At 44.2% G+C, this 72,089-nt stretch overlaps 2 protein-coding genes across 3 annotated transcripts; both read left to right on the top strand.

Moving 5' to 3' along the window:
- The first annotated feature begins 29,655 nt into the window (after positions 1 to 29,655).
- Positions 29,656 to 34,808, top strand: LOC133912809 (probable potassium transporter 16). Of its 2 annotated transcripts, XM_062355722.1 has the most exons (10): positions 29,656 to 30,036; positions 30,174 to 30,396; positions 30,570 to 30,821; positions 30,926 to 30,976; positions 31,362 to 31,622; positions 32,248 to 32,300; positions 32,652 to 32,769; positions 32,852 to 33,106; positions 33,256 to 34,049; positions 34,159 to 34,808. In XM_062355722.1, exons 1-10 carry the CDS (start codon positions 29,848 to 29,850, stop codon positions 34,411 to 34,413), a joined length of 2,451 nt encoding a protein of 816 aa, XP_062211706.1. In that variant the 5' UTR covers positions 29,656 to 29,847; the 3' UTR covers positions 34,414 to 34,808. The 2 variants fall into 2 exon arrangements, with proteins under 2 accessions (XP_062211706.1, XP_062211707.1); XM_062355723.1 differs by lacking the exon at positions 29,656 to 30,036 and having other exon boundaries at positions 30,356 to 30,489.
- Positions 34,809 to 48,296: 13,488 nt separating this feature from the next.
- On the top strand, positions 48,297 to 48,819 carry LOC133911136 (uncharacterized). Its single transcript, XM_062353338.1, has 2 exons — positions 48,297 to 48,592; positions 48,688 to 48,819. The coding sequence occupies exons 1-2, from the start codon at positions 48,304 to 48,306 to the stop codon at positions 48,702 to 48,704; spliced, it is 306 nt and encodes a 101-aa protein (XP_062209322.1). The 5' UTR covers positions 48,297 to 48,303; the 3' UTR covers positions 48,705 to 48,819.
- The last annotated feature ends 23,270 nt before the right edge of the window (positions 48,820 to 72,089 follow it).

The raw sequence follows: 72,089 nt of genomic DNA, 5'->3' as shown, positions 1-72,089 counted from the left end.
AGAAGCTTTAACAGATCACAAAGAGTATGCAGTTGGACTACTGGATGGTATGTGAAAACTAGCTTTGGTTGATTCCAAGTCAATTATGCCTACTGTGATAACTTTTGTAATAGGAATCTCGGCATACAATGCATGAAAAGAAATAACAAAAAGTATCATCATCTTTATTAGCATCTTGATAACAAAAAGTGGCCTCTAATGCCTCAGGCATTAGCCAACAGCTGAATACGCAGATAAACTTGAAGAAGGGTATAAGATCAGTGTGCATGGATCAGTTCATTACATATGTTTTATAGCATGTCTTTCTGCCCAAAAAAATTTGTGCGATGTTTAACTCAATTGTCAAAAAATGGACTATTACATGGAAGGAAATGCTAGAAAGCATCCAACAAAAAGCTGCTTACGCTAGGCTTTCATTGAAGCGATTTGTCTAGTTAAGAACTGGACTAGAGAACGATATGCATTGCCCAGGAGACCAATTTACTTAGGTCATCCATGGCAGCCTTTCCAAGCAATCAGGGGGAAGAAAAAAACTTGAGCCTCTTTGGATTCAGGAGATTTGTATCCAAATCCTTATAGCTCAAATTTGAACTGAAACTTAATAATTCCTAGAGAAATCTCCCTCTCACGCAAACGCCCCATAAGAAAGATTATTTCTAACAGTTTGGGAAAGACAAGTTTCGACTTTCAATTATTTTGGGTGATCAACAAGTTAATTTTGGAGTCTAATGAAAAACTCAATAGTAAAAAGGTCCACAGCCTAGTATTATCAACACAAAAAGGATGTCAAGTGAAGAACCTACTAAGTAGACCTTTTTCAGTTCAAATCATTTCAAGTAAAAAAAGGTGCACGGAGCCAGTAAAATGCCCCATCAGCAGCAAAGCTTGCACAAAAATCAATAAGGGCCATCATTCACAGGAAGATGCATTGCATAAGAAACAGATGGTCATTTCCATTTTCTAGTAGCTATAGGATATAATGTCCGATACTTTCTCCAAGGGATTACAACACTAAAATGAGGCATAGCCAACGTTGGCCCTCAGTAAGCTCAATAATGTCCCCCAAACTACTTTGTGCAAACTGCAAAGCCAACCCTTGTTCAATTGAGATAAATTAATTTCTTAATAATCACATGAAGGACTCAGGCATTCGGGCTTGAGGAAAATCCTGGCTTCAAGCCACAAATTTGCTGACTCAGGTGACTCCATGATACTAGTTTGTTATAGGTAAAGCACGACAGAATCAAATACGAGACACGATTTTTACGTGGAAAACCCTTGCGGGAAAAAACCACGGGTGCCAATCGGCGATCTTCACTATATCAGGGATGTGTATAATGCAGGAGATTACAATGAGCGTCTTAGCTCTCCTTGCAGCTTACAAGATATATTTATAGGGGTGGACACATACGACTCTAGTCTAATACGAACTGTTCCGGAATATGGGCCGAAGGCGTCCCTTGTCTGGCCCAACAAGAATTCGGATCACAATCCAACAAACTCCACCTTGAGACGAATTCCATCTTGTAGCAAATAAAGAATCATCAATAAACTCCCTTCAATAATAAATATCACCGACGCCAAAAGTCTCTAGAACTCAAACCGTAACACCAACTAAACTTGAGCATAGCTCAAATTTAGTAGCAGGAACTGGCTTTGTCATCATATCAGCAGGATTATCATGAATGCTTATCTTGCATATTTTAATATCACCTTGAGCAATGACATCTCGAATATAATGATACCTCACATCAATGTGCTTTGTTCTTTCATGAAACATCTGATCTTTTGTAAGGCAAATAGCACTCTGACTATCACAGAATATATTAATGCAAGAATTATCTCCACAAAGCTCAGTATACAAACCTCTTAGCCAAACAGTTTCTTTGCATGCTTCAGAAATAGCCATATATTCAGCTTCAGTAGTTGATAAAGCAACAGTAGCCTGCAAACATGCTTTCCAACTAACAGCACAACCACCAACGATGAAAACATAACCTGTGAGAGATCTCCTCTTATCCAAATCACCAGCATAATCTGAGTCAACATAACCAACAAGTCCATCTCCAGATTTTCCAAACTGCAAACAAGCATTAGAACTACCACGCAGATATCTGAAAATCCACTGAACAGCTTTCCAATGCTCTTTGCCAGGATTAGCCATGAATCTACTAACAACACTCAGTGCATGAGATAAATCAGGACGAGAGCAGACCATGGCATACATAAGTGAACCAACTGCACTAGAATATGGAACTCTAGACATGTACTCAATATCATATTCTGACTCAGGACATAAAGCTGAAGATAATTTGAAATGAGTAGCTAATGGAGTACTCACTGATTTTGCATCATGCATATTGAAACGACGAAGGACCTTCTCAATATAACGTTGCTGACTAAGATATAACTTGCCAGCTTTCCTGTCTCTAATGATCTCCATGCCAAGAATTTTCTTTGCTGCACCTAAATCCTTCATCTCAAATTCATTACTCAACTGTGATTTCAATTTGGCTATTTCTGATTTATCCTTTGCAGCAATCAACATATCATCGACATAGAGAAGCAAATAAATAGCTGAACTATTAACAATCTTCAAATAGACACAGCTATCATAATTAGAACGCTTAAAACCATTAGAGAGCATAAATGAGTCAAACCTCTTGTACCACTGTCTAGGAGACTGCTTCAAACCATAAAGAGATTTCTTTAATTTACAGACAAAGTCTTCTTTTCCAGGAATAACAAAACCTTCAGGTTGATCCATATAAATATCTTCATCTAACTCCCCATGTAAAAATGCAGTTTTAACATCTAATTGCTCAAGTTCATAATCACGCATAGCAACAATACTGAGTAAAGTGCGAATAGAACTATGCTTCACAACAGGGGAGAAGACGTCATTATAATCAATACCTGGAATTTGGCTATAGCCTTTAGCAACCAATCTTTCTTTATACCTTGCTACTTCATTAGGAGAAATACCCTCCTTTCTTTTGAAAATCCATTTGCAACGAACAAGCTTCTTCTCTTTTGGCAATTTGACTAAATCCCAAGTACCATTCTTTTCAAGTGACTCCATCTCATCTTGCATTGCAGTCATCCAATTATTGCAATCAGCAGAAGTAATAGCCTTATTGTAATTAGAAGGTTCTGCATTACCTTCAACTTCTTCTGCACAACTCAGAGCATAAGCAGCAATATTACACTCCTCAATTAACCTCTTGGGTGGATTAATTTGCCTTCTAGGCCTATCAACTGCAATAGAATGTTGTGTAGGCTGCACAACGGATGAAGGAGGTGGAGCACTAGATGAATCATGATGAATAAATAAATTTTCAGCAATAGGTGTATCTTGGACAACGGTATCTGGTGTACTTTCTGCATTAATAAAATGCTCCACCTGCACGCTAGACCTCTGCTGACTCTGAACAGGAGCGTTTGGCAACATAGCAGATTCATTAAAGACAATATTCCTGCTAATCACCACCTTTTGTGTTGCAGGATTCCACAATTTATAACCTTTAACACCAGATTTATAACCCAGAAAGATGCATTTAACAGCTCTAGACTCCAATTTACCATTATCAACATGAGCATAAGCAGGACAACCAAAAACTCTCAATTCTGAATAATTAGCTGGAGAACCAGACCATACCTCAATTGGAGTTTTCTTATCAATAGCAATGTTGGGTGATCGATTAATAAGATAGCAAGCAGTGGAAGCAGCTTCAGCCCAAAAACGTCTATACATACCTGCATTAGACAACATGCAACGGGCCCTCGAGATGATAGTTCTGTTCATACGTTCAGCTACACCATTTTGTTGTGGAGTACCAGGAACAGTGTAGTGTCTCATAATACCATCAGACTTACAGTATGAATCAAATTCATCAGAACAGAATTCCATCCCATTATCAGTGCGAAGCTTCTTTACCTTCTTTTCAGTTTGCCTTTCAACCATAACCTTCCACTCTTTAAATGCTTCTGATTTATGCTTCAAGAAATAAGGCCAAACTCTTCTCGATTAATCATCAATAATAGTTAACATATAACGAGAACCACCTAGTGAAGACCTACGAGATGGTCCCCATAAAACAGAATGCACATAATCAAGAATACCTTCTGTTGTATGAACTGAAGTGTTGAATTTCACCCTTTTATGCTTGCCAAAAATACAATGCTCACAAAATTTCAGCTTGCCAATACTATGTCCATCAAGAAGACCTCTCTTACTCAATTCTGCCAAACCAAGTTCACTCATATGCCCAAGGCGCATATGCCAAAGATTAGTAGCATCAGAATCTAATAATGAATGTGAACTTACAGCGGCATCACCTGTGATTGTAGTGCCTCGGAGATGATATAAATTGGCAGATTTCAAATCACCTTTCATTACAATAAGAGAACCTTTTTTCACCTTTAAAATACTATCTCCACCTGACCAATCATACCCTTTATTATCAAGAGTACTCAAAGAAATAAGGTTCCTTTTCATACCTGGAACGTGCCTCACATCTGTCAAGGTTCTAACAATACCATCATGCATCTTTATCATAATTGATCCAATTCCAACAATTGGACGTGGGTTGTCATCACCCATCCTAACAGAACCAACATCTTGAACAGAATTATAAGTGGTGAACCAATCTTTATGTATGCATATATGAAAAGACGCAGCAGAGTCAATAATCCATTCATCACCACTACTAGCACATCCAGCAAAAGCAACGAGAGTCTCTCCATCAGAATTATTATTGGAAGCAGCAACAGATGCTTTACCTTCTTCATTAGATTTACCTTTCCTCTTTTCTTTTATTCTTCAACTTGTAACATTCAGATATGTCATGATTATTTTTCTTGCAATACCTGCAGAATTTTTCTTTTCCTCTGGACTTTGAACGACCCCTGTAACCGTTCGAACTTTTATCTCTTTGGCTATTATGTGAATTCTTCTCCTTTGTCCTGCCACGCACAATCAGACCTTCTCCATTGGAAGTAGAGCCATCAGTAGATACCATCTGTTTCATCTTTTCCTTAGCATGCAAGGCCTCATAAACTTCTTTCAAAGTTAGTGTATCATGACTGTATAATATGGTATTTCTGAAGTTTGCAAAAGAAGTAGGTAATGAGCACAAAAGAATAAGACTCAAATCCTCATCATCATATTTTACCTCCATAGACTGTAGGTCAACAACGATCTCCTTAAAGACCGAAAGATGATTCAACACAGAACCACCCTCCTGTAATTTGTGCGTGAACAACTTCATCTTCAGATGCATTTTACTGGTTAGATCCTTAGACATGCAGATCGATTCCAGCTTTAGCCATAAAGCAGCAGCATTTTTCTCCTGCGAAACCTCTTGCAAAATATTGTTTGATAAATGAAGATGAATTTGTGACAAAGCCTTACGATCCTTTCTCTTTTCTTCATCAGACTAAGACTTTTGATCTTTATTTCCAAAATTATCAAGCGTATCATCTAGATCAGTGTGCGTAAGAATAGTCCGCATCTTTACTTGCTATAAAGAAAATCTTATATCATGATCTAGCAGCGGAATATCATATTTCATAGAAGCCATAGTGAAAAGTAATCAGCAACAAAAAATAATCTGCAGCGTCTCTGGTACAGCCTGTGTGCACCAAGCAATAAGCTGAAGAAGTCCTGGTATACTTCGTGTACGCTTAGCAATGAAACCAAAACCAATCTTCTGGTACGATTCTTGTGTGCACGTAGCAAAGATACCAGGTTTTGGCTTTTCACGAGCAGGCCTTGACTTGAACCTGTCCTTTTCTTTTCTTCACGTGAGGACGTCTGGGTGTCCTCGGGACTTGCTTCTTTTTTCCTTCTGATTCGATGGCTGAATCGCTTGCTTTTTTTCCGGTGGACTTGCCTTTTCCCTGGTGAACGGGCGGGTTCGAATCGGAGCTCGGGACTTGCGCCGGCCTGCAGCGGGGAAGCGCGTGGATCGGCGAAAGACCGGCGGCAGCGATCGGGAGACCGGTCGACTGAACGAAGAGAAAAACTCGACGGCGAATAGATCTATTTTTTCTTGTGCTCGTGTGTTTTGATCTGGCTCTGGTACCACTTGTTATAGGTAAAACATGATAGGATCAAACACGAGACACGTTTTTTACGTGAAAAATTCTTGCGGAAAAAAACCACGGGTGCCAATCAGCGATCTTCACTGTATCAGGAATGTGTATAATGCAGGGGATTACAATGAGCGTCTTAGCTCTCTTTGCAGCTTACAAGATATATTTATAGGGATGAACACATACGACTCTAATCTAATACGGACTGTTCCGGAATATAGACCGAAGACGTCCCTTGTCTGACCCAATAAAAATTTGGTTCACAGTCCAACATAGTTCACACTCACCTTTGAACTAAACCAGTTTTCTGCACTAAGCTGCATGCACGCGTGCACCCACAGACCTAAACCTATCTCTAGCCATGCTCTCGAGTCTACTAAAAGTGCTCGCTTCACACTTGAAATTTGACCAGGAAGAAAAGGGCAATCAAACAAAATGAAACATGATTTTTTCTGACCCCAGAGACTACAGGAGGTTGCAGCCAAGGGGATTCTCAGTCTAACATACATTTTTTATTTGCTAATAAGCATATTTCACATGAACCAAAAGTCTGGCTCATGTCTAACATATGTCTACTTGGTATTCAGGACTTAGCATTTCTATTTTTCTCCTACTGCACTCAAGATCACGCTGAAATCGGTACAAACTCAACGGCATGATGGTTGGCATCACACAGAGAAGAAGGAAGGGGCATCACACGGCTCGGCCGGAGCACCGGCTACGATGGCTCGGCCGGGAGGGGGATGGCACTACTCACCACGGATTCGGCAGTAGTCATCGAGGAGGAGGCGGCCGGAGTCGGGGAGGAGGTGGCAAGAGTCGGGAGGAGCGCGGGCTGGGGAGGAGGCAGCTGGAGTCGAGGGAGGAGGCGGCCGGTGTCGGGGAGGAGCGCGGACGAGTTAGGGCTTTGGCGGCCGGGGAGGAGCGTTGCTGGAGTTAGGCCTTCGGTGGCCGGGGAGGAACGCAGGCCAGGGAGGAGCGTGACCAGAGTTGGGGCTTGGGCTGCCGAAATCGAGGGCTTCTGCGACACGGAGGAGAGGCAGTCAGTGCAGTCTAGGGTTCCTGGGGGCTCACACATGCTATATATAAAAGTTCATTTCCACAGGCGGTTGACGTAACGAACCGCTTGTGAAATGCATTTTCACAAGCGATTCACTACTTAACAAACCGTCTGTGAAAATAGATTTACATAGGCGGTTGACATAACAAACCACATGTGAAAATGCATTTACTTTGTATTTTTATTTTTATTATTTCCCTGAAAAATTCTTCTATTACAAATTCTACATGCATATATTTAAAATAATATATCATATTGTTGTATTATATATTTTTGTTATATGGCAATGCGTATACAATCATTTTTAAATATGTTTTTTTACAGATCTATTGGGCATTATCATTTTTGTCACTTTTGGGAATCAATAAGCACATCGAAAATTAAGTTACATAACATGAAATATCACATTAAAAATTAATTTACATAACATGATTGTCACATTGAAAACTAAGTTACATAACATGGCACTATTTGCCTTGAACAGTTTTTCATACACCATCAAGGCGCATATAGGGCATCACAGATCTATCGAGGGTTGCTTCTACAAGTTTGGTCTTTTCTGGATCTCCGAAAGGCGGCATGTCATCGAACGGATTGTATTCTTCCTCATCCTCCACATTCTCAACTCTGACAATTCTTTGTTCTCCAGCAACTACTGCATGCTTCTTTTCTTTCGTAGGGTCGATTATATAGAAAATATGTGCAACGTGATCAGCGAGTACCCACGGGTCATCTTTGTGGCCTACAATGCTAAGGTCGACAGTTGTGAACCCGTAGTTGTCCACCATCACACCATTTAAATGTTTGACCCATTTGCACCGAAAGACGGGGATTTGCAGATTCACTCCATAGTCGAGTTCCCAGATTTCATCTATGAACCCATAGTAGGTGATATTTTCCTCCCCTGCTGTGTCATAGGCTTCTATCTGAACGCCGCTATTTTGGACCATGCTCTTATTGTCCTTTTCTTTGGTATAAAACGTGTACCCATTAATGTCATACACTTTCCATGACGTAACTAAATTTAATGGGCCACAAGCCAATGTTTTTACATTTTTTTATCTATGGATTCACCATCTGTAAGGTTTTGGTTCTTGAACCACATGGTGAAGCGACGCTTGTGCTCTTTCAAAATCCAATCATGTGAGCGGCCTTGATTTTCTGTGTGAAGCTCATCTAGGTGTTGCTCGATGTACAACGCCACTATCTGGAGCTACTGCAAGATAGTGAAATGTGCTTCTTCCACTGCTTTTGTAATCATGATCGATGAATCTTTTCTTTCCTTTGGTCCCTCTCCCAGACAACCTCCCCTTATGTCGAGATACAAATACACCAATCAGTTTAGCATCTTTTATGTAATCGATGCAACACTCGACGACTTACTCGGTACTGTAACCCTCGATCATGGAACCCTCTGGGTGAGCACGATTCGGTACATTGCCCTTGAGAATGCCCATGTACCGCTCAAACGCATACATCTGATGTAAGAATACAGGGCCCAGTGCAATTATCTCATTCACGATATGAACCAAGAGGTGTACCATGATATCAAAAAAGGATGGAGGAAGGCACATCTTAAGTTGGCACAGAGTCTCTACCAGTAACTATGTAGAGAACCCAATTTTTTAGCATCGATCACCTTATGAGCAATTGCGTTGAAGAAGTGACACAACCGTGTGATGACCACCTTTATGTATCCTGGCTTGATACCCCTGATTGCAATAGGGAGCATCTGCGTCATCATCACATGAAAATTGTGAGACTTCATACTGATTAGCTTCAAATCTTTCATCGAGACTAGTTACTTGATGTTGGATGAGTAACCAGTTGGGACTCTCACCTCACGTAAGCACTTGCACAATGCCTTTTTCTCCTCAAGTGTCAGAGAGTAGTTAGCCGGGGGAAGATAATATTTCCAATTTGTCTGTCTTCAGGGTGTAGGTCTGGCCTGATTCCAAAATGTACCAAGTCCTTACGTGACTTGATTCCATCCTTTGTCTTGCCCGGTATGTCCAATAAGAGGCTTAGGATGCTATCACACACATTCTTCTCAACATGCATAACATTGATGCTATGGCGAACGTCCAAGTCCTTCCAGTAGGGAAAATATTTAAAGAAAATCGGCATCTTCTTCCACAGCATGCCTGCTGGCGTCTCACTTTTCTTCCTCTTTTTACCGTTCGGTGGCTTCCCAAAAACAACTTCGATGCTCCTAACCATTTCAAACACTAGTGCCCCATTGCAAGGTTTTGGGCTAGTACCTTGCTCAATCGTGTTGTCAAAATATTTCTTCATCTTGCGGTATATGTGAGTTTTTAGTAAGTACTGTCGATGTCACGTGTACACTACCTTCTATGAGTACGGAAGGTACACAGACGCGGTTTCATCCAAGCACACTACACATCCTTGCTTCCCTTCAACTTGTCCCGATAGGGAAAAAAGGGCAAGATAATCGCTGATGGTAACAAAAATCATAGATTTCAGCATGAAGTGCTAATGTCGGAACTCATCCCACACCCGGACCCCATCGTTCCATAGTTTTGCCATATCTTCCATCAGTGGTTCCAGAAACACATCTATATGGTTGCTAGGTTGTTTCGGTCCTTGGATAAGAATTGACAGCGTAAGGATTCATTCCATCGGTACTGAACGTGAACCTTACATTCCTTGGTTCTTCAGTGAAATCTGGATACATGGCATCGAACTTTCTCCATTGGCTAGCATCAGCGGGGTGTTGAAGCTTAGTTCCATCCTTCTTACGCTTGTCGAAATGCCAACGTATCAGTTCAGAGTTCCTAGGGTTCCAGTACAAACGCTGCAAGCGGGAGATCACTAGCAGGTACCACATCACCATGGTAGGACTTTTTCTCTTCTTCTCCACGTTGGAAGAAGTGTCTTCTTCGTCACAACGAGAAGTACTCTTCTTCTTCTTCTTCTTCTTCACATTGGCGGAAGCATCTTCGTCCTCAGAATCATCATTCTTCTTGTACCGACTCGCATTGCACACTGGGTATCTATCCAAGACTGTGTACTCCTTACGGTACATGATACAGTGGTTTGGACACGCATGTATTTTTTGCCCATCCAATGACAATGGACATATGAGCTTCTTCGCTTGATAAGTGGTGGTGGGCAACGACTTAGGCTTTGTAAGCATGTTTGCTAAGAGACTCAACAGATCCGAGAAACTCTTGTCAGACCATCCATTGCTGGCATTCAACATTAGAAGTTCAAGCACCGAATGCAACATTGTAAACTCCTTATCACAGCCCTTCGATTCCTCATACAAACTTCCTTCGATGCCTTCTGTAATACCTCAAAATTATCTAAACCTCTTGTGTCCCTTAAAACATGCAGTTCTGCGTGGTGCAACATTTCCTCCAGATCAAAATCAATATCATCATCCACCATAACATCAGTGTCGCCTTCGGCTCCCTCATCATCACCATCCATTTGATCAGCAGCAATGTCGTCATTTGGTTTGCTTGTACATTGTTCGCCGTGATTGTACCAACATGTGTAATCCTTGACAAAACCTCTCAGTATCAAGTGTCATTTGATTATGCTTGATTTGACCTATAATTTCTGGTTCTTGCAGTCAGAACATGGACAATATATTTCCTTTGTCTTCTTAGTCAAAGCGTCCTTCTCGACGGCTTCAATAAAAGCAGAAAGTCCTTTGATGTATATTTCTCCATGTCTTGGCGCATCATACATCCATGCTCTATCCATATTTAACTTCAACCACAGAATTAGTCAAAGCATCCTTCTCGGCGGGTTCAATAAAAGCAGAAAGTCCTTTGATGTATATTTCTCCATGTCTTGGCGCATCGTACATCCATGCTCTATCAATCTTTAACTTCAACCACAGAACTAGATACATAAATTAATTAATTAATAATAAAATCAATTTTCAAAAAATATATTTTTAAAATATAGAAAAAAATGGGCATCTTATTATTATAATATGTCTACGAAATTGAATCTACATTTGCGCAAATTTATGGCTCAAAACAATGTGGATTCATTACTCTCTCTCCCTCTACATCTAGATCTAGATCAAGAGAAAAAATCCCCATTCATGATAAAACATCCTAGAGACTTAAAAAATATCAAATTAAAGCTACATTTTTGAAATATAATGCTAGAATCATGTGAATCTACACAATTGAATCAACATTTCAACAAATTTAGCTAATCTAATAATCTATGGCTAGAACCATAAGCACTCTAGAATATTTTCAAACCCTAAATAATCAATAAATCTAAATCTATACTTAAAAAAGATGCTACCTAGAGATGAGATACTCTTACCTTAGATTTCTCCTCCAGGGAATTCAAAAACAAAACCTTACCCCTTTGTTTTCAAATTTTGCGTCCGCCACTTGAGCTATACTGTTTGAAGAACAGTGAGCTTGGTCTGAATCGAGCTCCCCTCGGTAGGCACTATTTATGGAGACCATTTTCACAGGCGGTTTACATAATAGACCGCCTGCGAAAACTAAGCATTTTCACCAGATGTTCCTTATGTGAACCACTTGTGATAATGGAGTCCATTTCCACAGGCGGTTCCTTATGTTAACCGCATGTGGAAACGAAGCATTCTATATGTGGTTTCTTATGTGAATCACCTGTGATAATGTAGCTATTTACACAGTCAGGCCACAACCGCACGGGGCCTCAACCTACTACTCAAGCGGTTTGTCATATGAATCACATGTAGAAATGAACAGTAGGTGTCTCAAAAAATAGCTTTTGTGGTAGTGACATCGGCAAGTTGAATGTTGTCGCTGATGCACTGAGTCGAAAGGCTCGATGCAATTGTCTCTCGCTCTAGCCTAAAGTTACCATGCTTTGTGATGATTTTCGAAGGCTCGGATTCAAGATGGTTTCGGAGGGATTTCTTGCAAATTCTGGAGATCAAATCAGAGAAGCTCAAAAGGATGACATGGGCATGGCCCGAATTCGAGACAAAAGGAAGGAAGGCAAAGCTACCTATTTCTCTAAAGATGATCAGGGTGTCTTGTGGATCGGGAAGAGACTAGTGGTCCCTAAGGGTCCGGAGCTGAGAAATAGGATTCTAGATGAAGCTCATGATTCATTGTTATCCATTCACTCAGGGAGTACCAAGATGTACCGAAACCTTATGTCTATATTTTGGTGGACCTGCATGATGTGAGAAATCGCTCGTTATGTCATGGAGTGTGATGGTTGTTCGATAGTAATGGCCGAACACCTCAAGCCGACTGTTATGCTCTAGCTCTTACCTATTCCCTCTTGGAAATGGGAGGATATATGTATGGATTTCATTACCGGATTACCTAACACCTCTCAAGGGTATGACTCTATTTGGGTCATTGTGGACCAACTCACAAAGTCAGTGCACTTCCTCCTTGTGAAGACTCGATACAGTGTCAAGGACTATGCGGAGCTATACCTCACTCGAATTGTTTGGCTTCATGGAATTCTAAAGAAAATCATCTCCAATCGAGGCACTCAGTTCACCTCTCATTTCTGGAAGAGCCTTAATGAAGCCAAGAAAACCGAGCTTTTTCATAGCACCGCTTATCATCCCCAAACCGATGGTCAAACTGAGAGGGTAAATCAAATTCTAAAAGACATGTTGCAAGCTTGTGCTCTCACATATGGGAAGAAATGGGAGATTTACTTACCATTTGCTGAGTTGTCCTACAACAACAACTATAAATCGAGTATTGAAATATTGCCATTCGAAGCTCTCTATGGCCGAAGATGTCGAACGCCGTCGAATTGGTCCGAGTTCGGCGAAAGAGCTTTTCTCAACCCAGATTCAGTCAAAGAGGCAGAAGAGCATATGCTGACTGTTCGCTAGTGTCTCCTCATGGCTCAATCTTATCAGAAGAGTTATGCGGATCGCCGCCGAAGAGAATTCATGTTCTCCATTGGAGATTTTGTATATCTCAAGGTGTCTCCTCTCAAGGGGATTCGATTCTTTCAAGTCAGAGGGAGGTTTTCTCCTCGCTATGTAGGGCCTTTCCAAATTGTTGCTCAGTGAGAAGTGGCTTATCAGCTGGAGCTACCTCCATCCCTCTCCGCTATGCACAACGTCTTCCATATCTCAAAAGTGAGAAAATACCTTCGAGTCCCAACTGAAGTCATTGAAGTTGCAAATCAGGATTTGTAGCTGGATCTCTCTTATTACAAGTGACCCATAAGGATTTCGGATGAAGCCGAGCGCAAGTCTTGACGCCACTCCATCAAGTTCATCAAAGTGCAACGGAGTAATCACTCTGGAGATGAAGCGACGTGGGAACGTGAAGATTGACTCTGTGCTTCTCCAATCTGTGAGTGTTACCTTAGTGCTATCTCTCACAGCGTGGTATTTTGATGTTGTCTGCATCATTTCTTTACCGCTCAATTCATGAAGTTCCTAGAGTCACCGTACTCTCCCCTAAGCTCACCCGAATCTCAGCACGAGATTCTTTTAAGAGGGGGAGATTTGTCACATCCCCAAAACCATAATCATGTATCTAAGCATAATCATGTAGCATTAGCATCATGTTTAGTTTTGAGCAATTTTATTTTTGGAGCACTAGAGCACATTGGTTTGTGTAATAAAAAGATAGAAAGAAAATGGGAGTGAAAGAATAAAATTTGCAGTTGAAATATCTTGTTTCTCTGACGCATGGGACCCACTAAAGGTGGCCAACCACCCTCTCTCCCTCTCCCTTAGCTGCAGCCCCACCCCCTCACTCCTCTCCCATGCTCTGTCCCTCTCCAATCGAGCAGCCAAGCAACTGCTCCCCCTCCCCCTTAAGCTCTCTCTCATTCTCCCTCGGATTCCTCCTTCAAGAAGCAAAATCGAGGTACGTGTGTGGTACCCTCGCAATCCCTAGCTTCTAGGCTTCCCATCCATCCGAGTATTTTGCACATACCCGAAGGATTCGAGTTGTTCTTGACCTCTTTTGGTGTTCTTGATGCTTGGAGCTAAAAGTGGGATTTGGATGAGTTTGAGCTAGGAAATCGTGTTACATTGTTGGTGGATGAAGTCTAGAACCCATGTGTTAGTGAAAACCCTTCACTCCTTAGATTGGTGAGGTGCATAAATCAAATCCGCCAAAGTGTCCCCACGAAGAACTCTCTCTGCAACAACCTGGAGGTTCCAGGTGTAACTCGGAAGTTCTGGGTAGCATTGGGAAAACCCCGTTGAATTGTACTCGGAAATCATGCGGGTTTAGTGTGTAAATTGAGTCTAAAACCCTTGGCCTTGTGCATATACATGTTTATGTAGGATAAATTTGACATGCAAGGTGAATCGGCAAAGAAGTCAACGAGAACGTGTTTTCTTCCAGAACTTGGAAGTTTCAGGTGATCCTAGTCCCGAGAACCCCCACCAGAAAGTTCCTGGTATAGCCTGGAAGTTCCAGGTGATTTGAATTAACTCTAACTAAGCACCCTTGCTCGGAGCCTCACCTAGAGTATCCAACCTAACCCGGAAGTTCCGGATTGATCCAATTTATGATTAGCCGAGCACCACCATTCGGAAGCAAACCCAGATATTCCAGCCTGACCCAGAGGTTCCAACCTCAACCCAGAACCTCCAAGTCAATAATAAAGTGGCAACCCGAGGACCCCCACTCGGAGGTTAACCTGGATGTTCCAAGTTCTACCCAGAACTTCCGGATTCTGTCAGAGTTTCTGAACTTGTTAGATTGTAGACTTCATTAATCTTTCACATGTCTTGTACTTTTAACTTGTTGTTATGCATCTTGTGGCATACATCTTTGAGATTCTTTCATGCTCATCATTGCATGTGTTCTCCTTTAGAGAACGAAGAACTGGACTGTGACACGGGCGTGACCGTGGGCGATCCAGAATTCTATGAGTGCTGGCGCCGGAGTAGCAAGGCAAGCATCTAAGCATACTCTACCTACAATTTGAGGATCATGTGGTGTCTAAGTGATAAATTATGCCATATGTAAGTTGTGCATATTAGCGAGTCGGTGTAGGGAAATGGTGGGTAGCTCTTTTGGTGATGCATTTGCTCCTACCTTGGTTATTTGATGTTTCCTATCCTTGTAACTTGGGCTCAACGGTGTGGCCGTCTAACTTAAAAGTTAAACGAGATGCTTAGCAGGGCATTAGGTCATCGGTAGAAGTCGAGTGGTGGAATGTTCCATCATTTGTGAGCTATAGGTTTAATTATTGTTCACAATTATAATAACAATGATGGGTTGATGAGTGGTGAGAATGAGGCGAGATGTAGGAGGTGCTAGGGGTAGGTTGGGAGAGGAACCCAAATGCCATAGACCGCTTTGCATCGGTTAAGTACCGTCTGTCGGTACCGTTGGCTTTAGCACTTTTCGTACTAACCATAAGTTGATCTAATGGTAAGATAAGATGATTATTATACACCATGCTAACACTTGTCATGCGTCCCTATGAGGCATAAGAGAAAAAGGATAGGAGAATTAAGGTGGCGAGGAGCCAAAAGTTGATACTTCTGGGTATGAGAATGGTTGACACGAGAACCTCCTTGTGTGGGCCTGTGTGGTCGCGAAAGCCGATTGGTTCTCAAGTCATTTGGGTGAAGATGTACCCCTTGCAGGGTGTAAAATCAATTCAAATTTCTACGCTCTCAGTCATGAACATGCTTCTGTCCATCCGCATCGGTCGTAGAGTCAAGAATGTAGGATGATATGGTCTGGTATGTTGGGATGTAGTTGAGATGGTTCTATTCTCAGGTATAGTTATGATGGTTTTAGTTACATATATGTTTATGTCGCTGATTATAGGATAGAATGGTATAGGTGGTCATGTGTAGATGCTTACACATTTATGTCAAAAATTGCTTTCGCATGTGAATCTACTTAACCTTGTGGCCGTTCCTTGCTAATCATATAGATGCATAATCCTTAAAATCGGGTTATTTATATGTACCTATTATAGATTAAGTCTTGCGAGTACCTTTGTACTCATGCTGCTCTTTCAGGTTCTGCAAGCAAGGAGGAGCTAGTGTTTGGCTACTTCACTCCTGCCGATGTAGGTGGCGGGCATGAGTAGTGCAAACTACTCGAGTGGTGAGTTTTTGGGTGGTGCCTCTGGGCAATGGCTCCACCCACCTTTTGTTGTCAACAGATTTTGTTTTCCGCTGCGTAGTGTCTTATAAATGTTTATGGCAATGTAACTACTTAATGACATGTAATATATTTTAATTACTCACACTTTATTAAGCTTTGTTGTGATGACCTATGTTGGGAAGGCGTGTGTTCCGATCTTAGGCACAAAACACATACCGAGACTACTGGAATAGTATTTTGGTTAATCATTACAGTCGTGATTATGGAAATGGTCAACTTAATGATTAATTAGAATATTATTTGGACGGTTCCTCACAGCGTAGTACCAGAGCAAGGTTTAATGGAGTAGCCTAAAATTCTTAGGATGTGGGTTAATAAAATGTGTCAACATCACTAAAGCAACCCACTAAAGTTTATCTTTAGATCCTAAGTGTTTGCTGTACTTTATTCCTCGCTGTGTCTTAGATTTTGTCGTACATCTTTTTCTTGATAACTTGTTAAGATCTTGATCCCTAACTTGTCTCCTTCTTAATGGGTTAAGGATAGCCGCTTTGGGAAAATGGTGCTAAGTTGGTGAAGATGAGAGAAGTGTGATAGGGCGTAGTTTCCTTTTCTCGAACGTATGGACGATTAAGTTAACTATACTATGCCCATAAGTGTAATGTATTGTTTTGTATGCTGCACCTATATTGTTTGTTTCTGTATTATGTTATTCCTTATTATGATGTCTTTACAAATTATGTTGCATTGATGCAATCGACGAAAAAGGTAAGAAGGTAAGGAACACATCCCAATGACGATAAATATCAGGGGATCAACCAGTGTGAGGTACGGGCCTGATGTGTCCCGTACGACGATCGTATGGGAAGTGAATACGTTAGCAATAATGTATGAACACCCACCATACGATGGTAGTTATGGTCGTTTACCCATGTTGTAATTACATGGGTCTCTTGTAAGGCAACGTGACGTGAAGTGAATATGTTGGCAATGATGTATGAGATGTCACTTGTGCGGCGAGTTGCACAAGCACCATTGGTGCAGACGCATTTTTATTTCTTCTTGTGCAAATGGTGATGATGGGTGGGTCGATATAAGCATGCCTATGATGATTGTGACCCTGGTGCTTGTTGGGGAGAGATGCACTCAAGAAAGAAACGTGTAGATAGGGATCGAGCATATTTTTCATTTCCTATCTCTCATTTGGTACACATTTACATATCATGGGTTTTTGTCACACCCGATTTTAAGGACAAAACCAAGTGCAGCTTATATGTGCCCACAAAGTTTAACACATATAAGGATGTCATAGGTGAGTAACAAAAGCAATACTTGAACTTACAACCGTTTACTTCTTACAAAAAGACTTCACCTAAATGTCACACCGGGTTTAAACGGCCAAAACCAGATGCGGCTTATGTGTGTACAGGATGTCCAACACACATAAGGGCGTCACTGGTGAAGTAACAAAAGCAATATTTTTATAGAATAAACGTTAAATTATTACAACAATTGACATATATTGTCTTCTATGATATCTGCAGCGGAACAGAAGCATTGATGTCCAACAATACCGCAAGCAACTAACCGGGAGACACGCGCCTATAACGTTACAACCTCATATTGATAGTCTTCAACAACTTCACTCACTTAGCAGCAGCACACATGTCGCATGGTATAGGGAAAATAGCAAGTATGAGCACATGACGCGCTTAGCAAGTGTGGGAAAGATAATGATATGCAGGCTTATGCCAAGAATAGGTTAACACATGGTATATTTTGCGTAAATATGAGTAATGAAAACATATTTAGACTTAAAAAAGCATTAAACAATTATTAAGTGAATGTAACCCATACAGTGCAACACCTAGCATACAAGACTCCCCACCTTGCATACCATAACCGTCTACTACTCCCTGTACTATAACCAAAATCACAACCATCTAGTACTCCCTGTAACAGAACCATAACCACAACTAAACCCATAACCACAACCCACAAATCATGTGAGGATCCAAGTCTCTCATAACCGTGAGCACGGTTGTTATAACAGTATTACACTCTGCAGAGGTTGTCCAGCTTTCCCCACGAGTCAGTGAATTCCATGTTGCCGTGTTTGCAAGACACTTAACACACGCTAGTGGTGTGCCGCCAGGAGATCACTACGAAGCATTTTCCATTCATTAGGTCCTGGTACTCCAACGAATACCAGCCAGGTGTCTAACCAATATGCTAAGCCTTACCCATATCAGCCTCGTGGTTGGTACGGTAATTCTTGGGTTGTTGCTCCACGAACCGGTCCTTATATGTGATACTTGGGCAATGACTCTCCAACTATCCAACAGGGAAAATAACCAACAAAACCTAACACCTCTGCTCGGAACGTATCCACAAGCCCACCACAAGAACCAACATCCCCTAACACATTCTTTGCCCAAGTCCTAGGTTTTCATGTTACTAAAACAAGTTCATCATCACCATTGCGTATATCCACTAACATGTATATGACACTTCCCAACATTCTGACAGCATGGCTAAGCAACTCTACCCACAAGACACCTAACCATAACCCACTTAGGCTTCAAGGGATGATAAGGGAAAATCTTGGGAAAACTCTAACATAGGTGACTACCCATCACATTAACAGATATTGCATGTAATTTTATAAAATAAAACATTTAAAACATACATTTAAGATGATCAAGGACACTTACCTTTTACCCAATGTTGCTCAGTGTTGTCGAAATCTTGGTCTTGAAGTTCCTCGATCTGCTCTGGAACGTTATTGACTAATCGCGAGAACTACCGACAAACAACACAAAGGAAAACACTAAGAACAACATACCAAAAATCATCAAAGCACTTTAAAAATACTAGGGTTGGATAGGGATGATTTTAAAAATATTTAGACGCAAGAATCGCCTAAATTAGAGTTAAGATGAAAAGAGAACAACTTTTGGGAGATGGATTAGACTGAAAAGGAAATGCTGATTTACTGGAACTATCTTTCTATGGGAAAGGTTTATTGCACAATCACTGTGTCAGGCTTGAAAACATTATTGCGCAAGATTCAAGAAGTGTAGGGCAGACCAGACTTTGGTGACTAGGCTAAGGAGAATGATGTGGCGCTGACTTGGCATGCTATGCAGGTACCATCTTGGATTAAAGAAGGAATACGCTGAGATCTAGTATCTACCACCTATGATGGATCAAAAAGGCTGAAGGTTGCGCTTCTAGATTAAGAATACTACTGGTGACTCTATGTAACGGTGGTGGTTCGGGTTTCATCGAAGACAACGATCGGGCACGTGGCCACATACATCGATGTTGAGCTTCAGTGGTGTTTCAGTGAAATGAGGGAAGCATAGCATAGAACGCGGAAAGACTAACTCAGTGGTATGGTTGGTTTTGGAAGGGGTCATCCGAGGTAGCGGCAAAACTGCAGCTAGGTTTGGTGGTGACAGCAAACAGATGCAGGAATGAAGACGCTCGCGTTCCAGGAGATTGGCTATGAAATTTGATAAACCGTTTGAACAGAGATGTTCATATATCCCGGGGACACAGTGCTAAAGCATACTTTTGGGTAGATCATCCACTGAGAGGAAGAACAATCAACGAAGATGAGACGGGTGATGATTGCGATGTGCTGTGGTTGGCAATGGAATCCTGGTCGTGTCACTGCACAAACGGGGATGGGCTCCTAGGGTCACATAGAAGACTCGATGGGACACACCATGGAATGCGAATGCAAATCTGGTGTGCGTGCAGAACGCGTTCAGAAACCGGACAGCGGGTATGTCAACCTTGATTACGGTGGTTTGGCTACTCTACTGGCCGACCTAGTTGGTGAGGGAATGGGGTACATGCACCAGTGAAAGGGCTTGGTGATTTTGACCTCTGGTCGGTCGGAAACATCGATGCCAATCGGCAACAATGCAGCTGTCCACGATGGCGACAACCGTGGCGGTGTAGATCGGACTTTGGCCAGGGCTGGGACTTGGCTAGGGACTTAGTATGACGCTAAAACAGTAGTAAGGGAGGAAAAGAAGGGGTCCTCACCTTGCTTTGATGTTCGAGGAAGGAGGATTCGCGGAGAAGACAACAAGGTAGTGCATCACGGGCGGCGGCGAACGGCGACGCACAGATAAGGCAGTAGCGACTTCTAGGGTTTGATGGCATGGAATAGGGATAGGAGAGGGCGTGCAACTCATATTTATAGGGCCAGGGGCGGCTGGTTGAGCTGGAGTCCAAGCCGAACATGAATCGGATTCGAGTTCGAGTCGGTTACGGTTTCCTTTTTCACAACTCTCTATTCCAAGGATGATATCTCCATCGTCTGGACTCCAAATTGGATGTTTCTTGACTCTAAATTGTATTGAAAAGATCTACAACTTTGATAGTCATTCGAACTTCTGAAAACGCCATCTTGATTTCCACAAATGCACCACAAGTTAAACTATTTGAACTCAGACTTCTGCGCAGCACTGATTTCGGGGGCCATAACTCTTAGCTCAGTTATCCAAAATGGCACTTCCATAGGTTCAAATCAAATCTCTCAATGAGACCTAGAACTTTGGTATTGTCAAGATTTACATTTGAGGCCGTTTGAACTCCGAAACTTCATGAGAAGATGAGGCTGTCTAGGACTCCGCGAAAATTTACAGATTTTGTGTATCCTTTGTTGGGCCATGTAGAAGACTTTTCTAAGGGTTTGGACTTGAGCAAGATTGAGCCCAAAGATACTTTAGGTATATCTAGGGTTTAGAAAAGAAACTTTTGCAGAGAAATTTGAATAGGATTTGAATTTGAATTGAGTTTGGAGTGAATTTAAGAGGAACGAATAATGAGGTTGAACAAAAAAATAGGAGTATATAAGGAATTTGAATTTGGATTTGGGTATAATTTTGAGAAAGAGGAGAGATTGGCTTTAAACAAGGATTTGGATAAGATTTGAATTGACCTGGAGAAGGATCAGATATGATCAAGAATTAAATAGATGATGAATTCAAGGGTTTTGAATTCCAACCATTAAAATACTTAACTTATTCACTACTGAGTTTTGTAAAAACCTTTTCAAAAATCTTTTTCACTCAAAACAAACAAAGAGAAACAAAAGGAAAAAGAACTCTAATGCATTTACCTGGCTCCTAATAAAACTCAGCATGCAATGCACACAAAATAATAACCTATATTGATTGATTGATTAAGAAAATAGGTTTTAAACCTATTCTACTAGTGAAGCTATTAAATAATCTTGGAAAATTTTAAAAAGTTAAGAAATCTGAAAATCAAGGTGTTACACTAAACAACTTTAATAACTAAACGACAGCATCTAATTGACAGCAACAGGACAAAAGCATCGGTGACCAAGCACTCCATAGGCATTGACCGAAAGACACGCTCCTAGAACATCAGGTCGTCGTCTTGCTAATCTTCAAAATCTTCTACTGAGCAGCATATGTATTGTGGGAGATAGCAAGGGTGAACATATGGAGTACTCAGCAAGTGTGGAAAAATAATGATATGTAGGCTTACAACAAGAATAGGCTAACACATGGTATATTTGTGTAAATGTGAGTAAAGAAAAGATATTTGAACTCAAAAGCATTAAGCAATTATTAAGTGAATGTAACCCATACAGTTCAACACCTAGCATACAAGACTCCCGACCTTGCATATCATAACTGTCTAGTACTCCCTGTACTATATCCAAAACCACAACCATCTAGTACTCCATGTACCAAAACCATAACCACAATCTATAACCACAATCCATAATCATGTGAGGATCCAAGTCTCTCATGACCGCGAGCATGGTTGTTATAACGGTTTTTACACTCTGCAGAGGTTGTCCAGCTTTCCCCACAAGTCAGTGAATTCCATGTTGCCGTGTTTGCAGTGTGTCACCAAGAAATCACTAAATGACATTTTTCACTAATCAGAGACTAATCTAGTATGCATCTACCCACTAGGTTTCATCGCTAGGGTTTACGTGAGTCCAACTCCTACCTAGAAGCGCTCTTTTGTGCTGACACAACACACACTGGATAGACTCTAACTAGTGTATCATGCCTTACCTATATCAGTCTCGTGGTTGGCATGTTACTTCTTGGGTTGTTGCTCCACGGACTAGTCCTTACTTAGGTTACTTGAGAAAACAGTAAACCAACATCATAACCATGACAACCATCAAAATCACTTTGCTCAAGGCCTAAGGTTTCATGTTGCTAGACTATTAACAAATTAACCACTATTGTTGCATATGTTTATTAGTCAAGATTATAACACTTCTCAGTATCCCAAAAGTATGGCTAAGTAATTTACCCACCAAAAATACCTAACCATAAACCATCTAGGTTCCAAGGGATGATAAGGGAACATATAGAGAAAAACCCTAACACAGGTGACTACTCATCATATTGATAGACACTGCATGCAATTTTGTTAAACAAAATAGTTTAACTCATAGGTTCAAGATGATCAAAGACACTTGCCTTTTCCTTGCTGCTGCTCAGTGCACTCTTGCTCCTGGTCTTGACGTTCCTCAATTTGATCTGGGGCGTTGTTGACTAATCGCATAATTACCGGCAAAGCACACAAACAAAATACACTAAGAACAGAGCACAAAATAAAAGAACATAAAGAAGCCACCATAGCCGGGACAAAGTGTGATTGAATTGGAGAAGTCCTAGGAAATTTGTTCTCATCGGATGGTCCAATAAAGAAGGTGTTGCACTCACCGGAGCATTTTTGACAAAGCGGACATAAAGCTGAAGAACTCACCGGATGGTCGGGTGATTATCAAGTGTGCTCACTGGAGCAATTCTTCCAGAGATAGGTGTTGTGCTGAAGAATAGGGAACAATTGACTGGATAGTCCAGTGCTTGATTTGTGCCCACCAGAGGAAGTGCACCGGAGTATTTTCCAGGGCAGAGGAGAAGATGAAGATCTAACTGGATAGTCCAGTGTTTGGAATGTTCACATCGGATTGTAGCACCAAAGCATTTCTTGCAAAGGCGACGGCAAGTGTTGAAGAATGAAGAACAACCCACCGGAAGGTTCGGTGCTCTCAAGATCATCTCACCGGAGCTTTATTTCCAAACAGGGTTGAAGTGGTGCGGTCTAGCTCAAGAGAACTCACCAGATAGTCCGGTGATAGAATTCAAGTTACACAGGAGTATCCGGTATTCAGGATGGTTTTGAGTAGGATCCAATGGCTAGTTTCTGATGGTTTACACACCGGATTGTCCGGTGATTGTACTACTGTTATCACCAGACTATCCAGTGTTAACAGTTTCTGTGAGCTGTTTTGTTAACAGCTAGTTTGAGTCTTTGAGGCTATAAATACCCATCCACTCTGTCATTTGAAGGGTGGCTGTCCAGAGAAACCCATATACACTTGAGAAGACACAGGATAAAAATTCTTTGTGTCGAGTTTGCTTTCTCTATAGTCTTTACGCTTCCGCATTTATGTTCTTGCAATCTACCTTTGTGCGTTTACTTTCATAGAGTAGTTTGCTAAGATTGGCTATAGGTTGCAAAAATTTTGAGCGGAGAAATTGAGATAGATTTATCCGAGTCAAGTGCTCAGTAAGATCACCGCCTATGAGATGACCATGAACATAGGGGTAGAAGCTTCTTCCTCATCCGACACTAAGAACCTTACTCTTACAAGCAAAAAAGCTCAATGTCAACACTTGAAGGCAAGGATGAGGATACAAGGGCAAGAGTCTAGCTCAAGCGAAGATGATGGTGATCAAATGAAGAGAGCAATGAAGAGGATGATCGAAACACATCAAATGATGAAGAAATTGATCCCAAGATCGCCAAGCTCTTCTCAAAATTAGAGAAGAATGTGAAGAGGATCAATGCCATGATTGATTATCTAATCTCTATTGAAGACTTGGTCAATACAATTGATCATATCAAGAAGGATAAGAAGACCAAGAACAAGAGGGAGATAAAGGGAAGAGCCAAAGCATTTGCAAGTGTAGGAAGATGGGTAAGCGACGATAAAGAGTCAAGCTCATGTGATGAAAGCCTCACCATCCTCCCCTCAAAGAAAAGCTCTTCCTCAAGGGTATCATCACAGAAGTCATCTCGCTAGCCATCTCACAAGTGCCTTATTGTCAAAGGTATGGATAGTGATGTAAGTAATGATGAATTCGATGAGAATTCCCCCTCTCAAGAAAAAATCCTTCATTTAATCAATGAGCAACAAAATGCCCTTAGAAAACAATATAAAGAAATTAAAAAAATTCAATGCTATCAATGACATTCATGCTACATTTGTTTCTAATTTTGAACAATTATTAAGCAAATTCAATTTGCTAAACAAGGAGCATGAAGAGCTTAAGGAAAAATTTGAGTGCATTGAATTTCAATCTAAAGCCCCTTTGGAGCAATCTACCTTTCTCTTTAATTTTAAATCTAAGGTAGATATTTCCACTTCTTGTGATGATTTGATTGATTTATCGAGCTCACCCCTTTGCAATGAGATATGCATTTAGAATATTATTGTAGAACCATCTAACAATCTCATTGCACAAGAGAATGATGAGCTTAAGTAAGAAGTGGAGAAGCTCAAAAAAGACTTGACAAGATTAAAGGAAAATAATGTGTCCAACCTCCTCAAGATACCCGTGCTACCATAGTGAAGAAGCATGCGGAGGGGTCAACCGTGACATGCTTCAAATGTCATCAAGAAGGACACAAGTCTTTCCAATACAAGCAAGTTAAGAAGTAGACCAAGGAGAAGAACAAGATGATGAACCTCTCAAACAAGACCTCCAACCTCTACACTAAGTTGAACTACAAGAACATGACCAAGAGCAACCACTACAAACTCAAGAAGAAGGAAAATGGCAAGGTGGTTGCACATATGGTTGGGAGAAAGGACCGGCGGTGGAACCAACCTATTTAGGTGCCCAAAGAAGTCATCACCAATATTGAAGGGGGCTCAATCAGTTTGGGTTCCAAAGAAGACTTGAAGTCCACAAGTCGGCTCAGTAATTTAGAGATTTGGCTCACAAGATGAAGTGAAGGTTTAAGCAAAGAAGCTAAGTATATAAGATTGAGTGCATTAATGAAGATCATGATCCTCATATACCCAAATCCCTATCCATAGGTGAAAGGTATTAAATGTTAAATCCTCTAAATTGATGAATTCACTTGCCTAGTTTAGAATTGCATATGCTTATTTCTATTTATTATAATGCTTAGTGTAGGTTTTTCATATGGTAGGTTGTTTGTGTTTCTCTCTCTCTTATGAGCAACCTACATGGTTTATTAGTTATAGGTTTCTTACGTGACACTAGTTTTTCAATTGGTATCCTTTAGGTGCCATGAATCAATCTATAGGATAAATTCCCCTTTGTTATCGATAACAAGTGCATATCTCTTATAAGTATTCAACACTTGTATACACACATTAAGGGGGAGTATATCCTATGGGTTATGATTTTGAGACTAACATATTTTTCAAGTGATATCTTTTATAGTCTCATGAAGCAATCTACAAGTCCCCGGAGGTATGCAATGCTTACAAGCTTCAATTGGTATTATTTTCAAAACTTTTGTTCATTTAAACAACCTCCATGCATAATATGGCATAAACTTCCTATATTGACATATTGTTTAGTTGTGCATATGTTTCTTTCCCATCATATGTATGCACACATATAAAGGGAGTTTAGACTATATTATGTGAGTTTCATGAATTGTGATCCATGTGCTTTCATCTCTATTGGTACCATGTTCTTGATTTGAAACCCATCAAGTGGTATTCTTATAGTTGGTATCATTTTATTGGACAATAGTTTATGAAGCTCTCTCACATGTGTTTTAATGCTCTTTCTCGAGTTCAACATGTGTTTGTAGCCCTTTTTGAGATTATTGGCAAAGGGGGAGAATTTTGATGACCAAATTAAGAGGCATGCCTAGTGGAGAACAAGTAACAAAACAAGATACCAAGTTTGACAAAGAGAGACTCATTTACATTTGGTATCAAGATCATGCAATAGAGAAGCTCTTGCATGGATCGATCAAGAGAGATAATGGCAAAGGAGAAAGGGGCAGCCACAACAAAAGGGGATTAAGTGGTAAGAATATACATCCAAACAATTTGGTAAGGCTTTGTGCTCTTTACAATTGATGTCATTTATTATTTACCACTTGCTTTGTTTATGTTGTCATCAATCACCAAAAATGGTGAGATTGTAGCAAGAATGGCCCTATTATGCCATGATCGTGATTTTGGTGATTAACAACAATATAGTCAATGTGACTAACATGTTTGTCAAGTAGGTTCTTTAGTAGGTCTCATAGATGCAATACATAAAGAAGCTATAGTAACCGGGATAAAGTTTGGTTGAATTGTAGAAGTCTCAAGAGATTTATTCTCACCGGATGGTTCGGTGAAGAGGGTGTTACACTCACCGGAGCATTTCTAACAAAGGAGGAGAGAAGGCTAAATACCTTACCGGAAGGTCCGGTGATTAGAAAGTGTTCTCACCGGAGCAATTCTTCCAGAGAAGGGTGTTTGGTGCTTCGTTTGTGCACACCGGAGGAAGTGCACCAGAGTATTTTCCAGCGCAGAGGAGAAGATGAAGATCTGAGCGGATAGTCCATGGCTTGGAATGTTCACATCGGATTGTAGCACCAGAGCATTTCTTGTAGAGGCGACTGTAAGTGTTGAAGAATGAAGAACAACCCACCAGAAGGTCCGGTGCTTTGAAGTTCATCTCACCAGACCTTTACTTCCAAAGAGGGTTGAAGTGGTGCGGTCTGGCTAAGACAACTCACCGGATAGTCTGGTGATGGAATTCAAGTTTCATTAGAATATCCGGTGTTCATGATGATTTTGAGTGGAATCCAATGACTAGTTTTTGATGGTGTACACATCGGATTGTTCAGTGATTGTACTACTGTTGTCACTGGACTATCCGGTGTTAACAGTTTCTTTGAGCCATTGGGTTAATGGCTAGTTTGAGGGTTTAAGGCTATAAATACTCATCCACTCTGTCATTTGAAGGGTGGCTGTCCAGAGAAACCCATATACACTTGAGAAGACATCCAAACCACCAAAGTGCTTAAAGTGATCATCCAAGGCGATTAGAGGGTGCTTAGTACTTATAGGCCTAGTGAGTTGTAGCTAGGTGTTGCAACTTAAAGAAGGGATCGAGGAGTGATCCTAGCTTATACCAAGTGGTACGTCGGCACCTTGGAGTCTTGGTGATTCGCCGGTAACTTGAGTCTAAGTTGCTCAAGCTTGTTAATCCTCCGACTTGGTGTGGAGCGGTGGCAAGACGCTTGTATAGGGATGCGGAGACCCTTACCTTGGTGGCTCAAGCTCCGAAGTGATCACGACTGCAAGCAACCGGAATAGAGGCTAGTGGTGAGGCCTTGCCTTGATGGCTTAGCGGCTCATCCTGCTTGAGGCCTTGCCTTGCTGGCTTGGTGGCTCAAGAGCCGTTAGCGCATGCCAACTGAGAGAATATCCTTGGTGGAGCTCCAATGTGGACTACGAGTGGCATTCATGCCATCGATACCATAGGATAAAAATCTCTTATCCCGAGTTTGCTTTCTCTACCGTCTTTGCACTTTCGCATTTACATTTTTACAATCTATCTTTATGCATTTACTTTCCTATAGTATTTTCCTAGGATTGGATATAATTTGCAAACTTTTTGAGCGGTAGAATAGAGATACTAGATAAATTTAGATTACATTTAGATAGAAATTAAAATAGATTTATCTTGTAAAGTTTTTGAAACTATTAGTTTCTAAGTATTCTAATTCACTCGTCTCTTATGACGTCACCGATCCTCACATCCGGACAACCAAAAAACATTGAGAGCGTAGAATAGGCTTTTTTTTATAAAAAAAATGTTATCAAAGGCAGATCCGTGAGCGTATAAATTTTATCGATACTTTGTACAAATTGTGATACAGACAGCACAGAAAATGTATGAGAAGGTTCGCAGAAATTGCTCCACAACTCAAATGGACCGCCAAGTGACCCAGATGTACGATGTTATTATGAAAATTTCAACAGTTAGTATTTTTAATGGAACTGTTTACTTTAAAAATGTTCCTTCAGGTGTATCGATCCTTTGTGTTGAAATAGTATCCCATTGTGCATGGACATACAAAATCAATCACAACTTCAAATTTGAAAAGTAGCTATACCAATGTTCATGGACATGCAACAAATCAATCACAACTGACTCGGTCATGGAGAAAGTTCTACAGATAAATACTAATATGTGGTGTACATTTTGTTCCGTATACGGACTGGACGGACTAATTTGTTTGACTTCTTTTCTTTCACTAGGTCATACCAGCAGGAACTCTTCTGAGTTCTGAGACATAACATTGAATTATTTTCACGATGTCATTTTCTTGTTAATATTTGGGTAGGTCAGGAGTCATCGTTTTGGTTGTTTCTGTTGTCCCTTGTATGTTACATTTCTCCGCCTATTAACAATCTTTTGACAGATTATTTGTCAACTCAGGAACAGGCCACGTTTTGAACAAGCTCGACATCTAATAGTATACCTGTGTACAAAGAAAAATTGCTCATCTAGATAAGAGAGAAAAGCCGTTAAGCCTTAGAAAGTTCTGATATTCCGGAAGCAAAGGTCACATTATCCACTGCAGTTGTACCTGGTTTAGTTGCATCTGCAGGACTCATGTGCTCATTAACAGATATAAAGATTGTCGACACTCTTTTTTTGTATTACTTGCTTTCAAGGTACATACTGTGATTAAAAAAGAAAGTTAAATTAGGACCATGATCTCAACACAGGTCAACCTAAAACTCTCTCTCTCTCTCCCTCCCTCCGCGCGCGTGTTTGTTCAGAAATAGTATGATGTTTAGAAATTCCAGAAATGATAAGATTCTTGGGAGACAAGCGATCCGATAGGTAATTTTGACCATTAACTTCCAAAGTGTATCAATTTTAGGCAATACAGCACGGCAGCACGTATGCAAACACGCAGGCTTGTATCCAAAAGTCCACAGCAGCGGCAGATCGTATCTCGCACGCGGGCTTGTTGAACCATGGAGTTAGCGTGTATGAAGCGTCGAATCAGTAACGCGTCTTGAAAGCGATGGATGCTCCAAATGGGCCACGCGCCCACGCGCGAGCTGACAAAAATTTTCAAGTCCTGATTCAGTTCCGATCCCTCACTCAGTCCAACCATGCATGGTCGAAGAGACGGCCACGTCGCCTCAAACTGCCGTCACCGGATGCGCAGCGCTCGACTTCCACGTTCCGATTTAAGGATTAGTGGCGAGTCAAGATTGACGGTGTGTGATAAATGGAAATCAAGGAAAATTGAACGATGGCAGCATGTAGTTAGCAAGGCTGCCAAGGCAAATAAGTTTTAATCAGAGTTCTTTCAAGAAGCAAGAAGTTCCGAAGCTGCGACGACGCCGTAAAGTCGGTAAAAAACCAGTACACGCGATACACAAGCTAGGTAGGTTGGTTATAAAAGGCACCTAAAGGGGTGACACGAGCAGCTGCGAAGCAAACAGCCACGCACTGCACATTACAGGCACAGCTGCTTATAAAAGGACAGCGTGAGGTGGTGAGCCTTTCCGCCGTAGAAAGGTGGTTATATAGCTGCATGGCACGCCACTTCACGGAGGAAGATGCTGTTGGGAAGATAATGGCGCATGCCAGTAGAGGGGGTAGCTTGGAGATCGTCCCTCACAGCGGCGACCTGGAGCTGGAGCTGCAGCCGATTGACGTGCTGCGGCAGGACTCGCTCTACCGCGACGCCACGAGGCCAGCTCACGGCAGCCACCATGGACAGGTATACATAGATGGGCTGGCTAGATCTTCTCGATTTTTTGTGTTCATGAACATTGTAGATGAGCATGCTACGCTATTCACTTACATATGCGTCTTTCTCGACCTTACAATCGGTTCATTCATGTGTACTGTCTACAGGAGAGCTGGGTCCGGACGATGAGGCTGGCGTTCCAGTGCGTGGGGATCCTGTACGCTGACCTCGGCACGTCGCCACTGTACGTGTACTCCAATACCTTCAAGAAAGGCGTCGGCCAGCCCGACGACGTCCTCGGCGTCCTCTCCATCATCATCTACAGCTTCGTGCTCTTCACCATGATCAAGATTGTTTTCATCGCCCTCTACGCCAACGACGAGGGTGACGGTGCGTGCGCCGTGGTCACGGCCGGCCTTTCAGGCTCAAGTTTCACTCATTTTGATCTAGTCGTCAAGCATTAGATGGCATATCGCCATCGAGGTCAAGCTGAACGGAAAAACCTTACATATGTAGAGACTGATGAGATATTGACATGGAGCTGCTGTTTCGTTTTTTGTCAGGTGGGACGTTTGCTCTCTACTCGTTGATCTCGCGGTACGCAAAGGTGTGCCTGATCCCGAACCAACAGGCCGAAGATGAGCTCGTGTCACGGCACAAACATCACACAAAGCCGTCGGCGACACTTAGGAGAGCTCAGTGGATGAAGAACCTGCTGGAGACGAGCAAGGCAGCAAAGATTTCGCTATTCTTGCTCACCATCCTTGCGACAGCGCTGGCCATCAGCGACTGCATGCTAACCCCTCCAATATCTGGTACTGTAAATAGATGTATTTGTGTACATGATAGATGCTTACGAAAACAATTGTTCGCCGCATTTGTATGACCTGACATGACTTTGCATGTTTAAATTGCTCAGTACTGGCGGCGGTCAACGGCCTGAAATTGAGAGCCCCTCATCTGACAACAGGTAGCTAGAGTAATAGAAAGACACATAGTAGAATACATATTTTGCTTGTTTAGTCGAGTGATCTTATTTAACTAATCTTGGATATACCATTGGAATTCAGGAAATATAACGTGTCCTTAGATGCTGCAAATAGTCACCTCTCTATATATGCATATATGTACTTGTGGCACCAATTTCAGTGCCTACTTTTCTCCTGAGGAAATCTCGCAGACAGTGCACCCCAAACTAGTTAACTGCAAAAGTTGACTGTGATTGAATCGGTCAATCAAACTACTCCAATACATGTTCCAGATTTTCTTTTTTACAAAAAATCTTATGCATACAGAAAAGGACATGCATTGCCCAGCATCTAGAGTTTACTTCTGATGCGTTTAGTTCTGAACAGATGAAATGGTATGGATCACCGTGGCGATTCTAGTGGTGCTCTTTGCGATCCAACGCTTTGGGACAGACAAAATTGGTTACACATTTGCACCGGTGGTTGCTGTGTGGCTGCTCCTCATCGCAGGTATTGGTATCTACAACACGGTCAAGTACGATATTGGCACCTTGAAGGCTTTCAACCCGAAATATATCATTGACTATTTCCGAAGGAACAAAAAGAAAGGATGGGTCTCACTGGGTGAAATTCTCCTTTGCTTCACAGGTAGGCCTACGTTATCTGGCAAATACTAATGTAGTACATTTTTTTACCACATTTACATTTTGTTAATTGTGCGAACATGCAAAAGCTTCGCTAGCCATTTTACTAAGCAGAGAAAGATTCAAACGACCAGAAGACAAAGCTGCATAAGTTTAATTAATAGCACAGGGAAAAAACACTGAAGAACTGTGGTAGCAAACAATGAGACGTACGACAAGAGGATTTGGCTCCACACAACGGTGCATGTTGTTGAACACGAACACTATTTTTTTCTTCGGATTTTTACACTAAATTAGCACAGAATCAAAGCCTCGTTGTAGTTTCTTTCGTACCTTTTTCTGCACACAAATCCAGCAGTGTCCGACACTGAAGTGGCATCAGCATAAACTGTTTGTGATAGCTAAATTTTAAACAAGAATGGCCTGTCCACAATGCAATTAACAAGTACATCATCGTCAGTTTCTTCCTCTTTCTCTCACATGACACTAGTTCCCTTCCTGAAGATTACCAGCTGTCCAACCCCATCTTTAACTGAAACTGGAAAACAAATCAAACTGTCACAATATTATGTGGAAAAGAGCAAGTTATTGTTAAAAACTTAATGTTTGCATATCTTAACATTTGACAGGCACAGAAGCTCTTTTTGCTGATCTGGGATACTTCAGCATCAGATCGATCCAGGTACAGGATTATTTTTATATTTTCTATAACTAAAGAAACATTTTCCAATTCTTCTGATTTCAAACAGAAAAATATACGTTATGTGTGGATTTGCCTATTAAATTCTTTTCATCGACTTTGACGGGGTAGCTAGGTCTGAGGGAAAGGGAAAGAAATATGATCTAGCTAGTGACTATGCATGCAGTGTGCTACAATTTAACATCATTATGCTTTTAATACCTTCTCCTGATTATGAGTATGGATAACTAGTTAGAACTAATAAAGTTTAACTGTTTTCATTATTTAAATAAGTATAGTACAAAACATCATTATCGTAGAAATAAGAAACTTAAATTCTCTTTTGTCTTTCAGCTGAGCTTCACCTTTGGCTTATTACCTTCGGTGTTGCTCACCTACATTGGGCAAGCAGCATACCTGAGGGAACACATGAACATGGATATATCTAACGCTTTCTTCAATTCGATTCCAAGTATGTAACCATAAAAAGGTATCCAGCTATTATTTTCTTAGTTTTTCATTGCAAATCTAAGTGGATATTCTCTTGTATGTAGGCTCTTTGTTTTGGCCAACTTTCGTCCTCGCTCTCATTACATCAGTCATCGGAAGCCAAGCTATGATCTCGTGTGCCTTTGCAACGATGTCACATTTACAAGCACTTAACTGTTTCCCGAAAGTTAAGCTACTACATACATCAAGGCGTTATTCAGGGCAGTTGTATTCCCCTGAAGTGAACATCTTCCTTTGCATATCTGCTTGTGTAGTCACTCTAAGCTTCAGGACAACTGGTTTCATTGCCAAAGCACATGGTAAGAAATCTAAAAATCGGTTCATAATGATTTTTGACTGCTTCATTTTATATTCTCACACCAACAAATATATGTTTATCAGCAACAAATATAGACACCAACTTACAGACGATGCTTACTATGTTTCTATTATGAATCTGTCCGAGCAGAAATTTGTGTGGTCCTTGTGATGGTCATCACAACTCTCTTGATGACAATAGTGATGCTCCTCGTATGGAAAGTAAGCATTTGGTGGATAGCTGTCTTCTTCATTGTCTTCATGTCAACGGAGTCTATCTACACATCTGCAGTTCTATATAAGTTCACCCATGGACCCTACGTTCCATTGGCCATGTCAGCGGTTCTAATGGTGATTATGATTGTGTGGCACTATGTCCATGTCAAACGGTACAAGTATGAGCTTGAGCATAGTGTGACACGTGATGAGGTGAAAGATCTCCTTGAGCATCGGGACCTAAAGAGGGTTCCAGGATTAGGGCTCTTCTACACCGAGTTGGTGCAAGGCATACCGCCCATATTCCCTCATCTCATTGAGAAGATCCCTACCATTCCCTCAGTGATTGTCTTCATCACAGTGAAGCATTTGCCAATCCCCCATGTTGATGTCTCGGAGCGCTTCCTCTTCCGACAATTGGAGCCCAAAGAGTTCATGGTGTTCCGTTGTGTGGCGCGGTATGGGTACCGTGACACGCTCGAGATGGCCAACGATTTCGTCAGTATCTTAGTTGAGTATCTTCAATACTATGTCCGGGACATCAACCTCTACGGAGTAGGTGAGCCATTGAAGATTATCTACCATAGCGCTCGCATTGACAGCTTTTCTTGGGAGAAGCCCTCAGGACATGCCATCTATGCTGAGGAAATGCTTACACCAGTCCAATCCTTCTCGGAGCTCACAATGCATCCAGTTAATATGAGCAGTAGTAGATTGGCACAATTCCAGGTGACAGATTCTTATTACATGAATGGTTTTGTTAGTTCAGAAAGTTTCTTATTATCGATTATATGTTCTCATATGAGGGTTTGCTAATCATATACCTTATTCATAACAGACAGGGAAAATGAACCTAGAAGAGATGTTGAAGATTGAGGAAGATCAAAAAATCATCCAACGCGAGGTGGACAATGGTGTTATTTATATAGTTGGGGAGAGTGAAGTGGTAGCCAAGACTCATTCAAACCTGTTAAAGAAGATTATTGTGAACTACATCTACAGCTTCCTAAGGAAAAACTCAAGGAATGGAGAGAAGATGTTATCCATTCCACGGGGCCAACTACTCAAGGTTGGAATTACATATGAGATCTAGATCTCATGGAGTATAAATATTTGACAGAAACAATTTCTTCACAATTCATGCATGTTATGTGATGATATATATATTTCAATGGGCCTACATCAATGGTGTGATGATATGCGCCAACTAATAAACCCTAGTCGACATATATGTGTTTGGCTAATGTTTAAGGGTACAACAACTAAGCAACAAATATATGGTTCACCCTTTATTTACAGAAATTAACCAGCAAATATGTGTATATATTGGGTGCGCAGCTAGTAATCTCTGTTTTATTTCAATAGTAGTTTGGATGAAAAATAGGGGATAGTAGATTAATCAAATCAACAGTATGCAGACAGGCCTCCAGAACTCTATCATGCACAATCCCTTGTACCCTAATTGGTTCAGTAAGAAATTGCACTCTAGATGAATTCCCATCATAGCAATCCTGGATACAGAAAATACCGTCTGCACACATGGGCAGGTGCGAACGCGGTGGATTGGAACTACGTCGATAAAAAAAGATATGCGTCCTTTTGCTTTACAATTGTTGTTATAGACCTTAACCAACGGGCCAAAGCTAATTAGTTAACGTGGGAGCAGGCACAAAGGCAATATAAACACCAACTTTTCTTTTCAAGAATATTACGGTAGGCGCGGAGGCGACCTGAACTTCTCATTAAGGTGTGCCAAATCCATGGATTGCATCAAAACTTGCAAGAACAACGCAACACAAACAACTCGAGCACAAAGCACACAACAGAGCAGGAGACACATGGCGGGGGGGGGGGGGGGGAGTGGCGGGGACAACTCCCATACAGATCAAAAGCCAAGGCCAAGACTTGCACACGAGCCGAAGAACATTCCGCCCATCGTCAATGGGGCGCCACCACCGAGCAACATACTTGCTAGTTTAACTGGATCCTTTACGATTCCACATCTCCCCTCATAGCTGCTGGTGACTTCTATGCACCCAAATTGTAAAAATGCAAGTGCATGATGTCAGTTGTAGCTTTTCTCTTAGATTATTACAAGGTTCAATCGAATCCACAAAGACTAGCAAATGAACATCCCTAGACAGTTCTAATGCATCCAATCAAGACATTCTAAGCATGGAATATTGCATATAAGTAAAGGTAAGCATGGTATGGATGATAAAGATAAACAATAATACAAGCATCCAAGGGTTATAACCAAATAGCATCTAGTTGTAGTTCTAGCCACAAAGTGATGTTATATCTACAATCATGTCTAAGCTTCTTAAAACCGCTTCCCTTTGTCTGCCTACCCTGCTACATGCCTTCCCATTGGCTTAAACCCCTACCACAGGTTTTAACATCTACTACTCGGCTTTGGATTATAACAATAGGCCTAGCTACCACAGCTAATCTCATTATACCTTAAGTATAATAGGTGATGGGAGTGTTGCCAATCTTCTGAAAGGTAATATGATAAGTTAATTTAGTGGAGTTTTGACGTTAATGATCCAAAGGCAACAGATCAGGAACCCTCGTAACAATTACACCACTACACCATATTTTCATGAACCATATCAAAACACAGTTGACCTCACCAAGAAGGTTTTTCCTGCAAGCAAAACAAGAATATAAGAAAGAACACGATAGATACAATCTCAATATTGCTAATTACCAAGGAGTAACTTGAAGTTGGGGTTCCACAAATCGATATACAATGAAACTGTCTAAAACGGAATAACCTAAGTAAAATCCGAGCCTAAACTATGACAACTACTATATATATATAGGGGGATATGAGGAGATCAACCTAGGGTTGTACAGCTGTGGTGGGAGGTATACACAACTTGGACTCCAACCCTGACATGCTTACAAGACCCACAACAATGAAGCAGCACTTTATTTCATCAACTCTGATTAATCTAGAATGAATATAAGGGTGAGACCAGATCTATTGAAAATGTCTTGTCATAAGCTTTCCAGCAAGTCCAAGAACACCTCAATTAGACTCCGTATGTGAAAAATATGTCCATTTATTTGACGTGCTATCCTCAGACTCCAAACTGAATTTGGAGTCTAACTAGAGGTCTACTTTGAGTCCGAGTAGATTTGACCTTCGAGAGATGATGTCCAAGTGAGCTTGTGATGTCTCTCCCATATTCCTAAGAAACAAAATATGATAAGAATTTAGTAGCAACCCATCCAAGAAAGCATGAACAGCGAGGAACTAGTTTACCTTATGGTTTAATTGTTTCGCACATGCTCTTGTTATTGGTCCTTGCATATTTTGAGGAGTAGTTGTTGAACGTATCCGAAGGAGTGATATCCTCATCATCCTCCCCTCTTGGATTAGATTCATCCTAGACTCAAGCTCATCTTGTTCTCCCAAGGATGGCTTAAAATCTAAATGTTAAGCTTGGGACTAGCCCCAAAATCTGCAAGTATGTCCAATTTGTATGCATTGTCATTTATTTTCTCAATTATCTTACACGGACTATTAGCTCTAGGCATCAACTTTGATTTTCTTAATTCTAGAAACATATCATTTCTCAAATGCAATCAAACTAAATCACCGGTTCAAATTTTATTTTCTTTCTACATTTACTTCCAGCAATCCTATACTTCTAAGTCATACGCTCTATTATTCTCTTTAGTTGTTTCATGCAACTTAAGAATAAAGTTAGCATGCTTCTTATCATCCAAATTAAGTTTTTCAGAGGTGGGCAAAAGTAGTAAATCAATAGGAGGACAGGGATGAAAATCATACACTACCTGCTGTAACAAAATTCAATATAAGGTAAACACTCTTTTCACATCTTTAAATTCTTCTTTAAAGTAGCCTGTAACATAGTGGATAGTGTGAAGTTAACGATCTCTGTTTGTCTATCAGTTTAGGGATAACATATAGTAGAAAACAATAGTTTTGTCCCCAAGTTGTTCTAAAGTGATCTCCAAAAGTAGCTCAAAAAATTTCATCACGATCTGAGACAATTGTATTAGGCACTCCATGTAGGCGAACGATGTCCTTGAAAAACAAATCAGTTATGTTTGTAGTGTCATCGCTCTTGTGGCAAGGTATAAAATGTGCCATTTTAGAAAATCGATCCACAACTACAAATATGCTATCCCTCCCCCTCTTTGTCCTAGACAACCTAAAACAAAATCCATAAAAATATTCTCCCAAGGTACACTAGGAACATGAAGAGGCATGTAAATACCATGTGGATTTAAGCGGGACTTAGCTTTATTGCAAGTAATGCAGCGTGACACGTAGCGTTCGATGTCGCGTCTCATCTTTGGCCAAAAGAAGTCCAGCGCATATTCAGCCTTCTTTGCTCCAAAATATGCCATCAAACCTCTTCTATGCGCTTACTGCAACAACAAAAGACGAATAGATCTAGCTGGAATGCATAGCTTGTTAGCATGATAGAGCAAACCATCGTTCAACACATATTTATTTCATGTTTTCTCTTCTTCACAATGTTCAAGCACTTATTTAAAGTCTAAGTTAGTAGCATATAAGTATTTAATAGTCTCTAAACTAAAAATATTATGATCAAGTTGAGATAACATGGTATAACGTCTAGAAATCTCATTAGCAATCACATTGTCCCTATCTTTCTTATGTTTTATGGCATATGGAAATGACTCAATAAATTCCACCCATTTAGCATGTCATTTATTCAGTTTAGCTGGACTTCTAATATGTTTTAATGATGCATGATCAGAATGTATAACAAATCCTTTGAGCCATAGATAATGTTGTCAAGTTTCAAGCACACGAACTAAAGCATACAATTTTTTATCATATGTAGAATAATTTAGACTTGACCCACTTAATTTCTCACTGAAATAAGCAACTGGTTTTGTCAAATATCTAACTATTGGGTATATTCACATAAAGAGTACATCATATACAGACAGGGTATATACAACACATATTCGGTTGCTCCAGATATCATGGAACCAAATTAGCGGTACCTAATACACCCAGAATCAAGGAAGTACATACAGAGAAGGTTTAGATTGGTTACCCAAATCGATACGACCTGTATTCAAAATAGATCTATCTACTTGGACATCAAAGAAGACAACTCCCTATCGACTACGGCTGGATATGAGTCGGTACCTCACCCCTATATAAGGCGGAAAGGCTGGGGAGGAGAACAACAAACAAGGAACAATGAGCAGCTCGAAAGACAACAACGGAGGAGTTACTCGACAACTTTAGCCCTAGGATAGATTAGATCCAATCAACTCCTTGTAGTAGTATTAGCCACCTTGCTTTTACTCGAGATCATCAATACAAGGCAGCAACACCCCCACATAACGTAGGGTATTACTCCAATCGGAGGCCTGAACCTGTATACATCGTTCTGTCTCGCTTCGTGATTAATTCCTACCCTCGAAGGTACCTAGTCAATTTACGAACATATTGTCGGGAACTAATCTTCGACAGTTGGTGTGCCAGGTAGGGGCCTTCTTCTATTTCGAAGGATTAATCATGTCTCAGACTCTTGCGTCAAATTTTGCAACACCGGCTTCTACGACTGCTTTGAGTCAAAGGCAGACGTCTTTGAGTCCACTTCTGTCGACTCAAAATCATCTTTGGAACTATGGTTTTCTCTTGGGACAATCAAGATGGATAGATCCACACCGGTACCCTCGTTGGATGCGTACCGCGAGGTGGGACATCTCTAGTGGGATCCCACGGAGCCTAATGTTCTCCACAGCATGGACACTGACAGTGACGAGGGTGGCGATGGTGACTCTAACGCTAGCCAGAGCAGCCAAACAAACCGATTCATGTTTATGGCTAGAGGCGACGACCCCCCATCGGCTGAGCCAATGGCAGTAGATCCAAACACCGTGGTCGATAACAACGCAGAAATCCTTGGAGATCCAGTGACAACAGTCGATGCCGACGGTATTGGTGCTGAGTTACCACTCGAAACATCCCCATCTAGAGCCGTATGTGCACCTGACACGGCCCTCCACTGGCGGACCATGGGAAGGCAGATGCCTCCTGGCCTCTCTCGACGACATCCAGTGGGTGTACCAACACCCGCGACAGCCCACTGCTTAAGGGACAAGCTACCTCGAACAGTCATTATGAGGCTTCATCGGCTCGACCGTAACCGAGCCTCGGTAGTGACATATTCAGTACTCCGGATGCTAACATGCAAGGAGCTCATCTGATTCTCAGATCCCTTATAGAATTAGATCCGGCAAATCCACTGACTCCCATGGTCAATCAAGTCAAGATCCTCCTCGATGCGGCTCAGAATCAAGTCGCTCGAGCAAACAATCCCCGCAACTCCAGGCCCCCTAGTCGAAACTATCCTGGCTCGAGGAGCCATGGGCGAGAAAGCTCTCAAGTAGGGGAATCCCAGATGAGAAGTTCAGGTGGTCGAGCCCAAAAATGATACTGTGGGCCAAACTGTAGCTGCCTTGTCCATAGGCGTGGGCATCAGGAAGATCTGAGGAATCGTGTCCCTCACAACAGGTGTGATCTAGGTATGATGATCGAAAACCGCTGTTAGTACTCTATGAAGATGAGATGGTCAATATGATTCCCCCGCTCGAAGAGACAGGCATGGTAGTCCTCCACCACCTCCTCCTAAAGAGTTTGACAGGGGCTGCGAGGCTTTCATACGCGAACACTGGTTGATTCGGTGGCCCAAGAATTTCAAAGCAGGCCCGATCCAGAAATACGACGGGATGATCAATCCCAACCAGTGGTTGTAGATATACACCACCGTAATTTGAGCAGCTGGCGGTGACAATTGAGTAATGGCCAATTACCTGTTAACCACCCTTGATGGACCCAGAAGGTCCTGGATGCTAAATTTGCTGCCCAACTCAATTCGTTCGTGGGCAGAACTCAAGGCTCAATTCATAGCCAACTTTCAAGGAACATTCGAACACCCGGGAACAAAGAACGACCTCCACCAGCTGCACTATGGCGACAACGAATATCTTTGAAATTTCATCCGTAGGTTCAGCGACAAACATAACACGATATTGGACATCTCAGATGAATGGTAATTATCGCCTTCAAACGAGGTGTTCAGGACATGGACTTGCGTGGAAATATCGCTACTCAGAAGATGCACACGGTCAAAGAGCTTTTCGAGTTGGCCTACAAGTGCACAAAATGAGCAAAAGCATAGATACGTGCTAAAAACAACCAATCTAGCAAGGACAAACCCAAGTCCTCAAAGAACAGAGAAAAGAAGAACAAACCCGGTGACAAGTGCAAGGGTCCCGATACGACTATAGCCGTGGTCGATAAGAGCAAATTGCACAACACTGGGAACAATAAAGGCCTCATTCGAGGTGGTGGAAAGCGGTGCCCCATCCATCGGAGCAACCAGCATGTCTTTGATGAGTGCTGTGTGTTCATGAAGAAATTTGATGAGAAAATCAAGGCAAATGCTGAGCATGGTAGTAAGCGAGTTAAGCCTAATGTTGAGGGTGACGAGCCACAGTTCCACGAGGCTGACCACAGCTTGGCGCACATCTTCAAAGGATCCACTACGTATGAGTCCAAGAGATAGTACATGGCGGTCGAGCGAGAAGTTAACCTAGCCCTAACTGGGCCCACTTGGTATCTCAAGTGGTCAGAACAGCCGATCACCTTTGATCAAACTGATCATCCGGCCGTGGTACCACATCCTGGTCGATACCCAGTCATAGTTCAGCCGACCATACACAACATCAAGGTTTCGAGAACTCTGGTCGATGGAGGTAGTTCACTCAACCTCATTTTCTCCAAAACCTTCGATAAGATGGGAATCCAGAGGTTAGAGCTTAAGACTAAAGTCATGACTTTCCATGGCAACTCTCAACTCATCAACCATGCCTCTTGGCCAGATCGAGCTGCCAGTCACGTTTGGCACGCCCAACAACTTTCGCACAAGAAAGCTAACCTTTGATGTCGCGGGCTTCGAGCGGTGTACAATGTGATCTTAGGCCGCCCAATGCTGAGCAAGTTTATGGCAGTAGTTCACTATGCCTACCAAGTGCCTAAGATCCCGGGTCCTAATGTGGCTATTACAGTTAAAGGAGATCAGTCTGCAGTGGTCAGATGTGACAAGCAAAGCCTGGATATAGTCGAACACTTCAGTCGAGTGGAAATCGCTCCTAAGGACACAAATTCTAAGCATCGAAGGCAGCAAGGTATTGTTGAAGACAAAGACTCCATGCTCGTTATTCTTGTTGGTGCTATCAAATCTGACGACGCCAGAGGTAAGGCCCACGATGGCGTCAGGAACAAAAAGACTGATGGTTACATGAAGGTAGTGCCCCTCGACCTGTCTGAACCATCCAAGATGGTTAAGGTTGGGGACAACCTCGACCCCAAATAGGAAGTCAAGCTCATTACCTTCCTCCAGGAAAATCAGGATATGTTCGCATGGCAACCGTTCAATATGCCTGATGTCCCTAGGGAGGTGATCGAGCATATGCTGGCTGCTAAATCTGATGCCAAACCTGTGGTCCAAAAGTAGCGAAGATTTTTAGAGGACAGGAAGCATGCCATCTAGGAGGAGGTCGATAAGCTCCTAAAGGCGGGCTTCATTCGAGAAGTATGTCATCCTACGTGGCTCGTGAATCCTGTCCTCGTCAAGAAGGCCATTGGCAGATGGAGAATGTGCGTCGACTTCACCGACCTCAACAAGGCTTGCCCCAAGGATCCCTTTCCTCTCCTACGCATTGACCAGATCGTCGACTCTACGGTAGGCTATGAGTTGTTATGTTTTCTAGATGACTATTCAGGTTATCACCAAATTAGCATGTGATTACAGGATGAGGAGAAAACTGCTTTTACTACTCCTTTCGGTGTATTTTATTATGTAAAGATGCCTTTCGGTTTAAAAATGCTGGTGCTACATATCAAAGGTGTATTCAAAACTGTCTACAACCCCAAATCAGGCGCAATGTAGAAGCGTACGTCGATGCATTGGTTGACGATCTCAAAGAAATGTTCAAAATCCTTAGGAAGTATCGCATAATGCTAAACCCCAAAAAGTGCATGTTTGGCATGCCGTTCGGCAAGCTTCTTGGCTTCCTGGTGTCGAGTCGAGGTATTGAGGCCAACCCACGCAAAATTGAGGCTCTCGACCAGATGCGGTTACCTCGAACACTAAAAGAGGTCTAGAAATTGACAGGTTATATTGTTGCTCTTAGTCGATTCATCTTCAAGATGGGTGAGTGAGGGATGCCTTTCTTCAAGCTGTTGAAGAAACAAGATCAGTTCGAGTGGATGGAAGAAGCGGAGCGTGGCTTCCAGGACTTGAAAAGGTACTTATCGTCTCCATTAATCCTTACACCACCTAACAAAAAGGATGAGCTATTTTTGTATATTGCAGCTACCCCACAAGTTGTAAGCACTGTACTGGTGGTCGAACGGGAATGTCCCGAGTGAAAGGCCAAGGTCTAGAAACCTGTTTACTATGTGAGCAATGTTCTACATGATGCTAAGCTAGGGTACCTGCAAGTACAGAAGCTGATATATGCAGTCTTGATGTCTTCTTAGAAATTACGGCACTACTTTCAAGCGCACATGATCACCATCATGACGACGTACCCGCTGAAGGATGTAATACACAATTGGGAAGCTACTTGATGAATCGCGCAATGGGCGGTACAATTATATGAGTTTGATGTAAGCTACCACGCATGAGTGTGAAATCTGGGTTGTTAGCGGACTTCATCGCAGAATGGACAAGTGCTGAAGAAGCAAGGCCACGAAGATTATTGGATGCTCTTCTTTGATGGATTGTTCACGCTCCAGGGTACAAGGGTTAGCAATATACTCAAATCTCCAATGGGCGATGAACTCAGGTACCTTATTCAATTAGATTTTAAAGCCTCTAACAATGTTGTAGAATATGAAGGACTAGTAAACGGGCTCCTTATAGCTATGTCGCTTGGAATTAAACGACTTCTTGCGAAAAGGGGACTCACAGCTAGTTGTGAACCAAGTTCAAAAGGAGTAACAATGCTCAGACGACAACATGGCAGCTTATTTACTCGAGGTACGAAAGCTTGAGCAAAAGTTCGAAGTGCTAGAAGTGACGCACATCAGAAGGAGTGATAACTTTAGTGTGAATGAACTTGCTAGACTCGCTTCTTCTCGAGCACCTATACTCGTAGGAGTCTTCATTGAGAAATTCCTTAAACCATCTGTCCCGACAGTTTAGCGAACAGATGCTACCCATCCTGACCAGCAGTCTAGCTAGGTCAGCGAGGTAGAACCCGCATACATGGTTGCTGCACTACTCGAATGCGACCCGACTTGCATGACTACGTACCAACCCTACCTCAACTGTCGAGACATCCCTGATGATGATGCGTCTACAGAGAATATTGCTCGTAAATCCAAGCTCTATATTTTGGTAAACAGCAAGCTCTACCGAAAGGGGGGTAACGAAATCTTGATGAAGTGCATCACTTAGGCAGAGGGCAGTAAAATACTGCTCGATATCTATGGAGGCATGTGTGGTAATTGTTGGAGCAAGAGGTTGTCTTGCCCTAGCAAGTACGGCGAGAGTTTCTTCTAAGGAGGAGACTCAAGCTTGGAGACGAAGTTTGAGAGGAAGGAACACCACGAATATATTGATGATAGAAAAATATATCACTCTGGAAGGAGTACCACAACGTTCGCTGTGATGCATTTATATTTTTACTGTTTTGTGTTCCCTCTTTTTGCATAGAGGACTATGGCCTCCTATTTATAGGGCCATGCATCGCTCGGCGTACAAGTTATCATAATGTACAAATATCCGTGACCCGGCCAAATTACTGAGCCTTATCCTAGATAACTACCTTCTATCCAGTCGAAAGATAAATATTCACCATGGTAATTACCGTGGTGCATGCTCCTGAAGGGGGGTGGGCCGGTTGTCAACTGCGGCCCGGCGCCACACTGTCAGGGGCGCCAGGGCAGGTACCATCATGTCAGGGTGTCAGAGCAGCGTCCACTAGCCTAGGCATTTAATGCTGGTCACCTCCTCGCAGGCAAAGTATGACCGGTTCTTCCCTTGTGGTAGATCTTTCCTAAGGCTTGATGACTCACCCAGTAACCTTCGAGAAGCCAGCCTGGGTAGCAGTAGGTCATGGCCTTGGAGACTCGGCCTTTGGGAGGTTGAGCTCTAAAAGGTCGGTGCTTTAGATGGGGGAGGCTTCGGGAGGCCAAGGCCTTGAAGACCGAGCCTTCGGGAGGCTAAGCTCCGGGAGGCCGGGGCTTCGAAAGGCGAAGGCTTTGAGAGGCTGCGCCTTTGGGACGCTGAGCTGATTAAGCCAAGGGGGCGTTGACGGTCCTTGATAACAACCTCGAATAGTAGCCCCATGCGAGGGCGGCCAGTGGAGCGCTTGGGCTCACGGTTCCTTCGGAGTAGGGCTCTCAACGGTCCCTAGCTTGTGGTTGATGGCTCGTGGTTCAAGAATCACTTGGCTTGTCTGGGACGGTTTGACCCGAGTGATAGAACAGCATGTTGGATGACGTTGGTGATAGGGGGTATTGAATGCGCCCTGGGGAGAGGTGTAGTCCTGCCCTATCAGGCGGGGCGTGGGACGCGTGTCGTATTGTCGTTGGGGGGGAAAGGGAATCGGTTTTGCTCCCCATGATTTTGGCCTGGCAGGCGAAAGGACGGCGCATGCGCCTGCCACTTAGAGGTGGCAAGTTGCTCCCTATTTGTAGTAGGTGGGGGATTTGCCCAGAGCAACCCTTTTGCCAACTCCTCGTTCTCATCTGCCTTTGTCTTTGATGCCTTTTGCTTTATGCGAGTTTTCCTTTGATCCCTACTCTTCTCTCCCATAATCTAGCGCCTTTCGCCATCCTCTTGCGGTTCCGATGGCGGACTTGAGTACCCCGAGTGAAGCCAAAACTTAGGCGGTGGGGGAGATGATCGGAGTGGCAGCAGCGGGGGACCCTCAGGTGGCACCAGCTTTCCCACTGCTGATAGGGCCGCCGCCAGGAGTGGAGCTCTAGCGTGCCAGCAAAAGCCACTCCCGACAAACCATTGTGCTGGGAGCGTCTATCATTGGTGACGAGGTGCTCGACCAGATGGTTAGGGAGGGGAAGATTCCCTCCTGAGCTGTTGCTCGGCCTTCACTGGGCGAGGAGGTCCCGAAGCCCCTGACCCACGAGGTCATGGTGTTTGAAGTCTTCTTCGAGGCGGGCCTGGGTTTCCCTCAGTGCCGCTGCTTGAAGAGGTGCTCCGCCACTTCTACGTGGAGCTTCCACAGCTCCACGCCAACGCCATTGCCCGTGTGGCTACCTTTGAGTGGGCCATGCGGGCAGAGGGGTGCGAAGGGAGGGCGGATTTCTTCGTGGCCCTCCACTTCGCCAGCTGCCAGTCGAAGTTGATCAAGGTCGAGGGGACGAAGAGGCCCCTTAGTTTCGGGAGCATCAATTTCCAGATATGGCTGCAGTATCGCGATGCCTTCCCGGTGAAGGCCATTAACGGCCGGTGGTATACTGACTAGTTGCAGCGGCAGTTTTGTTGGTAATATGCCCTAGAGGCGATCGAGTTTGCGGATTGGATCTGCTAATGGGCTTTAATGTTGATTAAAGGACCATTAGGGTTTAGAGTCATAATGGGCTTTAATGTTGATTAAAGGCCCATTAGCGTGCTCTATATAAGAATAGGCAGGGGCCAAGGCGCATGGTGTTCTTCAGAAACCCTAGCCGCCTCCTATTCCCGAACTCCTTTCGAAACCCTAGCCGGGCGCGCGGTGCTAGCACACCGGCGCACGGCGATTCCATCCTTGTACGTGTGGATACCGTGGAGGCGCTGCTACTATTGCGGTGCTGATCTGCCCGGGAGTACTCGGGACGTACCCGCGAGTACTCGAAAGGTGCTCGGGACGTGCTCGGGACGAGGTTGACGATCGACTACTTGACGCGCACGACGTTGGATTGGTCTGCTCCAACTCTTCTTCCGCTGCACTGCTCGTCAAGTGGTAACGATTCATGATCCCCTACTCGCATGGTTTCCTGGTTGAATGCGGTAGAGAAAATTTATTTTGTGCTAGCGTAGCCTACCCGCCACCCTTCAGTGGTATCAGAGCCATCCTGCGTAGTTTTCGATCTGGATCAGTCACATATAGAAGATATGTGATAGAAATAGATTAGATCTATTGTTTTTGATCAGTTCATATGATGGATTGATCAATGCACGGTTGGTTAGGTGAATTAGAGATCGGATGAGATGCCAGTCGATGAAACCACATAGCCAAAAAGATTAGCTCGATCTCCCACCTGTTTTTGCGTGCGACTTGCCCCTACCGGCTGGAATCACCATCGGGGCTAACTGCATGCATCGCGACATGGTCGGGAGAACAGCAGATCGAGGTCGTGTGTGCTGTCATCGTTTCTGGAAAAACCTCACGCGATGATCAATGGGATTGATCTAATGGAAATTGAGGCATTATGAATGACTCGGAATTGGCTCGATACTCGGGACCGCCGTTGCGTACACGCATAGATTGTTGTAATAACATGATCCCATCACGACATTAGAATTCGATTCTACGCTTAACTCGTTTTTGCAGAGAATGTTGTGACTGGTATGGCCTTGTGATATGTGATGCATGTGTGTAATTTTTCATGGCCTGCGTGTCATGGTTAATTGCAGCCCAAGGCTGTCATGTTATTGTATAACGGCCTGCGTGTCGACTTGTGATGCTTCTTCTCATGTAATTTATCTAGTGCTATTAGGTGTAATAGACTAGAACAAGATCATGGAGATTTGAAGCATGATGACCCGGAGGACAGGAACCGTGGCGATGAAGATCACCATGTGAAGGGGCCATACTATGTCACAGTTAATATGATTGCCTGTGATGTTTTTATGTTCCTGTCATACTATTCTTTCATGTTTTATATGTGGTGGATATGATTTTCATGATAGAGTAGTTTCCCTCAGAAAAATCAAGAGTAATTGATGCCCTTCCAATAGCTGCACCTACAAAGGTTTTGATCATTGTGTGGTAGGTCTGCCAAAGCAGGGTGCCATCATTTATCTTAACCAGTTAGAGTGGATGTCGGACATCCACACGCATAGTATTGGTTTACTTGATAAAGCTATCAAAACGGTTTTGGGCTTTGGGGCATGATGTTGGGCGCCGGGGCATTCGATGCCACCCAGCAAACAAGAGTCACATAGGGATGTGATTAGCAAGGCGTTGCTTACCTATGTCACTAAGTTTCTAGCAGTGATGCCAAAGCTCACTAGAACTTAGTTGAATATGGATCTTGATCCTCTATATGTTGTTAGAGGGAAAACACATATAGTGGAGTATCTTTTGTTAAATTGTTTAATAGAAGATTCACATAGGCATAGTGCTGAACCTGCATTTTCTGTTGTAGATCATGGCACCGGCCGCTAGTAACACTTCCAGTTTTAATTTGCGATCGATTCTTGAAAAAGAGAAGCTTTCTGGAACAAACTTTATTGATTGGTATAGAAATCTGAGAATTGTTCTCAAACAAGAGAAAAAGGAATATGTTCTAGAGGTCCCCTATCCTGATGAACCAGCTGATAATGCTCCTGCCGCGGATCGGAGGGCTTATGAGAAGCACACCAACGATTCACTGGATGTTAGCTGCCTCATGCTTGCCTGTATGTCCTCTGAGCTTCAGAAGCAATATGAGAACAGGGATGCCCATGATATGATTGTGGGACTCCGAGGCATGTTTGAGAACCAAGCTCGGGCCGAGAGGTACAACACCTCAAAGTCCTTGTTTGCGTGCAGGTTAACAGAAGGCAGTCCAGTCAGTCCTCATGTGATCAAAATGATTGGTTACATTGAAAGCCTGGAAAAACTTGGTTTTCCCCTTAGCCCTGAGTTGGCTACGGATGTAATTCTCCAGTCGCTCCCTGCGAGCTTCGAGCCGTTCATTTTGAACTTTCATATGAACAGCATGGAGAAAAGCATGGCTGAATTGCATGGGATGCTAAAAACTGCTGAGGAAAGCATTAAGAAGAGCTCTAGTCATGTGATGATGGTTCAAAAGGATAGCAAGAAGAGAAAGCGCAAGGACAAGGCTAAAACTTCGGATGAGATCTCGAGTTCTAAGCCTAAACCTGTTGGAAAGTCCAAGGCTGGCCCTGCCGCTTCTGACACTTGCCACCACTGCCATAAGACTGGTCATTGGCGGAGGAACTGCAAATTGTACTTGGAAGAACTCAAAAAGAAGAAGGGAAGTAAGACTTCATCTTCAGGTATAAATGTTATTGAAATTAATCTTGCTACTCGTCCTGATGATTCATGGGTATTTGATACCGGATCAATGATTCATACTTGCAAATCGTTGCAGGGACTGAAAAGGACTAGGAAGTGTGCAAGAGGCGAACTGGATGCTCGCGTCGGCAATGGTGCAAAAGTTGCTGCGTTGGCCGTTGGCGTTTACTCCTTATCGCTACCCTCAGGATTAGTTTTGGAATTAAATAATTGTTATTATATTCCTGCCTTGGGCAAAAACATTATCTCTTCTTCATGTTTGGAAGAAGACGGTTATGAATTCATAATAAAGAACAAGTGTTGTTCGATATTTTTGAATGGTATGCTCTATGGTAATTGTCCATTAGTAAATGGATTATATATATTGGATCTTGAGGATATAACTATCTATAACATTGATACAAAGAAGCCTCGGCTTAATGATTTGAATCCCACTTTTGTTTGGCATTGTCGATTAGGTCATATAAATGAGAAGCGTATGCAGAAGCTCCATAAAGATGGTCTTCTACATTCATTTGATTTCGAATCATTTGATACATGCGAGTCTTGTTTACTTGGCAAGATGACTAAGACGCCTTTCACTGGTCGAAGTGAGAGGACAAATGAATTATTGGCCCTAGTACATACAGATGTATGTGGACCGATGAGTTCTACAGCTAGAGGTGGTTTTCAGTATTTCATTACTTTCACCGATGACTTTAGTAGATATGGTTACATCTACCTAATGAGGCACAAGTCTGAATCCTTTGAAAAGTTCAAGGAGTTCCAGAATGAAGTACAAAATCATATAGGCAAGACAATTAAATTTCTGCGATCAGATCGTGGAGGTGAATATTTGAGCCATGAATTTGGTGATCATCTAAGGCAATGTGGAATCGTTCCACAATTGACTCCACCGGGCACGCCACAATGGAATGGGGTGTCCGAGCGGAGGAACCGAACTTTGTTAGACATGGTCCGGTCGATGATGAGCCAATCTGATCTTCCATTGTCCTTCTGGGGATACGCTCTAGAAACTGCTGCTTTCACGTTAAACAGGGTTCCATCTAAGGCTGTAGAGAGGACACCATATGAGATATGGACCGGGAAGCGTCCCGGATTGTCTTTCCTTAAGATATGGGGTTGTGAGGCTTATGTAAAACGTTTGTCGTCTGATAAGCTCACTCCCAAATCTGATAAATGCTTCTTTGTGGGGTATCCTAGGGAAACCAAAGGATATTATTTCTATAACCGGGAAGAAGGCAAAGTGTTTGTCGCCCGGAATGGTGTCTTTCTTGAGAAAGAGTTTCTCGCGAAGAGAGTTAGTGGGAGCACGGTGCAACTCGAAGAAATCCGGGAACCACTTGAAAGTGTTTCAGCTCCTATTGAACCACAACTCGGTATGCAAGATGTTGCAGAACCTGTTGTCGAGACACCAGCCCCACGTCGGTCGGAAAGGTTCAGTCGTGCACCCGAGCGGTTTATGTTCCTAACCACGGGGCAGCGCGACATATTATTGTTGGACAATGATGAACCTAAGACTTACTCGGAAGCAGTGGTGGGACCAGACTCCGAAAAATGGCTTGGAGCCATGAGATCCGAGTTAGAATCCATGAGAGAAAACCAAGTTTGGAACTTGGTCGATCCACCTGATGGTGTGAAAACTATCGAGTGTAAATGGGTTTTTAAGAAAAAGATAGACGTTGATGGAAATGTTCACATCTATAAGGCACGATTGGTGGCGAAAGGTTTCAGGCAAATTCAAGGTGTTGATTATGATGAAACGTTTTCGCCCGTCGCAATGCTAAAGTCTATTCGGATTCTCCTAGCAATTGCTGCATATTTCGACTATGAGATATGGCAAATGGATGTCAAAACGGCTTTCCTTAATGGAAACCTAAGTGAGGATGTGTACATGACACAGCCTGAAGGTTTTGTCAATCCGAAAAATGCTGGGAAGATTTGCAAGCTGCAAAAGTCCATCTATGGACTAAAGCAAGCTTCTCGGAGTTGGAATCTTCGTTTTGATGAAGTGATCAAAGGGTTTGGTTTCATCAAGAATGAAGAAGAGCCTTGTGTTTACAAAAGGACTAGTGGGAGCGCACTTGTGTTTCTGGTCTTATATGTGGATGACATATTATTGATCGGAAATAATATTCCAATGCTCGATGCTGTCAAATCTTCATTGCAAAAGAGTTTTTCAATGAAAGATTTAGGAGAGGCAGCATACATATTGGGCATAAAGATCTATAGAGATAGGTCGAAAAGACTAATCGGATTAAACCAGAGCACGTACATTGACAAGGTATTGAATCGGTTCAATATGCAAGATTCCAAGAAAGGTTTCTTGCCAATGTCACATGGCATCACTCTCAGCAAGAATCAATGTCCTAAAACATCTGATGAGCTCGAGAGGATGAGTGCGATCCCGTATGCTTCTGCTATCGGGTCCATCATGTATGCTATGTTTTGTACACGCCCAGATGTCTCCTATGCTCTAAGTGTTACGAGCAGATATCAATCGAACCCAGGTGAATGTCACTGGGCTATAGTAAAGAGTATCCTCAAGTACATGAGAAGAACTAAGGATATGTTCCTAGTCTATGGAGGTGAGGAGGAGCTCGTTGTAAATGGTTACACCGATGCTAGCTTCCAAACCGACAAGGATGACTCGAGATCGCAGTCTGGTTTTGTGTTCTGCCTCAATGGAGGTGCGGTGAGTTGGAAGAGTTCCAAGCAAGAAACGGTTGCTGATTCCACAACGGAGGCCGAGTATATCGCAGCTTCGGAAGCTGCAAAAGAGGCTGTTTGGATCAGAAAATTTGTTTCTGAGTTGGGTGTGGTCCCTAGTGCGTCCAGTCCAATGGACCTCTATTGTGACAATAGTGGTGCCATTGCACAAGCCAAGGAGCCTAGGTCGCACCAGAAGTCCAAGCACATACTTCGGCGCTATCACCTCATTCGAGAGATTATTGATAGAGGTGATGTAAAGATATGCAAGGTGCACACGGATTCGAATATTGCTGATCCGTTGACGAAGCCTCTCCCACAGCCCAAGCATGAGGCACACTTGAGCTCTATGGGTATTAGATACTTGCGGGATAGACTCTAGTGCATGTGAGAGAATGTGTTCTGTCTATGCTAATGTACTTTTGTATAATTGTTATCTGGTTCCATGAATAATTATCATTTACATTGATCAGCAAGTATGTGACTTGTTTGTGAAACTCTTTGTTTTTATGATGTTATTCTAAATAGTCCCTAATCTCATATCATTGTGTGGGACAATAATGATTTATAGATTAGCACATTTGACTGAATGATGATCATGTTTCACGGATCATAGATATGGAGATATCAAATCAGTAATGTGGACACATGTTAGAGAACATGATGTTGGATAGACCCACCCTGAGATACTGCTGGGATTGTTATTTTTAATGTGCCATCAGTTGTTATCTCAAATGATGTACCTACAGAATCCTTTGACCTGAGATCATCATTGATTCCAGAATGTGTAGTAACACACTTAGGGGCTTCCAAACGCTATTCCGTAACTGGGTAGTTATAAAGGTTGCTTTCGGGTATGTTATGAAACATGTCGTGGGATGTGAGTGATCAAGATGGAATTTACCCCTCCTAAATAACGGGAGAGATATCTCTGGGCCCCTCGAGGTAGTTGGATTGGAAAGTGCATGGCCATGCCAATGTGATTAAAGAGTTAATCATGGTGAATCCACTACTTGATCGAGTGAATGGTCGAGCTATCACAAGGGTGGCACGAATCTCGCCTTGAGCTTGACTGGTATCGTGTGGTAAAGGGATTGGTGCATGAGTATATCAAGGTTCAGCCGATATGATCTTTGTGTGCATTCGGGAGTCAATATGTCCTGCTAGGTACCGCTATTGACTTGCAATTCGGAAAAGGGTTTCCGGATAGCGGCCGTTTACACATGAACCTAACGGGTCACACACTTAAGGGGATGGAATATAAAACTTGTGCTGACTCTAGTGCAAGTGGGAGATTGTTGGTAATATGCCCTAGAGGCGATCGAGTTTGCGGATTGGATCTGCTAATGGGCTTTAATGTTGATTAAAGGACCATTAGGGTTTAGAGTCATAATGGGCTTTAATGTTGATTAAAGGCCCATTAGCGTGCTCTATATAAGAATAGGCAGGGGCCAAGGCGCATGGTGTTCTTCAGAAACCCTAGCCGCCTCCTATTCCCGAACTCCTTTCGAAACCCTAGCCGGGCGCGCGGTGCTAGCACACCGGCGCACGGCGATTCCATCCTTGTACGTGTGGATACCGTGGAGGCGCTGCTACTATTGCGGTGCTGATCTGCCCGGGAGTACTCGGGACGTACCCGCGAGTACTCGGAAGGTGCTCGGGACGTGCTCGGGACGAGGTTGACGATCGACTACTTGACGCGCACGACGTTGGATTGGTCTGCTCCAACTCTTCTTCCGCTGCACTGCTCGTCAAGTGGTAACGATTCATGATCCCCTACTCGCATGGTTTCCTGGTTGAATGCGGTAGAGAAAATTTATTTTGTGCTAGCGTAGCCTACCCGCCACCCTTCAAGTTTTACTACAGCGTCGGCCCTGCATCGCCCCTTCGCTCCAAGAACTAGGATATCGTGTATGTTTTGGAGCCAGAGACGGGGATTACGGACGACCAGTTTGCCTCACGGCTAGCCCTTCTCCGGAAAGTGGCTGAGAAGATGAGCATGCCTGACCTCGTGGAGGAGTTCACCATGTTGCGTGTCCAGCCCCTTCAAATGGGGTAGAACTGCATTTTGGAGCAAGGTGCGGAAGAGTGGCCGAAAGTGTGTTCCGGTCCGCCCATCAGTGCTGGTGAGTTCCCTTTGTAGTTGGATTCTCGATCTGCCGATGTGAGTCGTCTTTTTTTCTTTCAGAGAGCTACCTCTCACTGTAGTGCATGACAGAGATCGCAGAGATGATCCTGGGTCCCTTACTCTCGCGGAGTGGAAGCGGCGGGTGGACCTGGCATAGAGTTGGGAGCGGTACAATTGTGTTTGCTTTTACCTTGGCATGGGGGCTCGGGCTTGGCGGGATCCTCCATTGCCTAGGGCTGCTGGAAAACGAGTGCGTGCAGCCCCCCCCCATTCATGCGAGGATGCTCCAGGCCCGGTGGCCTTCAGCATTCGGAGGCTCGCATACTGGTTCGACGGCCGAGTTGTCAGAGGTGCCCCTAGTTCACAAGAAGCGCCTGAGGCGGGTTGGGAGCGTGTGCGATCAATCTAGAGGTGAGGGCCAGGGTGGCGGCGATGACCGTGGGAAGGACCAGGCCTCCCCGGATATTGCGGGTCATAGCCAGAGCCAACGGAGAGGCGTGGCCTCCATGGACTTCGAATTCAGTCTTGTTGACTCGGATGCTGAGGATGCTACAGGTCCTACTATAAGAGGTTCGGGGGAACCAGGTGTGATTTACTTCGTTAGTCATATCCTTTTGGTTGTGCGCTGGGATCTTAATTTGTGTTTCTTTTTAGTAGGGAACTTCGAGGTGGATGCGTCCTTGACCCCACCCCTCGAGGCCCCGGAGGCCTAGCGCAGATCGGGGACTCCTCCAGACGGGTCTCCGAGGGCCGTCTTGGGAGACATGGCTTTTTTCCTGCGGGGCCCTAAGTCAGTTGGTGGCCCACCCGCGGTGGCTGGTGTCCGAGGCACCGTGCCCTCCACCGAGAGTCCCTTCGGAGCGGTTGAGGGGGGCCCTGGCCTCGGGATCCTGACCTTGGATGACATTGTGCTGCGCTCGAAGGCATCAAGGGCTTTCACCGCAGCCTTCTCTCTACTCCAGAGTGGAGAGGTCGAGCGATTGTTGGCCCAGCATCCCCTGGAGGAGCTGGAGGCACGGTTGGCGGCGGCGGCCCTTCAGGTCGGTAGTATTAGTTATGATCATCGGGTCCGGTGTTGGGTCCTGAGTAGCTCATCTTGTCTTTTTCGATCTTTTGTGGTGCCTTGTAGCAAGTAATTTTGATGAGGGCGTTGTGGGGTGGCGGACGCCAGGATTTGGAAGAGGCTTGAAAACAGGCAGATTCTGCGGAGGGCTGTCTTCATGAAGAGATGGTATTTCGTGAGCATGTGGAGGCAAAGGAGGTTGCCGATGCGGCCAACGCAGCCCGCGTGTCCGCCGAGAGTAACGTTGACACCCTTCGGGCAGTGGTGGTAAATATGCGGCGAGAGCTAAAGGAGGTTCAGGCATTGGAGGGGGCACTGCGTTTGGAGTGCCAGTAGTTAACAACGCTAGTTTCGGAGGTGGCCCGGATTACCTCTGATGCCTTGAGCGGCCTAGGGGCTCGGTGTCCGCCACTGCCCTTCGACTTGGAGGCGTCAGTCAAGCCGCTCTTCTGGCTTCGATCCGCCGTGAAGGTTATGGTTAGGGCCGCAAAGGTCTATGCGTGGTCCAGCGCTCGTGTGGCTACTGTGCTTCAGCTGACCCTACTGCACCAGGCAGGGGTTGGTCCCTTCGAAGCACTAGAGCAGCAGGTGCCGGACTCTGTGGTCGAGGCCTTCCAGCCAGAGACACCTCCGGTGGAGATTTGCACAGCCTTGGAGAGCTTCCATCGCGGTATATGGGTGAAGCATGGCCAGAGCATGACGTTGCGCTTCATGGCCGGTCAGGGGACTCCGGGTGCCTCGGCGGGCCTTCACTCAAGTTCTTCATTGGGATGTCCGGTGCTTCACCTGGAGTCTATGGGCGCTTCATGGCCCTTTGGGGGCACTTTGTCTGGCGTTGTTGCCCTGCCAGAGCCAAGCGTAGATGCCCTGGAGGTGTAGCTCTACCGCAGCTGTCTTTGTTTTCTTTTCTTTCTGAGGAGGGGGGTTGAGTTCTAGTATGTTGACCGTCTCCTTCTGCTTTATGTATATAATGTTTCCTTTATTTGATGGGAACCGTGCCTGTCTTCCTATGTTGTTTCTGGAATGTTTATGCCTTTGAGTTTTAATTGGAGTCTGCTCTGCGTGTATAGGTATGGTGGCTCGAGGCTAGAGGAGGCCTCATCCATACCTTGGATAGTGCCTCTAGGTGGGATCGAGTGCGTCTGGTGCGTCGAGGGCTACTCTGTTCGTTCCTCGACTCCGATGGGCGTGTTGACCCGCAGGTGGCCACCGACATTTTGGTTAAGCTCGAGCCGGAGGATCCCCTGGTGTCCGTTCTGGATGTATGTTTTACCGCAAGAGATGACTGGTGTGCGGCCTGAACGGCCTGGGAGGTTGCCAACTCACACTTCTTACAACGCTTCATCTTTCCCCGGGGTTCTGATGGAAGGGTGCCTTGGAAATCCTCGAGTCTATCTTGGGTGAGCTGAAGGTGGAGGAGGCACAGGGCACGGAGGCCTCACCGGCGGGGCAGGAGGAGGAAGAGCTGGACTTCTCGACCTTCGACTCGTATCCCTTCCCGACGGATCCTTCGTATTCCTGGGGCTGAGTCTCTATTTCGGGCAGTAGCCCTTCTTGTGGAGGGGGCTCGCGTTGGCCTCCCGTGCGCAGTTGTCGTGGACGACTCTCCAAGTCCTATGGTGTGTCTGGGAGGTGTGGCGGTCGGGTACCCTCGTTTTCCCATAGTGGTACAGGGAGCGTAGTAGGCTATCCAGTTTGCTGGGCATAGATTTGACGTATAGCAGTTAACTGTATAAAAAGACCTTTTGTATGTCATGTGTGTAAAACTTACATTGTGTTAGCCTGTTGTTTTTGTTTCTTTTCCTCTCACTTTTTTATGATTGATCATGCCGATGTTTCGCCTGTGCCCCTTGTCCAAGCCCCTTTCACATCCTGTGGTTGCTCTGCGGCCACGGGGTGCGAGACTTCGAGGGGCATCGGAAGGGTCGGGTGATAGACTTTCAGTTTTGGGGTTTTTATCCCTTCACAATGTTTTGGGTGGCCTGGCCTTAGAAATGACAGGGGTGTTATGCGTGTCTGGTATGAAGGCACTACCTTCAAGATGCCGGAGTGGTCTTTGCCTATCTGCCATTTTAGGTTTGCTAGGCCCAAATGTGATAGACGGAATGCCTGTCCAGCACGGAGACTTTTGTCTTCAAGATGCTGGAGCGGTCTTTGCCTATCTGCCATGTAGGTTAGCTAGACCTTAAAGATGGCGGAAGGAATGCTTGTCCAGCACGGAGGCTTATGCGTTCAAGATGCTGGAGCGGTCTTTGCCTATCCGCTACAAGTAGTGCCGGAGCTTACGCGAGGCCATCAGCAGGGCGTAGGCTATTTTTTTGAGCTCAGTGTAGCGTGCCTTGGCCCTGGTTACGGCCTTCGAGATGTAGTACATAGCCCTTTGAGTGGGGCAACCGTTACTTCTTTCCTCTCGTACCAGGGCGGCGCTGATGGCGGATGCGGAGATCGATAGGTACAGAAGTAGTCCTTTGCCGGGGAGGGGCATCTCTAGTGTTTCGAGGTGGGAAAGGTGTGCCTTTAGGGCCTTCAATGCTGCCTGGCAGTCCGGTTTCCAGCTAAATGGCTCGGAGCCCCTCAGCATTTTAAAGAAAGGGAGGTTGTACTCAGCGGATTTTGCGAGGAAGCGACTGAGGGACACGAGGCAGCCGGCCAGGCGTTGTACTTCTTTCGGATTGGCGGTAGGTGACATTTTTGTGATAGCATGAATCTTGCCCAGGTTGGCCTTGATGCCTCTTTGGGAGGCAAGATATCCTAGCATTTTCCACTTCTAGCGCCAAATACACATTTTTCTTGGTTCAGCCGTACGACAGTGGCTTAGAGGCTATTGAATGTTTCCTGTAGGTTGGCAACATGGGTGGCTTCTAGTTGCCTTTTTACCATGATATCGCCTACGTAGGCCTCGACGTTGCGACCCAACTGCTGTTGCAGCACCTTGTGTACTAGGCGGGAGAAGGTGGCCCCGACGTTTCGAAGACCGAAGGGCATCTGGACGTAGCAGTATACTCTGAAGGGGGTAATGAAGCTGGTCTTGTTCTCATCCTCTGTTGCCATCCACACCTGGTGGTACCCGGAATAGGCGTCAAGGAAGATTAGCTTTTCGCAGCTGGCTGTGGAATCCATCAGTTGGTCGATGTGGAGGAGATGGTATGGATCCTGGGGGAATTCTTTGCTTAATGACATGAAATCGATGCACATACGCCATTTTCCGCTATGTTTCTTGACCATGACGGTGTTGGAGAGCCAATCGGAGTGGATGACCTCTCGGATAACATTGGCTTTCATCAGCTTTTGGACTTCTTCTTTTGTGGCTTAAGCCCGCTCCTGAGAGAGTTTGCGAAGCCCCTAGCATACGGGTCGTGCCTTCGAGTTGACCTGGAGCGAGTGCTAGATGATGCTGCGGTCGACTCCTGGGAGGTCCTGCGGGGACCATGCGAAGATGTCGAGGTTACTCCGTAAGACGGCCAAAAGTTAGGCTTCTTGCCCGGAGGTGAGGTCCTCCCCTATTCGGAAGGTCCGGTCGGGCTGGTCTTGGTGTATGGGGACCAGCTTTATGTCCCCTTCTGGTTGTGGCCTCGGAGGTCAGCGGTGCTCGAGGTGTGCTAACGGAGAATCTTTCGAGTCCTCCTGTATCATAGTGTGGATATGGTGACTGGGGAGCAGAGGAGGGTGTCCGTATTCCATGCGTCTAGCCAGGTCTTGGTCACCGTGGACGGTTATTAGCCCCTGGGGTCTAGGTATTTTCAGGCAGAGGTAATTGTGATGGGGTACAACATCCAATCTGTTCAGGGTGCCCCATCCTAGGATGGCATTGTAAGCATACGGTACGTCTACGACGTCAAAGGTGATAACCTCAGATCATGATGCGGAGCCCTCGCCGAAGATGATTGGGAGTACTATCTGTCCTAGGGAATTGAGGAGGGCCCCATTGAGTCCCTGGAGGGGTCTGCTGCTCGGTGAGAGCTGGCTTCATGGGATTCGGAGCTGATCAAAGGCCTCGACTTTGGTGATATTGGCTGAGATGACCAGGGCATCGGAGTGGGGAAATTTTACCCCTTCGGAGTCATCGAGGGTGAATGTTACGGGGGTGTCGGCCCAGTCGGAGGCCTGTCGATGGATGCTAGTCACTCCGATGTGGTGTACCCCGCGTGTGTAGTCTCGCCGCAGTTGTTCCAAAGTGCCACCTGAGCTCCCTTCGCTGGTAATGGCGAGGACGATCTGTTTGCCCCATGCTCCTTTGTCACTATACCGTTCTAAGGATGACTGGGGTGGTGAAGGTAGGGCTAGCTGCGGAGGATTTTGTAGGGCCAGGTGGTCCACCCGTCGGTTGGCTGATGGCCTGCGATCTTCAAACTGCCCCTTGGGGGCCCCATCGTTGGAGGCGAAGGCCGCCTGCCTCCCGAGGTACTCGTCTCGGAAGGTGGTGAGGGTTCGACAGTTATCGGTATTATGCCCTCGTCCTGCACCGTGTAGAGTTGATGAGGACATCACTCACTCGGATACATACAATGATCCTCCATTGAACTTTCAAGGTCCAATCACAAGAGCTCGCGCACGACAATTAAATTTAGAGGTGAGCTCGTTCCTAAGCAACTCTTTATATAATTTTGAGAATAGATTACTACCTAATGATTATGTGTTGTTTAGGAATCATGGAGAGGACAAGGAAACACATAGAGGAAGGCTTGGAGGCGTGGAGGAGCAGCTAGGACGTCCAACAACAGCAGGAGGTCCAGTCCAACTCGAGTCCGAATCAGCCTCGGCCTCCAGGACCAGCGAGCAATAAAACGGACGCCCAGGACGCATCCGGACTTCGTTTTTGACGATTCACATATGGTTGGAAAGATAATTTCATAAGGAAACCAATGGCGTTGGTTTGAGGTCCAAATTCCTTCTGAGTCAACGGGAAACGTCGAAACAAGTCAGTGTCCAGAATCTGTCCCGGTGCTGCGTCACCGTTTTTGGTCCGTTGGGCCATGTATCGTGTTGGAGTCCATTAGGGACGCGTCTAGGGGTCCTTGGCCGACCCTAATCCTTTATATACAGTAGCCGCCGCCCTAATTAGGGTTGGGTTTTGCTTAGATTATTCTGTCAAGAACAGTTTCGCCGTTTCGTCGGTTTGTGAGACCCCAACTCGTGAGATTAATCATTCATCTGCAATTTGGTTGCATTCTTCCTTGTTCTTGCTTGTGTTCTTCGATTCGCAGGCAAGGATTTTAGCCTTCTTGGCGAGGTCAACCGTGCAACGCCGGTTGATAACCAGAGGAGACGTGGTGCTGCGATTGCGGGGTTTCGGATCGTGTTGTTCGGAAGCCGGATCGACTTGTGTCTCGTTTCCACCAAATCGAGAGTTACCAGAACCTTTCGGAAGATCGGGAACCCTTGTTCATATTAAGTGGTATTCAGAGCTTCAGGTATACCGTCAGGTTCATATCTACCCTTAGTTTCGAGTGTTTTCGCCTTCGTTCCATAGTCCACTGCCATATCGTTTTTTTTTCCTGTCCTACAACCCTTCCGCGCCTTTAGCTTTTGCATATTTCAGTTTCAGAGTTCGTCGTGTTGAGTTTGTGTCCTGGTCAAGGTCTTGTTGCTGGTTAGGTCGTGTTAGAGTCCAGTTCGTGTGTTTTCCCCCACCGTTTCCATCAAACCCTAGCCTCCGTCGCATATTTTCCCCACTTTCTTCCCGTTTTGTCCTCTAATTCGGAGTCGTTTCTCAAATCGGGCATAACTTTCGCATACGAACTCCGTTTTCAGAAAAGTCATAGAGTTTTTCGCATCGAAACAGCGTTTCGGATCCGTTCGTCCCCCGCTTCGCCGGGTTCGGCGAAATCAGAATTCCCAAATTCGCCTCCGAAGTTTGAGTTTTCAATTTCCAAATATTTTTCTCATTTTACGGCTGAACTTCAGAAAATTCTACAGGCCACGTCTTTCACTTGTTTAAGCTCAAATTTTCTGTGGTTCCCTCTTGTGTGCTCCTAAGTGAAAAAAAAATATCAAAAAAATAAGAAGAAAAAGTCGAATTTTCCCAAAAAAACAACGACAGCCCAAAAAAATAGAAAAAAGAGAGGGGCAAAAGAGGAACAATATCTAGAGGAGCACATAGAGAAGGGCAAAGTGAGCTGTGTTAGCGTGTGCTGTTTAGTTCTTTGTTTCTGTTGCTCTTGCTATCCATCATACTTGTTTCTCCACCTTGTTTAACACACATACTTGGTACTTGCAACACTTTAGGCCAGCAACGAGAACAAGTACTTGGGACTATAATTCAGCATTACTATCTGTTTCTGATTTGTGTTCCACATATACATATTTGTTCTCTTTGTGAGCCTTCCAAGCCCCACAGATTCTTCTGGACAGCACTGGTTTGCATCCCTGCAATCGCTCGCACGCCTTCCAGGTATCCTTTGCTTTGCTGGTAAGAACCCTGGTAAGAGCTTGGTAAGGTGTCTACCTTTGCTGATCTTGATTGAGAGGCACCACTCCACCTTTGTAGTACGATTATTAGGGATAACCTTCACTGTTTGTTGTTGTGTTTGTTTCCACAATGTCAGTTGAAGGAGATAAAACGCCAAAGGACTTCAAGGAGTGTGTCAGCCAAGAGCAGCTACAAGCTGTTGTAGACAATGCTCAGAAGGAGATGAGGGAGACAGTCATCAAGGCTGTCACTGAAGCGATAATTGAGATGAAACTCGCAAACGCGGTTGAGCGGGTGGACAAACGGTTATCCGAGCTCACCGACAGGGTAAATGCTTTGGAAAACCGTCCTGTGCACAACGAAGATGTGAATGGAAGCAACACCGGTGATGAGTTGTATGATGACGATGTTAATGTTGATCCAGCGGCGACATTGCAAAACAGATTACGGCGTCGTCTTCGCACTAACACCACAGGTATGGGTGGCGTTCCACATCACCACCACCATCGAGGTATGTATAATCGAGCTCCTGAAGATCCTTATGCTAAGGTTAAATTTACTATACCTTCTTTTTCGGGACATTATGATGCTGAGGGATATCTTGATTGGGAGATGACAGTAGAGCAAAAATTTAGTGCCCATCAAGTACCTGAACAACATAGAGTTAGACAAGCCACTAGTGAGTTGAAAGATTTTGCTATTATTTGGTGGACTGGTTTAGCTGCAGATGGTGCCACACCTCGTACATGGGAAGAGCTTAAGGTTGCTATGCGTGATAGATTTGTTCCCCCATCTTATCATAGAGACTTGCGTAAGAAATTGATGCGCTTAGAACAGGGAGATAAATCTGTGCAGGATTATTATGGTGAGCTTCAAAAGGGCTTGATGCGTTGTGGCATAGTAGAGGGAAACGAAGATTCTATTTGTCGATTTTATTCGGGTTTGAGACGTGAAATCCAGGATATTATTGATTATAAAGAATTTAACAATGTCAACCAGTTGTTTCAGTTTGCTATGCTTGCAGAGAAGGAGTTGCAGGGGCGTGAGCAGCAGGGCAAGTACAAGGCCAGCACCACATACACGCCGCGCACAGGACCATCCTTTGGGCTGTCCAAACCATCCACTTACAGGGCTCCCTCACCAGCGAGCAAGCAACAAGCAGCTACGGCACCAAATCCTGTCACTACACGACCTTCGGGCTCAGGTAAAAATTCTGTTTTGCAGGGACCTTCCAAGAGTGCTTCCTCTGTTGCATCAACGGGACGCACCTCTGGCATTCAATGTCGTCGCTGCCATGGATTCGGTCATGTGCAGAAGGATTGCCCAAGTCAGCGGGCATACATTGCAACTGAAGATGGGTACATCAGCGCCTCTGACATTGAAGAAGAAGAAGAACCAGTTGTTGAGGAGAGCAACGAAATCTTGGGCAGTGATGACACAGCGACCTATAGGAGCATCATTGTGCAGCGGGCGCTCAGCACAAAGGTACAACAACCAGAGAAGCTGCAACGCCATAACTTGTTCCAGATTTTCTTCGTCATCCAAAATCGGCGAGCACGTGTCATCATCGATGGAGGTAGTTGTAATAATTTGGTGAGTTCAGATTTGGTCAAGAAGCTTGGCTTGACCACACTCCAACACCCCCATCCATATAATCTTCAGTGGTTTAATGATGCTGGAAAAGCTAAGGTAACACAAACTTGCAGAGTTTCTTTTTCCATTGGTTCCTATGCTGATTATGTTGACTGTGATGTGGTACCTATGGAAGCTTGCTCACTTTTATTGGGTCGACCTTGGGAATTTGATAATGATGCTATACACCATGGTAGAAGTAATACATATACTTTTATGCATAAAGGAAAGAAAATTACTTTGGTTCCTATGACCCCTGCTGAAATTGTACAAGCTGATAAAGAACGAGCTGCTAATTTGTGTGATACTAAATCTGAAAATCAGCAAGTTGCTAATTCTCTTTACCCACCTAAAAAGGATAAGTCTACACCTAGTTCTAAGGTAGAGGGCATAAAATTGAAGGGTGGTGTTATGCTTGCACTAAAAAGTGACCTTGCTGAAATTTCTAATAATGATATTTGCTACACCTTGGTTTGCAAACGAGTTTTGTATTCGCTTGATGATGTTATTAGTTCGATACCTCCTGCTGCCACTAACCTTTTGCAGGAGTATGAGGATGTTTTTCCAGCTGAGATACCCCCGGGACTGCCACCTATGAGAGGGATAGAGCATCAAATCGATTTGATCCCGGGAGCAACATTGCCAAATCGTGCTGCGTATCGAACCAATCCCGAGGAGACTAAGGAAATTCAGCAGCAAGTCCAAGAGCTTTTGGACCGCGGGTATGTACGTGAGAGCCTTAGTCCTTGTGCTGTTCCTGTGATTTTGGTTCCTAAGAAAGATGGTACTTGGCGTATGTGTGTTGACTGTAGAGCCATCAATAACATTACTATTCGATATCGCCATCCTATTCCTAGACTTGATGATATGCTTGATGAGTTGTGTGGCTCTGTAATTTTTACAAAGATCGACTTGCGTAGTGGTTACCACCAAATTAGAATGAAACTTGGAGATGAATGGAAAACAGCTTTCAAAACTAAATTCGGATTATATGAGTGGTTAGTAATGCCTTTTGGTTTAACTAATGCACCTAGCACTTTCATGCGTTTGATGAATGAGGTTTTAAGAGCTTTTATTGGACGATTTGTGGTGGTTTACTTTGATGATATATTGATTTATAGCAAGTCTTTGGATGAACATATGGATCACTTACGTGCTGTTTTTAATGCTTTACGTGATGCACGTTTATTTGGTAACCTTGAGAAGTGCATCTTTTGCACGGATCGAGTCTCTTTTCTTGGCTATGTTATTACTCCACAGGGAATTGAGGTGGATGAGATGAAAATTGAAGCCATAAAGAGTTGGCCGGTGCCCCAAAACATCAAACAGGTGAGAAGTTTTCTTGGACTTGCAGGTTTTTATCGTCGTTTCGTGAAGGATTTCAGCGCCATTGCTGCCCCCTTACACGAGTTGACAAAGAAAGGTGTGGTGTTCCATTGGGGTAAGGCACAAGAGGAGTCCTTTGACACTTTGAAGGACAAGCTTACGCACGCGCCATTGCTGCAACTTCCAAATTTTGGTAAGACCTTTGAGCTAGAATGTGATGCTAGTGGAGTTGGCATTGGAGGTGTTTTGATGCAAGAAGGTAAGCCCGTTGCATACTTTAGCGAAAAATTGCATGGCCCTGTTCTTAATTACTCTACGTATGATAAGGAATTGTATGCACTTGTACGTTCTTTAGAGACGTGGCGTCATTATTTGTGGCCTAAAGAATTTGTTATACATTCAGATCATGAATCGCTTAAGTATCTTCGTTCTCAAAATAATCTGAATCGTAGACATGCTAAGTGGGTTGAATTTATTGAATCTTTTCCTTATGTTATCAAACACAAGAAAGGGAAGGATAATATAATTGCTGATGCTTTGTCTAGACGATATGCTTTGTTGTCCCAACTTGATTATAGAATTTTTGGACTTGACTCAATAAAAGAACAATATGTGCTTGATCCTGATTTTAAAGATGTATTGCTGAACTGTAAAGAGGGACGTACATGGAACAAGTTTGTGATCAATGATGGATTTGTGTTTAGAGCTAACCGTCTATGCATTCCAGTTGGTTCCGTTCGTCTTTTGTTGTTGCAGGAAGCACATGGAGGAGGATTGATGGGACATTTTGGTGCTAAGAAGACAGAGGATATGTTGGCCACACATTTCTTTTGGCCAAAGATGAGGAGAGATGTTGAGCGGTTCGTGGCACGCTGTACCACATGTCAAAAGGCTAAGTCTCGCTTGAATCCACATGGTTTGTATATGCCTCTTCCTGTTCCTTCTATTCCTTGGGCAGATATTTCGATGGACTTTGTTTTGGGATTGCCTAGGACTAAGAGGGGGAGGGATAGCATTTTTGTTGTTGTGGATCGTTTTTCTAAGATGGCACATTTTATACCTTGTCATAAAAGTGATGATGCCGTTTATATTGCTGACCTCTTTTTCAAAGAGATTGTTCGCTTGCATGGTATGCCTTCTACTATTGTTTCAGATCGCGACGCTAAATTTTTGAGTCACTTTTGGCGCACTCTATGGAATAAGTTGGGTACAAAACTATTGTTTTCTACTACTTGCCACCCACAAACTGATGGCCAAACGGAGGTAGTGAACCGCACTTTGGGTACCATGTTGAGAGCTATTTTGAAGAAAAATTTGAAGATGTGGGAAGAATGTTTGCCCCACGTGGAGTTTGCTTATAATCGGGCAACACATTCTACCACCAAGGTAAGTCCTTTTCAGGTAGTGTATGGTTTTACCCCTCGCGCTCCTATTGATCTTTTGCCTTTACCTACCACTGAAAGAACACATAGTGATGCTAGTGCACGTGCTGATTTTATTCGTAAGTTGCATGAAACAACTAAAATAAATATCGAAAAGATGAATGAAAAGTATAGAATTGCTGGTAGTGAAGGTAGGAAAGAAGTCAAACTTGAACCGGGTGATTTAGTGTGGTTACATTTAAGAAAAGATAGGTTTCCAGAGCTGCGTAAGTCTAAATTAATGCCAAGAGCTGCTGGTCCTTATAAGATAATTGAGAAAATAAATGATAATGCATATAAACTTGAGTTGCCACCCGAGTTCGGGGTTAGTCCTTCTTTTAACATTGCAGATTTGAAACCTTACTTGGGAGCCGATGATGAGCTTGAGTCGAGGACGACTCCAATTCAAGAGGGGGAGGATGATGAGGACATCACTCACTCGGATACATATAATGATCCTCCATTGAACTTTCAAGGTCCAATCACAAGAGCTCGCGCACGACAATTAAATTTAGAGGTGAGCTCGTTCCTAAGCAACTCTTTATATAATTTTGAGAATAGATTACTACCTAATGATTATGTGTTGTTTAGGAATCATGGAGAGGACAAGGAAACACATAGAGGAAGGCTTGGAGGCGTGGAGGAGCAGCTAGGACGTCCAACAACAGCAGGAGGTCCAGTCCAACTCGAGTCCGAATCAGCCTCGGCCTCCAGGACCAGCGAGCAATAAAACGGACGCCCATGACGCATCCGGACTTCGTTTTCGACGATTCACATATGGTTGGAAAGATAATTTCATAAGGAAACCAATGGCGTTGGTTTGAGGTCCAAATTCCTTCTGAGTCAACAGGAAACGTCGAAACAAGTCAGCGTCCAGAATCTGTCCCGGTGCTGCGACACCGTTTTTGGTCCGTTGGGCCATGTATCGTGTTGGAGTCCATTAGGGACGCGTCTAGGGGTCCTTGGCCAACCCTAATCCTTTATATACAGTAGCCGCCGCCCTAATTAGGGTTGGGTTTTGCTTAGATTATTCTGTCAAGAACAGTTTCGCCGTTTCGTCGGTTTGTGAGACCCCAACTCGTGAGATTAATCATTCATCTGCAATTTGGTTGCATTCTTCCTTGTTCTTGCTTGTGTTCTTCGATTCGCAGGCAAGGATTTTAGCCTTCTTGGCGAGGTCAACCGTGCAACGCCGGTTGATAACCAGAGGAGACGTGGTGCTGCGATTGCGGGGTTTCGGATCGTGTTGTTCGGAAGCCGGATCGACTTGTGTCTCGTTTCCACCAAATCGAGAGTTACCAGAACCTTTCGGAAGATCGGGAACCCTTGTTCATATTAAGAGTGCACTAGGACTCTTCCTCGGAACACTGGTTTGGGGTGTGGCTTCGCTCCGGGAGTCCTCCGGAGTGTCCTCGGTTGTGTCCTCTAGGGTGCCCACGATTTTGCTTGGGCTGTTATTGCTGACGTTTCGGTGTCCTCGGCCGCGTCCCCTGGGGTGGCCTTGGTTTGGAGTCCCTACTTCCCATGCCCCTTTGGGAGCTGACGGTAAGGGCCTCCTCGAAGCTCCTTTTTGTCGAGCGAGCAGGGACATGTGACGATCCAGCCTGCGAGTGTAGTCTCTCGGAATTCGCATGGGAAGCTTCGCCAGCTTGTGAGCACCTCAGGCAGAGTTTTCCTCCTCTACCCGCACTTATTCCTCAAACTTGCTCATGACGATTTCTACCGTGCGTATTGGGCACTGGTTTAGTCGATCATACAGGGGGCCTTCGGCCAGGCCCGGGGTTGCGGTATCGATGACCGAAGAGTCCGATATGCCCCTAATCTAGGCTTTGGTCTGGGAGAACCTTCAAAAGTAGTCATGGAGGGTTTCATCTGCCCCCTGCCTGATAGTGAACAGGCTGCCGGAGGTTACTGGTTCAATGAAGGTGCCTTGGATGTTGCTGTGGAAGAGGTCTTGGAGTTGGGACCAGGTGTGAATGGTGTCAGGGTCCAGCGGCCAAAACCATCGTATGGCCACCCCTTCTAGGGCGAGAGGGAAGCATTTAGCCATGGTGTCCGGTCCGCCCCCACTGGCCTCTATGGCTAGGGTGTAGGATCAAGCGAAGTAGTCGGGGTCTGAATCGCCTTTAAATTTGGGCAACTTTGGGGTCCGAAAATCCTATGGGAAGGGCGTGGCCTGCAGGTCAGCCCCGCAGGGGAGAGTGATGGTCCTGTAGGGGGTCCTCACGATGATGGCCCCAGGGCTCCAGGGATCGAACGGGTCGTGTCCTTGCATTGAGGGGCTCACCTATTCGTGGAGCTTGGGACGAAAACACGCCGGCCGTCTCGGGAGCGGCGGCTAATGTGTGGGTAGCTTCCTGCTCGACCCATAGGGCCATCTGTAGCTCCTCCATCTTCGCCAGGAGTGCCGCCAAGCGTGATTGTCGCTCGGGTGGAGCGGTGTTTCTGGCGGCACCGCCGGTTGCATTCCCTAGGGGCGCAGCGGGAGCCTCGCCTTGCTGCTGCTGGGTTTCCAGGGTAGAGAACCCTTCGGTGTCACCCGCAACTATAGTAATGGCTGGGTCGGTGGTGGCCGCAATGTTCCCATTCCCCTCAGCTGGGAGGCCATTGTCGGTGCTGGCGGCGTATAGCCGGCTGGATTGCCGCGAAGGCGTGACTGGGGGGTCAGCTGCGGCCGATGCGGCCTTTGTGATCTTTTTCTTGGGTGGCATCCTACCTCTCTTAGCACTTCTGTGTTCGAGTCCCCACGGACAGCGCGCCATTAGAGCAAGAGTTCGTCTTGCTCTAGCAAGTACGGTGAGAGTTTCTTTTAAGGAGGAGAATCAAGCTTGGAGAAGAAGTTTGAGAAGAAGGAACACCATGAATATATTGATGATAGAAAAATATATCACTCTGGAAGGAGTACCACAACGTTCGCTGTGATGCATCTCTATTTTTCCTGTTCTGTGTTCCCCCTTTCTACCAGAGGACTATGGCCTCCTATTTATAGGGCCATGTGTAACTTAGCGTACAAGTTATCATAATGTACAAATATCTGGGATCCGTCTAAATTACTGAGCCTTATCCCGGATAACTACCTTCTATCCTGTCAGGAGATAAATATCCACTATGGTAATTATAGTGGTGCATGTCCCTAAAGGGGGCCGGGCCGGTTGCCAACTGCGGCCCAGCGCCACACTATCAGGGGTGCCAGGGCAGGTACCATCATGCCGGGGTGTCAGAGCGGCGTCCACTAATAGGAGTTTAATGCCGGTCACCTCCTCACAGGCAAAGTACGATCGGTTCTTCCCTTTTGGCAGATCTTTCCTAGGCCTGATGACTCACCCGGTAACCTCCGAGAAGCCAGCATGGGCAACGGGAGGCTGAGGCCTCGGAGACTTAGCCTTCGGGAGGTTGAGCTCCAGAAGGCCGGGGTTGTGGAAGGGGGAGGCTTTGGGAGGCTGAGGCCTTGAAGACCAAGCCTTCAGGAGGCTGAGCTCCGGGAGGCCAGGGCTTCAGATGAAGGAGCCTTTAAGAGGCCGCGACTTTGGGAGGCTGAGCCGATTAAGCTAAGGGGCCGTTGGGGATCCTTGATAACAACCCCCAATAGTAATCATGTGTCTTCTCGCACGTTGGTCGGAAAGCTTTTCCGCTAGGGATTCTATTGGCTGACTACCCTCTAGGATGCTTTTGAGCTGGTCAAAAATTGCGAGAGCTACCAACTTTTCGGAAGGCAGACCACTCGATCATCCCAAGCTCTGCAAAAAATTCCTCTTTTTTGGTCTTTCTCCGTCTGGGGCTTGGATATCCTGTGACCATTCCCAAGGGCCCAAGGCAGCTACAAGTTCCTATTTGTGGCTATCGACACGTTCACCAAGTGGATAGAGGCTGAACCAGTAGGAAAGGTAACCGCAGAAGCGGCCAAGAAGTTTATGAGGAGCATAATTACTCGATTCACCATTCTACTTCAGATAATTATGGATAACAGTAGCCAGTTCAGAAGTGGGACCTTTATTGTGTAATGTGAAGAATTTAGTATCAAAACTCGTTTTGCCTTAGTAGCTCACTCCCAGAGTAACAGCCAAGTTGAATGTGCTAATGGAATAGTCTTACAGGGCATCAAAACTCGGGTCTTTGATAGGCTAAAAGCCTACTCGAATCGCTGGGTAAAAGAACTTCCCTTAGTACTATGGATCGTTCGTACTTCGACTAATAGAGCCACTGGTGAAACTCCATTCTTCTTGGTTTATGGAGCGGAAGCGATGTTCCCGACTGAGTTGTAGTTTGAATCACCTCGAGTGGAAAGTTACTCCGAAGAAGGGTAGGAGCAACTACGAGCGGATGACATAAATTTACTGGAGGAGTACCGAGATCGAGTATCTATTCGAGCAGCTAAGTATCAGCTGGCATTGCGTAGATATCAAAGCCAGAGAATTCAATCCAGAGAATTCGCTGCTGGGGACCTTATCCTACAAAAGGTGCAAAAATAGGCCCGACGCCACATGCTATCACCTAAGTGGGAAGGACCTTACATAGTAGTTGAAGTCACTTGACCTGTGTCAGTACGGCTATCTACTCCGAACGGCGAGATACTCAAGCACTCGTGGAACATTGACCAACTCTGAAAGTTTTATTCATAGAAAAGGTAGGTTACAGGTAAGTCGATTACATTGAATTCAGTTAGCTACTTGATTACATAATGTTTCCCTTTTCCTCCAATCCGTGTGGCTAGTGCAAAATTAGCAGAAAGGATCCGTCTAGCTCTCGTAAATAGTAAAGATCCACCACTTCGGAAAGTTTGGAAGCATATGGACCCTCATTTGTCCTTGAACGAGTCGAGGAAACTTTTATACTCCTCCCTTGGGCAGCATCTGATCAACCCAGGAATTGGCTACCGTTGAACATAAGGGCCAGGAAAAGTGGCTGAGGCAAAGGCCCTGCTGGAGCTGCTGACCGGCGCTGGTGATGCTGAGTGGTCTTCTTCCTGGCACGAAGGCGATCTGGCAGTTGTCAACGAAGAAGGTAACCGTGCCTCCTTCACTGGTGAAGACTCAGGGGCTCCATTGTTGAAGACCTAAATGGCGACTTGGTTGATGATCCGGTCAAGACCACCACCATCGTCATTCCTCTCTGGTGCAGAGCGCTGCACTGAAGCATAGGTCTTGATGTAACGGTAAATGCACTGAGTGAAGGGACGGCGATGATCTACTATGGATGCTTCTTCCCTCTCCTTTTGAGGCCTGCTACTCAAGTCCTCGTCATCGGAGGACGTGATGATAATGACCTCAGGAAGTACCATGGGAAGAGGCCTAGGGGAGAGAACTTCTTGTATTGGCTCAAGAGGCAAAGATGGAGTGGTGTCCATGGCTTCAAGCTCTAGAGTCTTAGGAGTTAACAGGCAATGGAAATAAAGGACATGATGGACAAACGGCTTCGAGTCCTCTCTATTTATAACGGGGGAAATGGGTTGTACTGTGTAAACGTATCTGTCAAGATCCAAAATGATGGTGTCGCCTCGGGCGCGTAGCACGTTTGGTGAAAATCATTATGGCATTATGGCTTCTCTCGTCTCTGCAAAGAGGGATGGGTGGCCATTATGATGTGTCAGATCAATACTACAGTGAAAACAAGTACAAATAGGAGTGGGATCTTTAAATGCCCACGTGACCGATGGTTCAAGTTCACACGATAATCGTACTGTAGTCAAAACCATAACTCTTGGGGGATTGCATTCTTGAGTATTCAGTCAAGAACGAGCCTTACTCTTCGGCCAACTCCGTTGTCAAGTACATGGTCGAGAGTGAACCTTACTCTTCGACCAACTCAATCATCGAGCACATGGTTGAGAATGAGATTCAGTTGAGTACAAAGTTGAGAGCTATAACACTGCTCTCTGGTCTCTGGTATAGGTATGTCCATTTCTACTCTTTGATCGAGTAATTTCTTCCTCGACCATAGAGTCGTGGGCTACATAATAATACCATATTTCTTTTATACGGTTTTGCAAAATTTTATCTAGCTCTGCGTTGATCACGATAAATAGAACCAACGGAGGCATGTGTTGGGTCGATGACAAATAACTATACCTCAGGAGGCATAACGGCACAGAGATTGTTAGACATCTCACACCTAATGACCAAAAGGGTTCTGAAGTCCTAGTCTACCTTGCGTGTGCTCTATATCGAGTTCATGTTTGTATGCTGATCGAATGCGCAAATTGATAAAAGTTCGCAAAAAATTCAATATGCTTTTTCTTCTTTTAGCTCTGCATTAGTCTTTTCCTCACTTTTACAGTCCTCTTGGGTACTTGAGGGACGCACATCTAATGCCTTATTTAGTTAAGATTTCAGCTGTTGACAGATGCATAATCGTATGGTCATGAGAACGATAACTACATACCAGTTATTGCATCTACTTATGCTAATCTTATTTCATCGACAAGGAAATAGATGACAAAAGAATAATAGATTGGCAAAATGTAGCCTTGTTGCGTGCATTCTCAGATCATAAAATATGTCTTACAAGTCCCAATACAGAATGGACCATCAGTCCGAGGGACTCCCCTCACTATCGCCACTAGGCAAACTGAGCCTCAATGACTCAAAAAAGCTAGAACTACTGACTGGACGCCTTCTACAAGCTTTGCGGCCTCCTCTCTAGTGCAATTAAACCCGACTGTCACCAATGAGGTATCAAGCGCGGGGTTATAGCTCTTGAGAAAACTTAATGTGGCAGCGCTTGCAGAGGCTGCTTGGGACATGAGGTCGAGGGTCTACTCCTTCAGCTCTTGAAGAGCTAGAACAACAGCATC

This window comes from Phragmites australis, chromosome 3 (assembly GCF_958298935.1).
Source record: "Phragmites australis chromosome 3, lpPhrAust1.1, whole genome shotgun sequence".
Classification (NCBI taxonomy): Eukaryota; Viridiplantae; Streptophyta; class Magnoliopsida; order Poales; family Poaceae; genus Phragmites; species Phragmites australis.
Note: the sequence above shows the minus strand (reverse complement) of the source record. Positions and strands in the feature narration are given on the sequence as shown.

Coding starts and splice junctions, on each gene's coding strand:
- LOC133912809 (XM_062355722.1), top strand. CDS start 29,848: ATGGCACGCCACTTCACGGAGGAAGATGCTGTTGGGAAGATAATGGCG. Junction 30,397..30,569: donor CGCCAACGACGAGGGTGACG/GTGCGTGCGCCG, acceptor GTTTTTTGTCAG/GTGGGACGTTTGCTCTCTAC. Junction 30,977..31,361: donor AGCCCCTCATCTGACAACAG/GTAGCTAGAGTA, acceptor AGTTCTGAACAG/ATGAAATGGTATGGATCACC.
- LOC133911136 (XM_062353338.1), top strand. CDS start 48,304: ATGGCTGAATTGCATGGGATGCTAAAAACTGCTGAGGAAAGCATTAAG.